This window comes from Pezoporus occidentalis, unplaced genomic scaffold, assembly GCF_034315485.1.
Source record: "Pezoporus occidentalis ecotype Australia unplaced genomic scaffold, CSIRO_AGI_Poc_V1 ctg171, whole genome shotgun sequence".
Lineage (NCBI taxonomy): Eukaryota > Metazoa > Chordata > Aves > Psittaciformes > Psittacidae > Pezoporus > Pezoporus occidentalis.
Genome location: NW_026913543.1, coordinates 1433994 through 1505783, shown reverse-complemented (window position 1 = coordinate 1505783; position 71790 = coordinate 1433994). Strand labels below are relative to the sequence as shown.

The 71790-nt window shown below is 40.4% G+C and overlaps 2 protein-coding genes and 1 long non-coding RNA gene across 6 annotated transcripts in view; 1 reads left to right on the top strand and 2 right to left on the bottom strand.

The window, feature by feature from the left end:
- Positions 1–11625: 11625 nt before the first annotated feature.
- On the top strand, positions 11626–40213 carry ZNF217 (zinc finger protein 217). 3 transcript variants are annotated; one of them, XM_062613960.1, is made up of 6 exons: positions 11626–11752; positions 26470–28104; positions 30240–30365; positions 31219–32805; positions 36643–36771; positions 38067–40213. In XM_062613960.1, the coding sequence occupies exons 2-5, from the start codon at positions 26709–26711 to the stop codon at positions 36750–36752; spliced, it is 3219 nt and encodes a 1072-aa protein (XP_062469944.1). In that variant the 5' UTR covers positions 11626–11752; positions 26470–26708; the 3' UTR covers positions 36753–36771; positions 38067–40213. The 3 variants fall into 3 exon arrangements, with proteins under 3 accessions (XP_062469944.1, XP_062469945.1, XP_062469946.1); XM_062613961.1 differs by lacking the exon at positions 11626–11752 and adding an exon at positions 11906–12125; XM_062613962.1 differs by lacking the exon at positions 11626–11752 and adding an exon at positions 12178–12384.
- An 8399-nt stretch (positions 40214–48612) lies between these two features.
- The window catches only part of TSHZ2 (teashirt zinc finger homeobox 2), a 229352-nt gene continuing 206174 nt past the window's right edge, over positions 48613–71790 (bottom strand). For both annotated transcript variants that reach the window (XM_062613957.1, XM_062613959.1), the window contains exon 3: positions 48613–57933. Coding sequence is in view for 1 of the 2 variants with exons in the window: in XM_062613959.1 (XP_062469943.1) it covers positions 57932–57933 (2 nt within the window). In the remaining variant the exon portion in view is untranslated. The remainder of the gene's footprint in view (positions 57934–71790) is intronic.
- On the bottom strand, positions 58191–62502 carry LOC134161276 (uncharacterized). Its single transcript, XR_009963925.1, has 3 exons — positions 62250–62502; positions 61457–62173; positions 58191–60152 (listed from the first exon to the last, which is right to left on the bottom strand). It is a non-coding gene; the product is annotated as an uncharacterized LOC134161276 (long non-coding RNA).

Genomic DNA, 71790 nt, shown 5'->3' with positions numbered 1-71790 from the left:
TAGAACATTGGCTGTCCTTGCAAAACACAACAGGTCAATAAATAAATTTGTCAGCATTTTTCTAGCTTGCCACGCTGGGAAATAATTTAGGTTACTAAAGAATTGTCACCTTTGATTTATAAAGCTAATTAAATGTAGGTGGTTTGAATTCTCTCAAATCATTTAGCAAGTTAAACATACAGGGGAAGAAAATTCTACAAGTGAACCAGGGAAATGCAACACATCTGAATACTCCTCAGCTCATGGAGACATCTGACCTCCATTACTACAACTGCTTTTAACACAGAGCTTCAGTGCTGCTTACCCTTTGTCTATTGACAAGATACGATATTCAAACTAAATCTGCAATAACGCAGTTTTAAATTAGTGCCTGAGAATCTATTCCAACTTAAGTCTTGGGGCAACAGATATTTCCCCATGTGTTTTCCTACTTTTGCAGCACGTCTTATTTTTTTATTGCTTTGCATTGTATTGTATTAATAATATTTGAGTTTATTCATTTCAGTCAAGGGTAAAGTCAGTGTACAAAACTTTGTACAAACAAGTATTTCAGTTCAAGACACTATCCTTATAGCAGACTTTGGAAACATTACTCACTATTTTGTCCTGTTGTGTTATAAATGAGTGGCTCTGCAAATTTAGGGAGCAGTTTCAGGGATTTCTTTCTTTCTTTAAATCATGGACTTTTCCTAATCACCGTTGGCTTGTGAACAATGAGAGTCCCAGATGAGTCTCTTTGATATTCTGTCTAATTAGGATTCCTTTGTTTCCTTTTTTAGAAGAACTTGGATTAAGGTCGTCTGCATCTGACTGCAGTGGCCCAAACTGTGCTCTCAGTGACACTGTGCAGTCTTTTGCAAGGAAAACAGCCTGGCTGGTACTTCCTGAATATTGTGGGATGAAAGGGGGTTTGGATAGGTTCAGTCCTAAGAAACCTATGCAGTGAATGGGGGGAAATGAATCTGAGGCGTTAATGGAAATTTCCCATATTTCCCCCTGGGATTTCGCATTGGGAATGACATGTATTGTTTCCAAAGCCATGAGCCGCAGTTCTCTAATCCACTCAGCCCTTCCTTGGCTATGAAGAGCTAATGTGGGGTTGATATATTTCTGTCTGGGATTTCCTGGACAGAAACTGGTGCAAATGCACTGTGTAATGGCATGTAGAATAAACTCGATATATCCGAGAGGCATCAAACTTACTGCACATGTGTGAATGAAGCATATATCGCATGCTCAATAAACCCAACATTTCCAAGAGAAGCAGTACCAGGTCTACACACCCACTACACACATCATGGGAATCTGAGATATATGAAAATATACCTAACCTTATTGCACAGAAATTCTAATTGCACTGCCCTTTCAGCCAGAAATCCCAAATAATGGGCAGATCCAGCCCTTGGATTTTTCTTGACTAAAAAATGACAAAAAACAGTTTACTCCATCTCCTTTGTGACAAAAAAGGATGTGCATGCAAATACCTAAGCACAGAGTAGCCCTAGCTAATCTCACTGTATTGTAGCTTCTCATTCTGTTCCTCCTTTGGCTAATTACTGACAAATCCATGGGTTTGGTTCATTAGAAGATGTCATGTGGCTATTGTATGGTATTCAGTAAAGATGTTACCCACTTCGTTCAGTGGCTGTGTCTCATGCTTGTAGTATCCTGGGGAAAACACTGGGCTTCTACAAGCCTCAGTTTCTCCATCTATAAAATGGGTACAGTGATGCCTTCCACTATGTGTGAAGTACTTGTACCAGTTACGCATCAGCGGTTCTCTTGTTTTTACAGCCATCTACGACTTTTAATTACACTGTGGATCATTTGTGCTACCTTGCAGATTGTGCCTCTGTAAGTCACTCACTCCTACACAATGCATTTTTCAAATGCCCCACAAAACTCATGTTACCTTTGACCTATTCCTGTTTCTAAGATGCAAAACATTAAAGTCAAAGACATTAACATAGTGCACGACCCTCTCTGAGTTAGCTTCAAAAATTTGAGAGAGTTATAGCTAATTCTTCAAAAAGCCTTTTTCCTCCCTTGAAAAATGATCAAGTAGAAACAAAGGCTGCTCAGAGAACAATTTTTTCTTACTGAGAATAATTTAAATCAATGAAAATATTTCTAAAATTAAGTAGTAGGTGCATACAGTGAGTCTGTTGACTTTATGTAACTGGTTATTAATACATTAAATACAGGGCATGCCGTTACTACAAATCTATTATCATTCACCATGTGGTTTCTTGTTCAAAGCAGTGAATGCAGTTATGAACCTTTACAAAGGATTAGTGACTTTCCTGCCTTAGAAAAGAATTCTTTACCCCTTTATTTTACAAATTGTGATTTTATTTTCAAAGCTGGAACAAAGGAAAGGCTGTACTCTGGCAAGGAGATGCACTGCTTAAAGCTGACAGCTGGAGTACTGTATATAGGATGGCAGTTCTTGATTTGTCAGCATGTTGCTAGGGGTAGGGAAACAGAGAGTATAGTAAAATGCCTATTGAGATATTCCTGTATCTCATGGTACATATGCACACTCGCTTTTCCCCAGTCTATCTATATTCACTGCAACTTCTAAAATAAAATAAAATATAATCCTCTTGACACATCTTGTGTTTCCTTTCTCCTCCCTGCCTTTGTGCACAGGGCTAAAATGCACCCGAATGGGGGGCAGCGCTGAAAACAAGTCTTCAGGAAAGTCAGAGCAGAGTCCTGGGATGGAGGAAAAGTGCAGCCAGCTCTGCTCCCAGGCAGCATGAGGGGAGAAGGGGCTGGTCAGCAAAGCTGATGTGGCCGGGGGCACGGAAAACCATGTGGTCTCACTTCAAAGACAGTTCTGCATGGGGATCCATAGCAGGATACAGAACTTTAGATCCGTCTGGCACTGGTGTGGGTAGAAAATACAGACAGTATGTACTCACAGTGACTTCTTCCGATTCTCCCTGAGTACAGGTAAAAGGAAATGAAAATTTGCCCAATTAGCTGTTTCCATGTACAATTATTTGTTTTGCATACCTGAATTAAAATAATTACATGCCTAAAGCCGCTTCGTGCACATTTGCAATACTCCATCGAGTTCCTACTTTCTCTTGAAAATCCATCCTTGACGACAATCTCTAAATCCATGTTGGTCCCTATACACAGCAGAACAGATTATGGAGCTCTTCTTATATTGTATAAAATAAACTCATTCACTATTATCTTTCCACATTAGCTAAAGGTGTTTGTCTAAATCTACACACACAACATGACCAGTTTACACATTTTTCTAAACCTCTGTGTGCTGCATTAAAGGCTTTAATTCCCCACACAGCCTGATAAAGTCACAACGTCTGAAACAAACTGGTCTGTGCTGTTCCTGCAGCAGAAGCAGGAAGTCTGCAGCAGGAAGCATTTTTTCACTCTCATGGTTTACAGTGTCACCAGAAGTCCTTGATAAAGCTATGGTTGCATCTGTTGGGCAAGGATTTTGTCAGAACCAAAAGCTGTTATTAGGAGACCTGGGAGAGAGGTCTGCTTCTCGACAGTATTAATACCTAGTCACTGCAGTATGCCTCAGACAAACATACTTTTTCCTGTAAGTATGCATGTACATGCACTTTCCAATTATTATATGTACTCTATACTGAATGTCCTGCTTGCTTAATCACAAACACAAGCTGAAAACTGTTAATAAAAACATTATAAAACTACAATATCCTGTAACTTTGGAAGAATACTCTCATATTAAGAAAGCCCCATATAACAATCTTCTCCTATTTAATCTGTGCTGACACCTTTTCAGATGGATAAACTGAAAGGGGTTTACATTTCAAGTCTACGTGTCATTTCATTTCTGGTGGCTTAGTTTTTGCATTTGCTTCCACAGAACAAGTCACCTTCCTCTTTGTCTAATGGCAGTAGTTTAAGCTTAAAATGTCCTCAGCTGCATGTGTTACTGTGAGGCTTCATGGTATCTTGTTTGAAAGAGGGCTTTTCTAACTGCCAAATAAACTCCAGCTTTGTTAATTTCTTTTTAAAAAGTCCTCTCAAAAACTTCAATATGAAGCAAATTAAGTAATAACTAATTTCTTGGGGGGGGGGGGGGGAAGAAGTCATACGGGAAATAATGTAACAATGGAAAAATGAAGCAAAATCTGCTGGTTTACTTTGAATAACATCCTGACACAAACAGAGCACAGGGAAGACATTACCCTGTCCCCTTTACAACACTTCTATTGTAGCAAAACATCAATGTCAAATTTTGAATTTCCACGAGTGGAAATCCTGCTTGCTGATGGGCAGACTTCAGGGGGCTGCTGTGCCCGTAGGACAGCCTGCCCATCACCGCAGTCTTAGGCCTCACAGAACAGTAGGTTTTACAATCAAAACTCCTCTTAAGCATGCTTAAATGCTGCAGTGAAGTCACAGCTGCTGGAAATTACTGTAGCTCCATTCAAGGCAATAGTGATATTGATATGCACCAGCTGAAGCCCCCTGCACTGAGCAGACAGACCCTTGTTGGCACCAGCAGCAGCAGAGCCTCAGCCCGCCCCCCCCCATCTAACTGTGCCCGAGCAGGGTATGGAAGCAGGTAGGAAGGCACACTAGGTAAGCAGGAGCATTTCCTTACACACATTATAATGTGACAGGTTTTTCTAACACAGGCTGGCTCTTGAGAGTGGGCTGAGCCAGAGCATTGGCAGCAGCTTGGCAAAACTCCCCTCGCAGGATTGTTTGGGAGGCTTTGGTGCAAGCCATAATTGTGGAAACTGTGCAAAGAGGCTGCGCTTTGGGCTTGGTTTCGAAAGTTACTTGAAAGCTTCTTAGATCTGGGAAGTGTGGTTTTTTTCTTGTTCCCCCTCCCCCTTTCACCCACAGCATAGATGGCAAGTGTTCATCACCTGTTTATCAGAGCACCGACTGCGTCTCAAACAGTTGCAAGGCCGTTGTTTCTGCAAGAAGAGAGAAGCAGAGAAATATAAATCAAATAAACATAACAAATGCAAAGGCAGGGATCAGGTTACGAGTCAGTTGTGAAGGGGGGGGAATCTAACGTGTTTTGAAGTAAAACGATATCTTATGGTGTCGGAACAATAATTCTCAAAATGGGGAAGCACGTTTGCTGTGTGTGTAAAGACACGTGAGATAGTTCTCTCTCTGCTCACATCAAGGAATACTTGTTCTCATTAACTGGCATTAGAAACCAGTGAGATCTGGCAACATACCATGCCTTTGTCAACTGTCATGCTAATACCTCGGTTTAAACAATTGCCTGTCTTTTTTTATAACCTTTCAAATGCACATTTTTGTTACGCCAGTTCTATGGCATTCTCAACGGTAAGAAGCCTCAGATTTTTCTTCCTGCATTTCTGATACAAGGCGGAAATGTTGGTGAAGGTATAACAGGAAGAAACAAATAATGATAACAAAGAGCCAAGCTTAGGGAATTCTGTTATCAGATTAGGAAGAAGCAGAAAAAAAACCCAAAACCTTGCAACCCTCCAAGAACCATGTTAGGACTGATCGATATTAGCTTTCTATTTATAGAGCATCTTTCATTCTGAGGCTGTGTGGTGTTTATAAATTAATAAACATGTGTGCAAGAATCCCATCATCCATTATTGATGTACCAGCACTTACAGTTTATGAAAATTATTAACACTGTGAAAGTTTTGGAAAGAATCACAAAATGACTTTTTGTATCCCTTTCTCTCTGCTCTGTAATTCAGGCAGGAGGAGCATTATAGCTGAGTGTGAGGACATGCTTTTGCAAAAGAATGTCTCAAAAAAACAGCTGAATTCACCACGTTGTTCCCAGGGATTACTCCTGGCAGAATTTGGGGTAATCTTACATAAAAACCTTTACAAAAGTAACACTTCCTTAATTTTGAATTAATATGCAGAGATGTCTTCAGTCTCTCTGATATCTTAAGGCAGGTAATTTTGTTTCCTTGCCCATGGGCCAGTTCTTGGGGATCTGTCTCCGCATCACAACCACAAGCAGCAGTAACTGCCACCATTTAAGGCAGTTTTGGTATTTGAATGCCCCTGGAGTATGCCATGGAAGGTAAAGGAATTAATCTAAAGATGCCTTCTTCTGTCTGGGAACATCTTGTGAAACTCTTAAGAGGCCACTTCCATTATTTTGATGATAAACCCTGTTGTAAATACTACTGGTGTGCCTGAAATTTTGTTTCAATTTGTTTAAGATCAAAACAAAGAGGAGACAACTTCTTTAATGGAAGGCAAAATGGAAAATGACCCCTAAAAGGAGAAGTGGGGGGAAAGGTGACATTTTAATTACACCTACAACACAGCACAAGAGTCAGAATTTAGATGTGGCTGTAAAACTCTTCCAGACTTGTGAGCTCTGCAAGATCTTGACTTTTTGATGTATATCGGCTTACTTTGTAAGAAGAACTCATTAATGCCATGAGGAAAGTTGTATTAACAAATACACAATTTAAGCATGCCATCATATCAAACCAATATATTTAGGCTTCAATTTTAGAACCAGTTCAGTGTGCAACTACCTCTGTATGTGAGTAATCAGCTTGGGGTTGGGCTTTTAATATCAGACTTCTTTTTTTAATTGAAGAATGGTGTCAGGTGCTAATTAGCACAGATGAATATGCTTTTATTTTGCCATATGCAAGCAACGGAAAGCAGTAGTTTATAAACTGAGAGCAAGAAGACTGGAAGCTCAAACTAATCAAGGAAGGGAGAGGATTCAGTCGCTCTAGATCTGACTCTTGATATTTAGAGGAAAGGCTGTGTGATATGGGGAAGGACAATTTGGAAAGTTACAAAAGTTGAGGGCCTCTGGAGCAGATAACTGACCCATACTGGGCAGAGGGTATGACTTCATTATCTTCAGTTTGTTTATCTTCTCAAGCAGCCTTTTTTACATCATTTGTATTTCACTGATGTATTTGTCTCTGTTCACTGCACAGCACAAACTCAGGCATGCTTGAAGTTTGTTTCTGTTTTCAGTCCTGAGGAAGGGCTTGAGTCACTGAAAGCTCCTCTCTCTTCCAACTACATCTAACAAAAGACACTGCTTCTCCATACAAATCGTTATTCTCTATCACCTCAGTAGCAACACTGCTGCTGCTATTGCTATTGCGATATACCTTATCAAACAACTAAAGTGTGCTTGAATAAGCAACAGTAAGATCACAGAGATCTTTCACCCCATGAGTTACAAGAAAAGCGAACATACACATCATGGTATGCCGTCATTTCGAAAAGGATCCATTTGCAGAATAAAGTACAGCAACAAAACTGTAGATTGAGCAAAATGAGCTTCAGGAAAGTGATATATTTTGTTTGACAAACCTACATGCTATTGAACAAGCTTCTGTTCACATGTCTTTTCCTACCCTACATGTAGTCTGCTAAATAAAAAGTAAAGACATGTCATGCTTCAAGTCTGTTCAAGTTCATATGCAGCAAAAACAAAATCAAGGTCAAACAGAAAATCTTTAATGGCTGTACTGTCAACGTGCCTCGCAGGACTTGAAATCTACGAGTTTATACAGACAGGATGTATAAAACAGTGTAAGAAAACCCCTGCAATTTCTTTCTGATTATAAAAATAAACTGTCCTACGTCAAATGTGCTGCTTAGAAAGTAACTAAATCCTCAACTTTTAGCTGAGCATAAAAATACCTACGAATGCATTTTTAAAGAATGCAGCACTTTGGTCTAGAATGCAAGGGGGGGGGGTAGAGAAAAAAAGAGCTGCTGTTGATGAGAGGGAGCCTGGTAACTGAATATGGGTTGAGGAGATAGTTACTAATGCAACAGGCAGGCACATTCTTGGGGGGGAGGGCGCAGGGAGCCTTCTGCATGGTTACTACACAAAGTCGCTTCATGGATTATCTGATGTTGCAAGAACCTGATTGCTGGCAGCTTTCTCATCAGCGTCTCATCTGTGTCTTCATTTAGTAAATCTAATCATGTGAGCATGTTAGTCAAATCTGAGACCGTGTCTAACTACCAGAGTGCCTCTGCAGCAGGCGTTTCCTGTAAACACACTACTGCCTGTGCTTCTGCAGAGGCAAAACCAGGAGAATCATCTGACACAACGGGATTTTCTTTTACTTGCTGCTGAAATAATGCTGAAAGAAGTAATTTGTGCAAAGGGGAAATTCAAAAAAACAAGCCACAAAACACTGATAAAGCTTTCTCATAAGAGGCTCTGTTTATTTTCTAGTATCAGTCTCATCTGAACATTGCACGCTTTATGAAGAATTCTGTAAGCAAGGAAGGAAAATGACCCTGATTTTACAAACAGAAACTGTTGTGCACTAATGAAGGCTGTAGAATTTTTGTATTACAACTCCTGCCCAAATGCTCCAGGTAATTTTAAAAAGGACTTCTAAAGTTTATTCTCTAACGCTGAGCCATTAGGTTACACTCTGATCGTGGTTTCAAGCTTATCTCTTGAAACGCTAAAACAGTGCATATTGGTTTTATTTATCTATTCATGCCAGCACAGAGAATTTCATGTAATGACTTGACGGCTGGAGCACGGGCTTAAAAAAAAACACAACTGCCACACTTTGTGAGCCCTGTGAGAAGACTTGCCCAAGATCACACAGGAAGTCTGTGGCAGAGCTGGGACTGAGCCCAGATCCCCTAAATCCCATTTGTGCCTTAACCACACGACGGGCCAGATTTAATAGCTGTCTAAATATGAATCTAAAATGAGAGTCCCTGTGCAAAAGAATGAAACTTGGCTGATCTCCCGCTGCCAGGTATAGACTGGGTATTTTGCTACTCAGGTCAGTTTTTTTGAGACAGACATCCACAGTAAGCCTTGAAAGACTTTAAATTTAGGTAAAGGCTTCCTGTTGCCTGATCAGCTCTGTTTTCAATCTCTCCGACAGTGAGGGTTTTCTCATGTGAGCTATGCAGAAGAGCAGGACTTGAGCCAGTTTGCAAGACTGTTAGTATGGAGTTTTACATAATGTAAATGTACTTACTGTAATTTAAAAGAACTAATAAATTTAAGTACATTAGGAGTTTGGAGACTGAAAGGAAACTTTTCAGCTTTCAGCAATATTATTTTATTTTTTCCTGTTGTTATGGAGGAGATTATCACAATTTTGGGCAAGCTGCCTGGTTCCAAAGTCTAGTTTGGGGCTCCGTTTAATATTGCAAGACTGTGTAGTAACATATAGTACAGAACAGTAAACACAGGTCTGTCAGTGCATTTGTTGTAGAAGTTTTTACTTCATACATAATACATTGATTGCTGAAGCTTTTCCAGAAAGGCAGCAAATGTCCTCAACACAAGGCAAAACAGAGGGAGAAGAAAATCTAGATTTGTTTTTACAAGTTGGCCCTTGCCTCGTATCAAACATTTCCAGCACCTTAAGCATAAATCATGGAGGTCACTGTGGCTAATCTGTAAAAATAAATTGGATGTTTTCATTTCAATTATGTAATGTGATATTATATGATACACTTTGAGGAAAAAAAGAGAAGTTTTAAGATATTCTGAGCTTCTAATTTTTTTCCTGAAACAGTCTTTTTATTTTCTTATGTTTTCCACAGAGGTACCATATCTCAGTGGATAAAAACCATACGGCTTCTGTGTTCTCTGTTAAATCATATTTACAGTCATCCTGGTTCCTGCCTCCAGAGAAACACCCCTTGTGATCAAGAAGGTCAGTGTATTTCACCTGAAAAAGTAAAATCTTTAAAAAGGGGTAAAAAAAGAAAGGGGGAGTAATGGGTTTTGGTATGTCATGAGGGCAAGAAATAGTGCAAAACCTGACACTGCAAAATCTTTCAGAAGACACAAAGTGAAAGCACAAGTTTAATATTTTTACTTTTGTAAGCACTGAAGCTGTTTGTAACTCTTCAATATAAGGACTTTCAAATCACTAAAATAAGAAACCAATCCACCAACCCCCCCCCCCCATTTTTTTAAGTCCTGATTGTTAAAAGATTCACATGACGCCTGATGTTGGGTGTAGCAGAACTGGTAACTCCCACACCTATTTCCAGCGAAGTTCTGCTTTGTTCTTCTTGCCATGCTGCCAGTTGTAGATAATCGATACTTCAACTTACATAGCAAGTCCCACTAAAGTGTACTGGCCTACTCCTGCGCTTAAACTTGGGAGCATTTGTGGGATCAGGTTTGGTCACATAGTATAAATTTGTGTGCAGCAAGTTACAAAGAAATGTGAAGCTCTTGCAATGCAGTGGAATATTCTGCATGCATGTATAAACACCTCGCTTGGACACATCATACTGCAAGAAAAAATCGCACTTATAAAAACAACTGAAATTGCTGATTGTGCAAGAAGCCCTACACCAGTTCCCTTTTGTATCAATTTAAACCTCTTGGACCGTTTTGGGCAGTGGGAGGATCAAGACTTAATGCCTGAGAACCTGTGAAGAAGCAGAATAAGGCAAAACCCTGTGCTCTTGGGTTACACAGAGGTTTTTTAACATTCAGGAAAACATTTTGAGAAAACTTTAAAACAACCCCCACATAATTTTAGTTGCCATTATTTCAGAAATGTCGGCAATTCAGGAAGGATGATTTTTATGTTGAAGCAAATAAGCCACTGGGTGTGACCTAAACCTACTGATGTAAACTAAACTGACTTTAACAGGTCTCTGTGTGTCTTTGGGGAAAGAAACGAGAGACCACATGGAAGCTCACTTCTTAACCCATTTACTTGCAGAAGGTGCTAACCTCAGAGTCTAGCAGAGATTAAGCATTTTGCTAACAGTATCACAGACCACATTTAACTCCTAAAAAGCTCCTCAGTTACAACTGGAATACTCGGGAAAAAAAAAAAAAAAAAAAAGGTCTTTGTCTGCTGTTTAATTCCACTTTGGCATCCGTACCTCGGGAGAAGCAGCAATGCTATGCCAAACGGAACAGCTGAGCGCTTACGACTGTTGAAAGAAATGCAAAATACATGAATCCCTGGCCTTTTGGGCCATGTCTGCAGCAAACAGCCCGGTGTCCATGTTGCTTCACCTCCCCACGAGGCAGCAGCCCCAATGTGGGGCCCACTTACTGAACTGCAGGCCCTTGGTCTCCTCAGGGCAGGCCAGCGACGGCCATCTCACCCACCAACGACCCACCAAAGGAACCCGATGGACAACACTTAGGATGTGCATCGCTTTTATTTACATTTACAAAGCACAGGGAAGGCCCCTGATGGCCCCTGCCGGGCGTACGCTTATGTCAGGCAATATAAGGCTTTATGTAACGGCCCTCGCCGCGCTTTGTCATTCAGAGCGATGCCATCGCCGCGTCCCCCCGCATCACAACACACAAAGGCCGGCCGGGCCCCGACCCGCCGCTGTTACGGGGCCGCGCAACCGCCGCCGCTTCTCGAGCTTCCACCTGGCACGGCGGCGGCACAAAGGGCCCAGCCACTCGCGGTGGTGCCATCCCCACCGGCAGGCCCGACCCGGGGCACCACCGGCCGCGGTCCGTCACGGCAGGGCCAGGCCTCGCCGCCCACCCCGCGCATCACAGCCCGCCCGCCCCACCGGGGAGGGGGCGTGGCCTGCGTCAAGCGGGGGGGCGTGCCCTGCGCGGCGGGGCGTGGCCGAGCGGCGGGGCTGCCCCAGCAACAGCTGCCGCGGGAGCGGTTTACAAACAGTGCCCCGAGCGCCAGCGCCGCCGAGTCCGGGCTCCGGCGGCACCGCGGGCGGCCGCCCCCTCTCCCCTCCTCCCTCCGCCCCCACCTCAGGATGCCGGCCGGGGGAGGCGGCCCGGGCACAGGTGAGGGAGGGCTGGGGGTCAACTTCCAGGGGGCTCCGGCCCCTCTGTCCTCCTCCTGCTCCCCCCCACCCTCACAGCGGCACCTGAGGGAGGCGCAGCCCCTTCCCCTCGGGGCGGTCTCTGCCGTGAGGACCTGGTTGTGTGACCGAGCGCGGGGGGGTGGGAGGGCAGCTGTCTTCCGGGACATGTTGAGGGGATCTGGGGCATACACTCTCCCTTCCTTGTGAGGAAAAAGGGGGGGTGCTCAACGCCTCAGCCCCCGCCCCCCCCCCCCGAGAAAGCAGGGCCGCCCATCCCCGTGTTGTCCCGGCGCCTGGGAGGCTGGCGAGGCGCACTGACCGCCCCTGGGGAACAGGAGGAAGAGGAAGGGCAGGTGTGTGGGGGGGACGCGGGTCCCTGGGTGGGGGTAGGAAGGGCCGGGGAGGGGGGGCCAGGTGTGCAGCAGCCGGCCCAGCTCGGGCCGCGCCAGCCTCCGTCCCCCCCCCGCGTCCGAGCAGCAGGTAACGAGACCCCCTTCCTGGGCAGTGGGAGGTGGCGGGCGCGGAGGGAGAAACCCTCCCTCCTTCACTCCCAGCGCCAAAGTTCCCGCTGTCCTCGGGATCACGTCCCCTTCCCCGGCTCCCCCCGCACAAGTAGGTGTCTGAAACTTCCCTCCTGTACCTGGGTGTTTGCTTTTCAATACTCCAGGCGTCGAGCCTGGGTTTTGGGGGTGCTTTTCTGCCGGGTGGTGATGGGGTGGTGGGGGTGGAGCGGGAACAGACTTATTTCTTTGTGAGTCAAAGATGTTCCTGGAAGAAGGATTTGTAGTAAGTGGCTCATGGGGCGGAGGAAGGGGGGCTTGTTAATGAAAAGTTTATTGATCCGTTTTGCCAGTTTTTGTTTCGTTTACCTTTGTCTTCTAAAGACTGAGCCCTTCCTGATAATTTCTTTGGCGTCGTGTTTTTTTTTTTTTTTTTAAAGGGGAATAGGAAGTTTAGAAAATAAATAATTAAGTCTCAACTGACTTCTTAAGCAACAAAAGAGGTTGCCAAGAGAGGACAATCAAATTCTAGAATATCTAGAGATTGGATTTCATTCCTGTTCCGTGATACCCACTGGACTTTCTGTTTCGGGGGGGTGGGGTGGGGGTGGGTTTTTTGTTTGTTTGTTTGTTTCCCACACAGAAAACCTGCAGCCAAAGTAAGATCTGTGTGTGCTCTAATGAGCCATCCCATAAAATGTGCTGTGTGACTCCCTGTAAGTATCTGAATTGGAGTGTAATAGTTTTGAAGTGGTGGTGAACAAAAATCTTTATGTTGGGTTATTGATCTGCTGATGAAAGGCGTTTGAATTTGAAAAGGGTTTAGTTTAGGGGTTTTGTGTGTTTAAATGTTTTTTTAGGTAACATTTTTTTTTTTCCATTTCTGAAATGACCTTGAGAGCTTTAAAACTACATCAGTTTCTACCAGTGGGTTTGAGGGGGAGGCAGTAGCAGAAGGATCTAGTGAAAATCGAAAATAGAAATGGGAACTGAAGTAGATGCAGTGAAATATTTTCTTATAGAAGTACGTGAAAAGGGAAGTTTTTGTAAGAATGTGTGAAAAAGAAGAGAGGGAAATAACACAGTTTCAGATGCAAGGAGAGAGAAGGAGCATATCATTCTTCACATTTTATTAGGCCCTGAAATGCAGGAGTGATATGATCTGGAAGACACAGAAATAAAACGCCTAACTACAAGTTGAATAGCAGGCATTGACTTGCTGACCAGTGCTTACATGGTTGGTGGGGGCTGTTTTTGCGTCTGCAAAGGTATCGGAGCACAGTGCTATGACAATGGCTTGCAAATGCTTTAACGCCATTTTTTATTGCTCTTAGGAGCTCTTATTAACTGTAGGTTTGGGAATACGACTAATACTTTAATTTGTGATGTCCACACTAAGGTTTAAGCGTTTCCTTGGATAATATAAAAGGACAGTTTCAAATAAGTAGGATAAACTGCATTCTTTGGCAGAGGGAGAGGGAAGAGGGAAAGGGTGGAGGAGGTATTTTTTCTTCCCCTTTACTAGTTCTGTAACTGAGTCAATATTTTAAGATCTGTGGCAGGAATGTGGCTTTGTGATCACTAATCTTTCTGTAACATTTTTTTAATAAGCAGTATTGTAATTCTGCACAAAATATTTGGATTTTGTATCTCACAGCTCGTTCTTGAAATCAGCATGAGTTTTGGCTTTAAGTTTTTAGGTTGGTGAATATGAAAAACAAATAACTTTAGAAACATGGCTATTACAGTGATTATTGATTGGCTTGGCCTACAGCCAAGCAACTCTTCTGCGTACACCAGAGTTGCTGATTTAAATTCTACTGCTGCTGTTTTATATGTTAGCCTTTTTTAATCGTTAAACGGTATATGCAGCTATTTAAGAACAGTAGATCAGTTTTTTAGTTAAGGTTTTCAATTATGTCTTCATCGCTTTGGAGTTGGTTGAATGACTTGACATGAGATTAAGCACAACAAAAGAAAAGGCAGGGGAACAACAGCTGCCTTCCAGTACCAGAGCACTAGTATTCTGAGCGGTTAAGCGTTTTACCTTTTAGTATTACGTGGTGTCAGGTTAAAATGTTCATCTTTATGTTTGTCTTTATAAGAACCTTAGACATTCTGATAAAACATCAGACACTCAAATCCTCGATATTCGTGTTTGGGGGTTGTTTGTCTCTTGCATTTTTGAGAAAATTATCTGAAGATCTGATACTGAGGGGTGAATTGATCTCATTAACTTTTAAGACAAAAGTAGCAAACAGTCACCACTAGTTTGTACTTGTTTAGTTACTGTGTGGCAAGAACTTTAAGGTGTGTCCTTAATGGCAACTGACGATTCTTGCTGCGAAGCCTTGTTTATTTTAGGTAGATGCTTTATACAGAATTTCCAGTGGGACAAATTAGTACACTGACTGCACTTATTCTTTCTGAAGACTGGCTGTAAGCATAAGAGAATAATTTTGCCATGCTGCAATCAGTATATATTTTAAAACTGAAGCCATTAAGTTTTGCTGTGTATTTTGAGGCTTTTCCTACTTCCTTTGTTTAAACATTCTTAAACAGTGCATATCATATATGAGCTTAAAGCATTCATGTGGCAGTATTGGGGCCAAATTTAAATTTAAAATGAATACCTACGTCCTTGTTGATCAAAATAGAAAAAAAAACCATTTCTTTAAATAAGTGGATGTTTTCTGGTTTTGAATGTGGTAAGAAGGCTATATTTGTATCTTGTAAACAAAGTTTCATATTAAGTCGCCTTTAGAGAATGGCTTCCAGGCTTTGGATTAGAGGAGAGGATTTTTTTAATCTTTTTTCTCTTAATTTTAACTGAATAATTTTTTTGTTTGTTTGTTTTGCTTTGTTTTGGAAGGAGTGGGAGAGCAAGATTTAGGGTAAGGGCTAGAAAGAGGAAGATAATAAAATTTAGCACCTTTTATCAGACTGTCTTACACAAAGGTTTTTGGTTTCCCCTTTCATTAGTTCACACTCAAAAAATTCCTTTTTGAGCACTTATTGCTAATCTTCAGTATCTGTCTTTCCCTTACTACAGTATTTTAATGTAGAACCTTGTTTAATATAATATTTTATATGAACAAAGTTCTAAATTATTACTGTGATCGGGGGAAATTATTTTAAAAGGGAACTGTAGATCTCACTTAGACTTTCCAAACGCTCATTACAAGAAATTTAGTTACAAAAATCTGAGAGTTTGTAATTAAGAAATTCAGGGGAAATGTTAAGCACATTTTAACTTCCCTTTGTTCTTTGGGACTTTTTGTTGTCCCAACTCTTTCTAACCAGAATCTTGATTTGGAATTCATTGTCCTAGTAAAAGATTCGATGCACTGTATATGTAAATACACTACCTCTTTCCTGTGTTATGAAATGCTGTGACTACCGCTGGCATATGGAAAGAACAGTGTCCCCCCCCCCCCCTTCCCTAAGGTGGAATGGGCTAAGCTTTCTTTTCTTTGCAAGAAGCTGAAAGAAGAGTTTGACCTTTGAACTCACCCTCACACTTCCACACTGCTTTCAGGATGATTAAATAACCAAGGATATTTGCCTGTGTCTTACACTTATTTATCTCTCTTCAAATGTTTTAATACTTAACTGTTGAGGTATTGTCTTTAAATATAGCAAGACAGTACATTTCAGTTACAGCAGGGCTGCCATTTGCCAGCTCAGCCCTCTTATTTTTGAGACTCTTGATTTAGAACATCAGCGTTCCAATCAGATACTCTTTCCACATCTCATAACTACATTAATTTCAAACTACTGTTTATTTTTAATGGACTTTGGGTCTCTTCTGATGACTCTTGAACCCCTTTTTTCAAGGTGACTTTAGGAACAAAAAGTTTTTCTTTCTGGTGCATTAATACTGTCAGGGGATTCTGCTGACTACTGTATGCATGCTTTTAGAGAGATGTGACTCATACCACAGGAGATTTGCAACTGAATACAAAAGTAAGGAAAAGGATATGACCAAGCTACGTAAGATTCTCAATGCCCCTTGTATTTTAGGATAAAAAAACCAAATGCACTTTTCCAGCCTAAACTTACCTACGTTTTTGTGCACCTCCAAACAAAAAGCTATTCTCAAAAAGATTTGCTTTTAGAAATCAGCTTACTTCAGTGAAATTCCTAAATAATCTTGTTTTGTTGCTGATAAAAACTAGTTTATGCCAATCCTGGGTGTATGTCATTGAGGGGAAAAAAATTAAAACTTCTACTGTTATAATCATATGACTTTGGTCAGAGCATAGTTTATAGCTTATCATAAATCTAGCTCTTTTGATTCTTCCTCTTTAATTCTTTTGAAGGGGGGCTGTGAGTGAAATGCTATGATAAGAACAGGCTTTCAATTTCAAAGTAAATCAATCTAAATTCTGGGGGCAAAGAGTTACAAATCAGAGATATAGGTGACAGACATATTTCAAAATACAGTCTTTGAGTTCATGGCAGAAGATGGAATTGCTTATCAGACTGCCTCGACAATTTCAAAAGAAAGCACAAGAGGAAATGTGGTTAGAATATGCAGGAAAAACTATGTAGATCAGTGTGACTTAAAGATTTGAGCAGAAACCCATCCAAGTGAATAATTGACTGGATAGTGCTTTTCTATGTGCTAAAGATTTTATGCAACTAAAAGTATCAAAGTCTGAGTTTGTTTATGCGCAATGGGTACACTTGCATTTTTCAGTGTAATAAAGCAAGTGCAGTTTACCTCTGACATAAACTACATGAGGGAAATTAAAGGCCTTTGTGTTTTGCTTACACTTTATCATGATAATTGAGAACTGGTTAGGAGAAATCCTTGGGGTTAGGTCAGCCTCTCTTTCTTTTGGTACACAGATAGGAAGAAGCAAATTATACATACTACAAAGACTGCAATGCTTAAATATTAAGGCAAATGGATGTAAAGGTGATCCAGAGAAGCTGCAGTTTCTGTTTATCCTTATTCTTTATTTCTAGCCTTTTTTATTACATTATTAAAATTTATATATGAAACTGCCTGTTTGATGAAAGATCAGTTTCTTGTGGATTGTCCTTTTGAGGGTATTCGGCACTGTGAAGCCTAGTATGTTGGACTACACCATTGCATACATCCCTTCAGTCCACTAGTCTGAGGTAATGTAATGCTAGGCAATTAAAAAAGTTTACTCTCCATCAGTCTACACGGGTCTCTGGAAGATCTCCCACCTGCATGGAGGAGAGGAGGCAGCTATTTGAAGTGTCTATTTCTAGCACTTTTCTATTTTAGTATCTTCAGATGCTAGTCCAGAGGATGACTTAAGTAAGAGTAAATGTCTTTCCCCTGGACTGTACTTTTTTCTATCTTTCAAGACTGATTTTTGCAAATAGAGGACTGTGGATATGTTTGAAAGTGACAGCTTCAAAGTGGTCTGCTGAGGAGAGAAATGGGAAGTTGCTGCTTTTTCTTCACAGGGGTTTGAGCTGTGTTGGTTGAATGTTAGATTCAGAGTTGAAATCGGGTGAGAGCACTAGGGAAGATTAATGACCTTAACAAAATGAACTCTTTGGAAGCAACTACTTCTCTCAAATTCAGAAGCAGTAAAACAATCTCTTTTCCTGTTATTTAACCTATGCTGCCCAAAGGGATGCAACTTGCCTGTAATTGCTATGGAGGAACTCCTGGATCTTGAGTAATAAGGAATTAAGTCTAATTTGGTAAACTCGGAATTTACCACTTCTTTGTAGTTGTGGCTGCTTGAGAGACCTAACATCCTTCTGTGGAGAAGTAAAAAAAAAAGTCAATTTTCCTTTTAATGTCTCTGAAAATATCTTCTTTCAAATGAAATCCAAGGCTAAACATAAGGCAGTCTATGTAAGGTGAGAGACTGACTCAACAGTAAAAATGTATCACTCCACCAAGAGAGTCTTTACCTGCTGTGGGGAGAACAATAAACTGTTTTGTAAGGTAAGGGGTCATTGCCAGTTTAAGTACATGTAACTTCTTGATTAAATGAAGTTGCATCATCTTATAGCAGTGGAGGAATGTGTCCCAGACTTATGTAAAATAGGATCACTCTTGTGTCTTTCAGCCTTTGTACAACAGGTATTGGCCACTTCATGTTGTCTAAAGGACACTTTGGCTTTGTGGTTCCTGAGAAATTCTCTCTTAATCAGAGGAAAAAGGGGAAAAAAGTCTGGCTGTTAGGGCAGTCCTTGTGAACTTTAAAAGTCAATACTTTTTTGTGACACTTCCTCCTTTAATGCCAAGAATTAGTCTCTTTTATATTTGCTTTTGCTCAGTGGAGGAAAAACATGTGCAAAATGATGCAAGCTTATATGTTCCCTGCTTTAAAAAGGAATAATTACATCTTTTGATAGAAGAGGCATTCAGTTCACTGAGGAGACACATTCAGCTCATCCATCCTCTGCCAAAACACTGTTAGACATATAGCCTTAAAGAAAAAGGGACTCCACAGGAAAACGTTTTTTAAAGAAAGGATATCCTTTGTTTCTATTAGTATAGATGTCTGAAATGGGGGGAAGGAGTATTCCTAATATTGTTCATTATTAACTACTAGTTATTTTCCACTTGGTGATTAAAATCCTGTTTGCTAGACTTCAGGAGGAAAATTACTTGCATTTATGTCTGCATTATCTGACTACAAAAGAGCTTTGAAGAAAATCTAAAGTGTTTGTGGAGAAATGCCTGGATAAATAGCATTCTGGTTTTCTGCAGTATATGTCTCTATTTCTTCAGTTCTGTTTTTATGAATTGTCTTAGTATCGTTACACTGGAAAGCTCTCTAGTGTTGTTAGAAGGGACTGTAACTGAGAAAAACAGTAGCTTCTCACAGAGTGTAAAATGATAAGCCATGAAAACCTCTCTCAAGAGTTTAAGTTTAGGGTAACTTTGAAAACTTCAAGCCTGAAGGATGGAGACTAACAAAGGGACATAAGTTTGCAGATTTAGGGAGTAGAAATTCCAGTTTAGGATCATCTTTTTATGTTCTCTTTTCAACCTGAACATCTTCATTTTGATCTTTCCTGCAACTGAAACAAACAACTGTCTTCCTCTCCTTCCTCCCCCTAAATCTCCATTTCCTTAAAGAAGTACTCATATTAGTTCTTTATCAGACTGAACTGTTAAACTCTTTATTTAAAGGTAGAACACTTGGTATAAAAACCGATGTGTGGATGAGAAACAATGTTAGGTGTACTCATGTGCTCCTCTATTAACAAAGAAATATACTGGGAAATTGTGTTAAAAATATCTGCTGTTAAAAGATAGAAGGGAGTAGCTCTTGCCTTCCCTAGAAAGCAATAGAACGCACCGTAATGAAGAGTAAGTTATTAACTCGTGTGGTGTTATGAAGAAAAGCTGACTCTTCTGCTATTCTGCAACATAATGTTTTATTTGTTCTGACTTTTACAGCTTTCCAGTGTTTTAACTTAACTCATAGGCAGATGGATAGCTGTATTCCTTCAGAAATGAGGTCACAGTCTATGTAGCAAATGGTGTCATCTTCCGTAGCTTTAGGGACTATCCCTCCGTCAAATTGAGGTAGAAAAGACATTTCTGTCTAATAAAGAAAAACACTTTAGTGCATGAGGTGTGGGATATGTATGCATTTCTTCTTAAATTGAGAAAGGAAGTTATGTGGTTTTCATAAAACCCCTATAACCTGTGGAGACAAACTTGAAATTCTATGCTGTGGATGTTTGGAAATCTGACTAATGTTTTGGAGTAACTGGCAAATTAGAACCTCACAATAACACTTTGCTTCTCTTTCTGACTAAACATAGGAGTCTACAAAGACCCCCAGCACACCAGTAGTGCTCATATAGTGGAGCTATTGTCACTGATGGGTTCCACACAACCTAGGGCACTGTAGGTACTCTTTTGAAAGTGTGGAGCTCTTAAGTATTGTTAGCAACTACTTAGGGGTGTGATTTCTGCTTAATATCCTGTGTATGTATCAGGTGTGGTGCAACTGGCTTAACTTCATGCAATGATACATATGTATGAAAAAAAAAGAAAGCTCTAAATAAACTAAATTCAGCCTTGGCTCAGGCTTTTTTTTTTAATTTTTTTTTTTTAGGGTTTGAAGTTGTATTTATTTATGCATACTCTGTCTATGGTCACCATTACACCTAAATGTGGGTGTGCCCAGGCAAAATGGATAATATATGGTCGTTTTTATTTGTGATCTCAATGAGGAAAAGGTGATGTTAACTGGTTCACTTTACTTACGTTCATTAGATAGAACTGGAGCAACTGTTCTGAAAAAGCAAAACTTTTAGATTGAACTAAGAAAAGATGTTTAAATAATTTGTGGTTTCCAAGAAGCAATCAGTGGTATAAAATCTATCTCATTAGTAATGCCAAAGAGCAGCAACCTGTTCTGAGGTATAAACATACTAAGAGAAAAAGAATGTTTCATGTAAAAGTACTCTTAATATCCTGAAAGCTCTTGAAACATGAGGAAAACTGAAAGGTTTTTTGTTTTTTTTCTAAAGTGGAATTGAGAGTTACATGAAAGTTTCTCAAGTCAAACAGATACAGTAAAAATGAAGATAGTTAATCTGCAGCAGCTGGTGCTCTGGTGGGGTTTGGAGTGTGAGTTTCTTGTTCTTTCCTGGCACTGGATTATGTAGGACTTGGAACCTTGTGGAATCTTAGTAGGATAGTGAAAGAAACTCTGGTCATCTGTTAAACAGCAATAGCTTTGCTACTGGCCTTGAATTTAAGGATCTGTTAACAGCTCTCAGGTCTGAGTGCGTATCTTCTAGCATACAGACAAGTAACTAAGTGTCATGTACTTGGCTGTAACTCTTCTAGTTTTCTCACTTCTGTTTCTAAGGAAATGTTGCGGCAACTAGGTTAACTTCTGTAATTGTTCCTGCTTGCTATTTACAGTTTAACAATAGTTTTGCTAGCACAGAATTAGCAAGATATAGTTGTATTTCCTGATACTAGCTCCACAGCTTCTATTCCCAGTGCTTTGCAGTGTTTAAAATGGGAAATTCAGTTGTTAGACTTAGCTATTCTTTGAAAGGTGTCTAGAGTTTTTTATTACGTATTCATGGAAATTTTGAAATGCAGGAAGTAGAAATGCAGTCAAATTACTACTGATAGGTCATTTCCCAAAGAAATCTTTGAGTCTGTAATATGTTGTCTTTGGTTGTGTAATTTAATAAAAAGAAATTAAACTTCTCTACAGGCATTTAATTAAATTTTTCTCAATTTTAATAGTCCATTTACATGCAGCAGCTTTTTGGTGTGGTTCTTAGGTTGTGTGGCAAGTGCAATGAAAACAAGATGTTCTCATCTGTACAGTTCAATCTTTAGTTGTGTGTATTTTGTATCGCTTATAAATATAATGCGTATCACTGCAAACCTATTGAAATATTTGACTGAAGGCCTTATAGCCAAATATGACTCAGGTGTGAACTAAAGTTTGATAATGCTCAGGCTCTGGATTGTTGGAAGAATAAAGTACAATAGGTGGCATCCTGCAGTTGAAATGACTTTACCCCACCTGTGGATGGACCACTCCAGTAAGTGTCCAGATATGCTGAGCAGGACAAGGTTCCTCCTGCCCTGCTCATTCACTGCAAGGCAGTTGCAGCAGTCAAGAGAACATGTGGGCCCTGGACTCTGGTGTGAGATGCATGTTGACATTTACAGATGAATAGGGGAGTCAGAAGTCAAGATTTCTTGACTCACTTTATTGTGAGGAGGGATAGTAATTCTTTATTTTCAGCCTTGAGTTAATCTGTAGCAAATTTATCACTTTTCAGCTGTTGGAAGGAAGGCTTTCCTGTTTTGTTCTGTTCCTTTACTCAGTATCTCTGATACTGGTGTGTCATGTCTGTTCTTTTGTCTTCTGAGAGTGAAAGACAACAGAAGAAACATGGGGTACTGTATTATTTTTTGTTGAGCTAATACAGACCTTTAGCCACAAATCGTTACAGTGCTTGTCAAAACTGCGGGTCGTCTACTTTCTGAGGGAAGCAGTAGTACAGAATTAAGGCAACACTTGTCAGTTTAACTGCTGCCTACAGGGTTTTGAATAACAGGAATGTAATTAATCAGCATTTTTGGTCCTCAAATACAAGGCATAATATCTTCACTAGGAAGAAGGGTTTTGTTAATAATGGATAAAATCCTGGAGTAGATATTTGGCTTGTAGTTTCAGCATGTGTTACCTTGAGAGGGTGAGTAAAAAGTAAACAGTGTAAAATCTTATGTATGTAAAAGTATGTATTAGACATATATAAAAGCCATATTTCTAATCAGAGTGAAGTGTGTAACCACCAGATATAAAAACAAGACTAGAGCTTTCTAGCTCACCTTCTTGCTCTAGTAGCGTTATCCTTTCCCTTCTCAGTTTAAATACAATTCTGTCTCTTTGTATCTGTGGCTTTATTCAGAACTGCTGCCTGCAGGACTTTTTTCAGTCTGTAGGTACTATCTCCTGTATATGATGGTATATCTAAGAGCAGTAATTGCCTGAGCTGCAAATAGGCATTTCACAGTCTTAAAACAGGAATATCTTGCTCTGCTTTGCAATGCTGCCTAGAGGATGAGCTGTGGCCAGTTCTTCAGAAGTGTTCAGAACCTCCTATTAAAACCAATGAAAGCTTGAAAAGCATTCAGCAGCTAACGCAGGTTGATGGTGTGTTAAGTGCTTTGAAGAGCCATGGAAAAAGCCTCCAAAGGGCTTGCTCAAACCTATTGATACCCAATGAAATTTGGATCTAAACTCCTGTTAAAATCATCTCACGGAAATGTGTTAAAGTTCTATGCTCTGTATTTATATGTGCTTTTGTGGGGACAGGTTTAGGTTTTTGGACAGCTGAGATGAGATTGCAACAGATCTCTTCTCAAAGGGCTTACCAGAGAAAACTTTATTGATTCATTGAGGTGGATTTTTTGTAGATCAGTGACCAGACTGGGGCCTTCCCTAGATGTGACCAAGTCTGTCCTTTAAATCCTAATAAGTCACTTAAGCATGTGGTTTTTACAAACATATCATCCTAGGTTAGATTTGAGTAGAACTGTGTGTGGTGGTCCATGTTACAAGGATGTCTCTTCTACCCTCATCCCAGAATTCCGTGGAGAATAGGGGATTGAGTGTGAATTTCTGCTGTGTGTCATCTGTTTTCTCTTTAAAGTGACTTAATTCTTGTTGCCTTATTGTGTGTGTGTTGTAATGGGGCAAAGTGGGGAGCGTCATAAGGCATAATCAGCTTTTTCTCTATTTGCAAACACAAGGAAATAATTGATGCCGTATCTCAGCAATTCAGTACGTGGGACTTTAAGCACTGGTGTTTGGCTCTGACTTCATACCCCAGCGATGCCTCTGGCCTTTTTGTAGGATGATTCTTGTATCTATTACAGCAGAGCACTTACCTGTGGCTCTGAAAGTAAATGCATTAAACTCTCAAGTTTCTTTATTTTTTTTTTTTGTTTTCCTTAATCTTGTCTGGATATTCATTGTAAGTATTCAGGAGTCTTTCAAAGTTGATGTTCATTCCTTGTTTGCAAATAAATTATTTTCAGGCAGATAGTCACCGCATATGCACATAAGCTTTGCTGCAGCATGTTATCCTGTTGTGTAAAAAAATACCTCTTAAAATGACAGTAGAAATAGAACAAAACGGCAAGTTGAAACACGAAGTGAAACATGTTAACCAGCACCCTTTGATATGTTTTTCCTTGTGTTTTGCAAAAGGGAAAGCTTTTTGAATACTTCAGCTTCAAAATTTTGTTATAGCTCCTTCACCTGGCTATAGTGGGTGAGTGAAAGACAGAAAGTCAAAACTGAATAGGGAAGGTAGAAAGGCAAAAGCAAAGGCTGCAGTAGAAGCAATTCAGAAGAGTCGCATCATGGACTGAACCTGCCTATTACAAAAGACTTTGAGTCATTATGCAGAGAGGAAGTGTTAATCATGGCAGTGATAGAACTGAAACTGGGGATAAAGGGCGTAGTTGGAAAAGAGACTTTGGCTGCAGAAAGTCCAGGTTCTGTTGGCATCAACCTGTCAGACAGTGGCTTGTTCCCTCTTAGTAGGGAACTTAGTAGACTACACCCCAGGATCCCTCCATTCATGTTGAACTTGGCATGAGTCTTTGGCCCAGGCCTGAAACAACCCGGGTTTAAAAAAAGCTAGAAGCTTCATGGTATTAGATCTGATCATTGTCTGGACCTGGATTAGGGGACTGGATGATGAAGACACTTAAGTTCTGGAGATATGGGGGGGGGGGGGGGGGGGGGGGGGGGGAGGAAGACAAGCAAGTGGAAGCAATTTTATGCTATATTGGCATTCTGGGGGGTTGAGTGTTTGTTTAGTTGTGTGGGGTTTTGGATTTTATTCTCTTTTTTTTTTTGTGTTTGTGTTTTTTTTTTTTTTTTTAAGCACATCTTCACTGGGCTCCAGGGTGATCTTGCATGCATGATGGTGGAAAAGAAGCTGCTAACTTTTGAAATGAAGACTGAAGAGTTCTCATAGCAAGGCTGTAGTGTAGGGAGTGTTTGAAATGTTGAATCTATGACTCCTAGCAATGTGGTGTTATGTTTCCTTTCCCAGGTGGTTATCTTGCCTGGGCTTGACTGTTCTGTGGTAGGTAAAGGTATCCAATAAAGTTGAAGGCATTGTATCAAAGTTTGGGTCTATAAATGGTTGCCTTTTCACTTCAGCTGATTAAAGCTCCTGTCCCATGGCTGTTGGACACATTGGTTCTGCTGGCAGGTGGCCTTACAGGCATGTTGTCTGCAAACATGTTTGGGACACTGAACTGTATAAACTTTTCAAGTTCCCATGGCTGATTTCTACTGAACATTTGAAGATTTCATGGCTTAAGACCACCTTTTTCTGTCCAACAAGCACTGCTTGGTTAGAAAAGGAGAAAGGTAATCTCAGCTGCGCATCTTACTCGCTACAGTTACTTGTCATGGAAATCTGTAGCCTACACTATTAGAGTTGAGCTGTTACTCTTTCTTTGCCTGAAATGAAGCAAAATGTTTCTATTTTTCTCTAAATAAAGCAAGGCTGAGGTGGAAGTTGAACTGAATTTTAAAACTTGACTTTGCCTGTATTCTTGTCTTCTGCTATAAGAGCTATAGAGCATATTGTGTTTTCAGGAATATTAAGTAATGAGAATCACTGGCTAGCTGTCTCTTTATGAAATAATTTGTAAAAGTTTGAGTCAGATTTTGAATGCATTCTTTTCATTTGATATCCTTTTATTTGGAAATATGCCTTATCTCAGAATTATTCCTCTTCAGTTTATAATGGTTTTATATTAATTTGGTAGGCTTTTCCTTTATCCAAAAGGAAGTCCTGAACTCTATGATGATATAATTTGCTAGCCCAAAGAGGGGTGGCCACCAATTGCTTATTGCAGGCATTACAACTTGTACAGATTTAGATATTTAAGTTGGAGTTGTAATTGATTATATTATAACCCTTTTTAAGCCTGTCTTAAGATTAAACCTTCCCTTTCTAGTGTAGTCAAAAAAGCACGTTGTTGCATGCAGTTTGAAATAAGTGTTTCCTTTTTAAATGTAATAGTTGGCCTCTTGATCTAATTGTACCAGCCCAAAATTGTTACAGATTGTAAATCTGTGGATGATAGTAAAAGCTTTGGTTAGTGGAATAGCTCTTAATACAAGTTTGTACTGACATCCACTGTGTATGCGCACTGTGAAATCCAGTTGCAAACTGGTCTTGGGGAGGGCTGGAAGTCTTTTGCTCAAGAGCCTTCAGAGCATGAACAAGTAGTTTTATTGTGCCTCTAAACACCTGTTTCACAGGTTCAAGGAAAGGTTACTTTGGCTTGCTGCATGTAATTGTTTACAGTAGTGTATGAATTGAAATATGATTTCAGCAGCTTTACGTAACTGGATAAGAGTAAGTTTAGAACAGACAGTAGACAAAGTATTGCTTTTTATACTTTGTTTACTATCTTATTAGTAGACAAAGCGATCTTAATACAGAAACCCAGCTACTAGAATACAGGGATGCTCAAAACCATACTATTTCAACTGTAGTAGGTAGAAAAGTGGCCAGAGTCCTTCTAGCTGCCCCTCACTTACTATTAAAGTATGCCTTCTCTATTCAAAAGCATTGATATTTCCCTAGCAGCAATGTTTTCATTATTTGGAAGACAATTCTTTCTTATTTTTAAAAGTCTGACTATTTTCCTCTCTTCCAGGTGCTGGAGCTCTTTGTGTCACTGAGAGAACCGATGGATACACTTGCTTGAACACAGACAAAAACAAAAAGGAAAATCTTTTTCTTGCGGAAAAAATCTTCCTGGCAGAAGTGTTTTAGCTTAGACTTCTGAGCAGATGTTGGGGAACTTTACAAGTGTCCTTATTGTGATCAGTGAGCATCCCCAAAGAACTGAAACCTTACATTAAAACACGTAATAGGGAACAGAACATAGGAAACATGCCAACTCAGCCTCTCTTGGCATACATGGATGGACCGGATGGAATAGCGAGTACCGTTGGTGCACAGATGGAGAATAATGATGCCTCAATGACAATAAAAGGAACAAACACAATTTCTTACAAAAGCTTGCAAGAAAAGTTTCTCATGCAAGCTGAGGGATGCATGCCTCTGGACTGCATGTTCTGTGATGAGACTTTTAAACATCCTGAAGAACTTGGTAAGCATGTTTTAACACAGCATAGGCCCACTCTTTGTGAACCAGCTGTTCTGCGTGTTGAAGCAGAGTATCTTAGTCCTTTAGATAAATGTCAAGTAAGAACAAACTTGCCTTTACCAAACAATGAAAAAGACAGTGAAGAATTGAGTTGTAAAGTTTGTGGACAAACATTTCGTGAGGCTTTTGACGTTGAGGCGCACATGAAAAAGCATAAAGATTCTTTCACCTATTGGTGTAATGTATGTGGAAGAAGATTTAAAGAGCCGTGGTTCCTCAAAAATCACATGAGAACACATACTGGAAAGCCTGGTTCTAGGAACAAGCACCAACAAGGTTCTGAAAGTCCCATAACAATAAATGAGGTGGTGCAGGAGCATGTAACTGAAAACGTAACATCACCTTACAAAATTTGTATGGTTTGTGGTTTCCTATTTCACAATAAAGAGACTCTAATTGAGCACAGTAAAATGCACACCAAAGAATCGGTACCCAGTGGTGAAAGCCCCCAGATGACTGGTGAGCCTAATGGAGAAGAAACATCTCGGAAAGAGGAATTCTTTCGATTCTTGAACTTAAGACCAAACTCTGTTCCAGAAAACAAATCGCAAAAGCCTGTGAAATGGATAGCTGAACTAGATCCTTTCACCACATATCAAGCATGGCAGCTGGCTACCAAAGGTAAAATTGCAGTTGGCCGTGGCCAAACTAAAGAATTAGGGCATGAAGTAAGTACAGACAATGACGATTCATCTTCTGATAAGGAAGAACTCGGTGAAATTTGGAATGCAAATAAAGGTAGCCAGACTGAAACTACTGGGAAGTCAAGAGTAAATAAAAACAGCAGTTACACAGGAAATAGTAACTTATCCCAAGTCAAATTGAAACATCCCGGTGGTGAAGTGCCTTCTATGGAGATGGATTCTAAATTGTCTCAGAACAAAGAGAAACCAACACACTGTTCACAATGTGGTAAAGCCTTCAGAACATACCACCAGCTAGTCCTTCATTCCAGAGTACATAAGAGAGACAGGCGGACTGATGCAGAGACTTCAGCTGTTTCCAGGACATGCTGCACTGAAATCATTGCAAGTCTGGATGAAAATGGAACAGGAGAACGGGTAGAAGGAGGCTCTGAAGATGGATCTGAAGATGGGCTTCCAGAAACGCTTAATTTAGGTGAGTAGTGTTTTGAGCACATAAGTTTGAAATAGCTGTTACTGTATGGTTTAGCAACTCTTTAGAGCCAAAGAATGCATCTTGCTTTTCTCTGTTGTCTTTCCAAAACTTAACCAGAGATATTAAATGCTATGGTGGGGGAAGGGGAAAGAGTTAAAATGAGGGGAACATAGGTTCTGACACCACCCTTCTGAGATCCTTGAAGTTGTGTTGGGCCTTCTTGCGGCTGTGATTTGGGTTACTGGAATTGAATACAATTGGTCCAGGAAAAGTCACTGTTTAAATAAACGTATCCTCCTCCCCCCATTTACTGGATGTTTTTCAGTGTTGCCTATCCTTTCTTGTCCAGCACATGTTTTTACAAGTAGCATTTCTGAGGAAATCATTGCAGCTTCGCTTTTATTCCATGCATCTTGTAAGAAAGGGCAGAAAATGTCCAATGCTTTATAGCAGCAGTTAAGACCCTGTCAAGTAAAGAATAGTTCCAAACTTTTCCTATCAAACTGTAGGCTCTATGTTTCTTTTGAACAGTATGTAACTTGTCAGAACCAGCAATTTCAAATTAGTTGCATAAGGACATGTATGCAAGCTATTAATATGTGGGCATCATGTATGTAAGAGAGGCATATATTTAACTCCTCTTCCTTGAAGGATTGCTTAAAGTTCTCTTTAACAAAGTTGATGGGCTCAATCTGTATGTTACCCAGGATAAATTCTGCATCTCACAGTGTTTTAGGAAAACAAGTGATATACTGGATGATTCCTTAGTTGAAAAAGATTGTGTGTCTGGGGACAAAAAGGAACAGCAAAAGTCTTCTAGCTAATCTAGGACTTTAGTGTGTGACAAGCTTTGAGTCTGCATTTAAAGAACAGACACTTGCATAATCTCAAGAAAAGACACAACGTACAGAATGTCCTGGCAAACGCAACTGACTTTTCCATTTCTGGTAATGTGCAGCCCTTTATTTTGCCTCCAGTGACAAAGGAATGGAATTATTACCTAATGTTAACTTGCTTGTTTTGTTTCTCAGTGTCTTATCCTAAACTACAACAGCTTTCATTGTGGGAAGCTGAGTCATGCTTATTGAGACATTATGTTTGTTTTAAACAGCTATGGCTTGTCTATAGTTTAGCCATACTTAGCATTTCCAATATAGGAACTTTCCAACACACAGCTTAAAATGGTTCCTAGAAGTTCCTATCTATTATATATCTAACATCTTTTTCAAGCAAAGCATCTCCTTCTTTCTCTTCCCACTGTAGCTTTGATTTAGATATTTTACTGAAGTTGTTTTGATGTTTTTTTCAATTCAGCCTGCCAGAGAAATCATGTTGATTTGAATGGTGTATTGTGCATAAGCTTTCTCCTGTCTTGTTAGACATTATGCTGTACTTGCCGCCCTCCAGTGGTAACTGCTGCTGCTTACACTTGAGTGGAACCAGTTTTTAATCTGTGAATTTGTTCCTTGAATACACATTTCACAGAACTAGCAACTGCTGTCACTTTCCTGCTCCCATGTTTGTCAAAGTTTAAGCATTAATACTTCTAGTGAAAGAATATTGCTCATTAAATCCAAGGCGGTCATTATTACAGGCATACCACTCCTTTAGTTAGCACAGAAATAATAGTATTGCTACAATTGATAAGAAACCCCACCTTTCTTTTTGCCTTCCTTCCTCAGAACACCTTCCTGTGTTATGTCATGGTATGTCAAGCACCTTTACAGTCTGAATGATCATGCTCACACTTATCAAGCACTCCCCTTAACAAAAAAACACAGTTTAAGCCCATGCTAATTTCTGCTATGGGCCATTCTCCATCAAGTTCCTGTAGGTCAATAAAGACAAAGGTTTTTGTTTTCTGAGACCTAGCTTTCCATCTTATTTGTTCTCTTTCACTACATTACAGTCGTTAACCACAGTATTACTTGACACAGATGGAAACCTTTTTAACTCTTTTTGATTGTTAAGTGTGCAGCAGTACAGAGCACAATGCTCATAAACTTATAAGAGTTGACAACAATTCATCATTCTGTGTTTTTCCTTAAAAAAAGATAGTTAAGATATTTATAGTTTTAAATGAGACTCCAAATTTGCATTTGCTCTTCATAATATAGCTATATTTTCTTCCAAAGATAAACATGAAGATGTTTTGGAAAGAGCAAAAGTTAAAAACCTTGGAGCCTCCAGAGAATGCAGCTATTGTGGAAAGTATTTTCGCTCAAATTATTACCTCAATATTCATCTCAGAACTCATACAGGTAAATGGGCTTCTCCTTTGTGGGAGGGGAAGGAAGTCTGCTGAACCCAGTTGGATAGAATGTTTAGTTTTGCTGAAGAAAATTACTGAAGAATTACTGATATTAAGAACAAAGTTTAATGCTAGAAAAAAAAAACTGACTGAAACTTCTCAGAAGGAATTATTTACATCAGTGTAAATCTTTTCAAATAGGGCTAATTACATTACTGTTAAAATCACAATGTGTTTGAAAACATCCATTCTTTCTGCATTTAGCAGTCTTGCAAAAAGTTTTGGGTTTGTGGTGTGTTTTTGTTAATATAAAAATCCAAACCTAAACCAAACGACCTATTTCCCAAGTACTAAGTTGATCATTTGCCAGTTGCTGCTACCTGGGAAAAAGCTATGTCTATTTTTCAGTTCAACTTCTTGTTTTCCATAGCCAGACAAACTTTCTACTCCTGTTAATATATGTCTCTGTTTCTTTTGAATTGGCTCTATTTATAAATGAACTGTAACATTTGTGCTGTCGAATAGCATACTTGTGGTATGATCAAGGGCTACAAACTGCTGGAGTTGACCCACAGTTATACTTCATGCTTATCTCTGCCAAACATATTGTCAGCTACCATCTCCATACATAGCCAGTGTGTGGAAAATATCTTCGTTGTAGCCAGAAGATGTCACTGTAGTTAGTAAAAGTAGAGAGATGTAGTTCTTTGAATGATTTAGATGAGTTTGGGAGTTAGGAGTATGTGTCAGGGAAAAGAAAATATTTTATTGTATCGCAGCCTACATTGTTCCCATGTCTTTAATTGTATTAAAGACTTCAATCAAATTGTGTCAAATTATTGACTGATAAAACTGTGTTTCAGGTGAAAAACCGTACAAATGTGAATTCTGTGAGTATGCAGCAGCACAGAAAACTTCACTGAGGTATCATTTAGAGAGGCATCACAAGGACAAGCAAGCTGATAGTGCAGCAGATGTGAAAAGTGACAGCAAAGTTTCATTGCAGAGTCAGGAGCTCTTGCTGGCTGCTGTTGGTGCTCAAGAAACCAAAAATTCGAAGAAGCTTTTTGATTGTGCCAAAGATGCTGTGTGCTGCCCAGCTACCAAGCAGCAAAAGGAAGTTCTGTCCCTGAACAATGCAATAGGCAGCACAGTCCTTTTAAAAATGAAAAATAATTCTAGGGAATTGAACAAAGGTTCCGTTTGTAAGAATTCAACTAAAATACACGAGAATGTGTCCACTCCTTACCCAGAAAAACTAAAGGCTGAGAAGGAAACAAAGGAAGCTCAGCCCTGTATTCCTTATAAAAGAGAGAGAAAGGAGTCTGTGGCATCAGAGGGAGATGATGTCCAGTATGTTTGTGCTGTAAAGGGTGGAAAAATTGTGAATGATGTGCGAGAGTGCACTGGAACTTACAAGCACAAACCTGTGGTGGACTCTCAAGAAAAGCCCTTGAACTTATCTATTGGGACTTCACAAGAATGTTCAGTGGTTTCAACTAAAGACCTGCTAGCACCCAGCACCTGTTCATTTTGTGGTTACAGAACATTTTACCCAGAAGTCCTAATGATGCACAAGAGGCTGATGCACAAATACAATCCTGACACCGTTAACAAAAATGGCTGTAGAAACAAGGCTCTAGCTAAAGCCAGACGCACTGGATGCCCTCCAGCTCTGCTTGGTAAAGATGTGCTTCCTCTGTCTTTTAATACTAATAGAAGTAAGGCTTCCCCATCTACACAGCAAAAACAGTTGCAAACAGGGAAAGCTAAACAATGTCAACCTCCGCAGAACAAAGTCCCTCTCTTTTCCTTGACTGACTCAAGCAGCACAGCCCCAAGTAACCTCAAGTTTCATAAACAGCAAAGTAATATTGGAGCTCAGGCAAATAACTATAGACAACCTCAGCAAGAAATGCACTCCAGTTCCAGTATCTCTCCAGTATCGGACAGAGTAAAAAGATCTGAATCTAAATTCAAAACTCCAAGTGTCCCAGTGTCTCAATCTGGCCTAATAAGCAGCAGTATGAATGCGGCTCTCGACTCCCACCTAAATGAATCTGCCTGGCCTTGTCATCGAGGAAGAGACTATCTTTGTGGTAAATCTGTGAGCAATGTAAATCTAGACTATGGTGAACCATCTTCTAAACGAATGAAACCTAATCTGTTAGCTGTTGAACATACTGACTCTCCAATGGCTAATTACAGAAGATACGAAATGGGCAGATTTCGTGCTGCAAACAGATATGCAAATCTGCTACCTCAGGAATGTTCTCGCACCAAACCTGCATCCTCTGTTTTGCCAACCAAACAAGGGCTTCTGAATTCAGATGATATTGATCCTCCTAATGTATTGACTGTTCTCAAACCTTATGAGCCATATAGCTCTGGATCACTTTACAGTTCTTGTGGATCTAGCAATGGCCAAGTAACCAGCTCTGCAGTAGAAGGTACTGTATCTCCTTCCTAGTTAAATCATAGAATTGTAGAATGGTTAGGGTTGGAAAGGACCTGAAGATCATCCAGTTCCAACCCCCTGCCATGGGCAGGGACACCTTCTACTAGACCAGGCTGCTCAAGGCTCTGTCCAACCTGGTCTTGTCTCCAACCATTGCAATATCTTAAACTATTACAAAGAAAGGCAAATGAAACATAAATAAGTGCATACCCACCTTGAAACAGAGAAAATAAAACTGTACTTAGCATTTTACCAAGTCCAGCAAGTGCTTGGGGTTTAAATTTAAAATCCAAGTTAAGCAAACTCCTGGCTTGGGGAATTAGGCATGGTAGGTCTGAATTTTAAAGAGGTATTTAAAGTTCCTCAAGTTCCCTCCTCTTCCCCTGCCATGGGTTTCTGATGGCAAACATGTATTGTCTGCTCATCAGAGCACTCCAGACATGCTAGCTTATCCAGGATATGGAATGAGCCTTTCTGTTTAATATACAAGATGTCTTGGACTGTCTGGAATACTAATAAAACCTCTTACTAAAAAAAAAAAAAAGGTTGTCACAGACAATTGTTCCCTTCAGTTGGAGAAAAGGGTGTATTACAAATCATAAAACTGATTTAAATCTTATACCTCTGTTCTTCAATGGGTTTTTATAATGTTTAGGTTTTAATAGGAACAATACCTTGTTAAATCAAGACAATATATTTCTGCTATTCTAATCATGGTTTCTCATTGCACTAAGTTGTAATGCTTTGTGGAAAACTTGGACTAGTGGAGATGAATGTTTCGGGATGTATTTGGAAAACTGGTACTTTCGTGAAATACATGTTTTCTGTGTTCTCAGTCAACATCTTCAAAACTTGGCAGGACACCAAGATTCAAAGGTGCTAGGTGATATTTAAGCAGTTGTCTGTAGATGATATTTATGACTTTGAGCTGAGGTCAGTACTGACTTGGCTATAAATACAGGACTTTCAATTTTGAAATGAAGATCCTGTTATAAAAATGAAGAGTGTTTGTGTCTTAAAGCCTCTGCTAAGTTCTTAAACTCTGAATACTCCCATTCTCTGGAAGCAGTCAGATTATTCTTCTGAAGTAGTCTTGGGTTTATAACAAGCAGGGGGGTGTGTTACCGTAGGTCAGAGTGAACTGTGAAATACTAAATCTGCGTTTAGTTATGTGGCAAAAAATGTATTCACTAACTCTGTTCTGGTTTTTGTTTGCTTATTTTAAGGTTGTGGGCTTCATAAATATTCAGGCTTGTTAGTGGGTTGTGGAAGGATGAAGGAAAGTGTTACAGTTCTGTCCCTAGTCTGGGTAGGGAGTGGATAAAGGAAAAGCCGGCATCACAGCTGACTCACTGAAATGGTTATGAAATAGAGTTAATTCTTAGTTTCATAAAGAGTGTTGTGTACCATGAACTGTACCATGAATTGCTATGAGGAATGTAAAATGGGCACTAGGTTATACATGGAATGCGTAGGGACAGGCAGAAGGACAAATGTTGCTGTCTTTTGATTCCTAGTGATCTGAGAGAATGAAATACAGGCTTTTTTTCTGAGCACAGAAGTTACTCATGCAGGCGTGGAATTTAGCGTGTTTTGGAAGACTCTTTATTTACTTTTTTAAATTAATGGTTGATAGCAACTATGAACTTAATCTGTGATCTCAACATCTGAGGGAGGACATGGCTATCCTTATGGACTAAACTATGTTAATTTGTTCTGACTGAGGATTTGTGCCTAATGACATTGATATCTGTTGATTCAGGATTTTGAGGGAATGCTCTTGATGTTGCGTAAAACCCTATTTTTATGAAATCAGGAAGGGGGAAGTTAAAACTTACTGCAGCTTCAACTAGCTAGATGAGTAGTCTGCTCTGAGGACTAGATGGTGGGCAGTCCCTTACTCCTTTCCACCATTATTGTACATTGGAGATGGGGAAGTTCTCTTGTTATGTCAGTAGTTGTAGTGAGGTTGGCCTGCTGATGTACCAGTTGATGCAGTATTATTTTTAAACAATGACTTCATTGGAATCCACCTTGTTCTTCTTTTGCAAGTTCCACCTGTCTGCCAGAAAAATCTCTGTGGTAGGCTTTTCTTCCTCTTCTTTGATGCAAGCTTGGAGACACTAGCTTGTAGTCAAGAACTTTCTACTGTTTCTTGTTACTTAAGAGTTCTCAAAACTATGGCTGCAACTAATTTGACAGTATTGTTGTCATGGAAATAAAGATTTCGTTGTTACATGGTGCTGTCTCGGGGCAAGAAAAGCAACTTTTTATGGCTGTTACCTGTAGTGGAAAGAGTTGGGAAACAAGACCTCCTTTATGGGGTTTTCTTAATAACCTCAAGAAAAGACATGTGTGATAAAATATAGGGGGTTAAAGCTAATTTCCTAGTTTTCCAACCAGTCTGCCTAGAAGTACCCAGCCTAAGCCTTTGATAGTTGAGAGGGTATAGAGTAGCAGATAGGCAAACTTCTCAGTATGGGAGCTTTAAGGTGGGTGGAGATTGTGAAGATGAAAGCTTCTGAAGATTCTTCCTTTGTTAAAAAGTACAACTGTATGTAAGAGCTGCAAGTCCTCAAAGATGTATTTTGTAAGGTACCAAAGTACTGCAGGTGTAGACCTGAAGCTTTCTGTAGTCTTTTCATTGAACTCTGGTGATATTATAAAACATGATGACAAACCTTTTTAAGGGCCTGTGTGCCTTGTGGCACCATTATTTAGGTCCTATGAGCATGTTGCGTCGCATGTTAAATGCTGGATCAAGTTGTCATGAGAATATGTTCCACTTGGCAAACTTGATTAAAGCATGATGCCATCCGTTACTGCTTGTAAGCTCTGCCATTCTGTGTTGCCCTGAAGAGACAGAAACATTCTGAAACCACTCAGTTTGTGTTATTTTCAAATTAGTTGCCTTTGCAATGGCAACGTGCTATCAAGGATAACCTGTTGGCTGATTGATCTGGCAGAGGCTGCAAATTAAAGACAATTGCTCATGACACACTCCAATGGCTTTGTAGATTCTGTTGAAATATTAATTTAGCTTTGCCATTTTAATTTAATTAAAGCTTGCTAGGTTTTTCAATGCTGCATTTAAAGCTTTCATGGAATATGGATGGCAGTTGGGCTTTTTGTATTCTGTGGGAGTCATGATTCCTGACTTTTTCCCTTAATTTTATGAAGTGTTTTTGACTGCTTGCTTAAGTTAATAAGACTTAGTATGGAACAGGCATTGATTTCACATCTATAAACCTGAATTAATGGTCTCAGATAAACATGAAATTACCTGTATACTAGACTGAAAATTGCTTAACAAAGGTCTTCAAGTAAATGTATATTAACAATCTTTTAAGTGTCACAGTTGCCATATAATCTATGATGGCAATAATGTAGTATACCTGTTTTTCCTCTCAAAATTCAATTTCCAAACAAATACAAAAGCTAGATATGTTGGTGTCATGCTATGTGTGAAAGTACTGCAGCACTTACAGCAGGCTTTGCTGCAGAAGGTTAATGATGAGTTAAGCAAAGAAATTTCTTGCAAAGAAATGAGCAAAATCTGGAGAGATGGACATCATGTGTCCAGCTTAGAACAAATCTGATGATGAGTACTTGTCATTCTCTCTGTATTTGTGCTGGATACTAAATTTAATCTAATCTTCAGTAGGGCTAGGAATATCTTGTTTTGGGCCCTGCTGATGAAACTACTTGTGTTAGCATCTGTGGTACTGTGGGATTCTGGATGCTGACGTAGCCTTGCTTGCAACTGAATGTCTGATCAATTCAGTTAGCAGGAAATAACTCTTAACTTCTCTACATTAATTTTTGTCAGGAAAGAGATCAGTGTCATACCAACACTTACCTAGCAGTGTGCTACAGAAGCGAAGTTACGAAAGCTTCATTAGTAACACACACTTTCGACCAAGTGACAAGAGGACTTGATCATTTACTTCAAGAAACGGTAAATAAACCTTCTGATCTAATTGTTACTTTAATGTTGTGTCATGTATTTGCAGCATCAAAGGTTGCTGCATAGCATGATAAGAGGTCATGAAAGTCTGAACCAGAACAGCTGAAAATACAAGCTCCCTCTCTTCCATGAAGTGAGTCAAATACTAGTGTGGTAGTATAGGTTACTTTGAATAGTGGTAATGGCTTGCATAAGAAAAACATAGATGCTGTTCTAAAAGAAATAGAAGGTCTATGAGTAGATAAATATACAGATGAGTTACAATACCAGTGGGAAGTGTTCAATGACATGCTTTCCCCTTAAGTCAGTACTTGAGGGTCGAAGAGCCTTGTGTGGAGAAGGAGAGAGGAGGTGCTGTTATCACAATTCATGAATCCTATGGGAGGTTACGCTGGTTAGTCCTTCCTGAAGGTGTTGGTGTTACTCACTTTACAGCTTCTGAAGATTGTGACCATTGCCTCAAACAGGAACTATTTTTTTTTTTTTAAATGGATTATTTCATAGAGAAGTAGCTGGTAGCTACAGGATGGTTTATCTTTGTGTACTGGAGAGGTTACTCCAAATAATTTTTCCTTTGTTTGACTGAGGGGTGGGTGTAGCTTCTCAGAGAAAACGGTCAAGTGAAAAGTATTAGTCTGGTATTCTGGATTCCTGTGTTTCACCTCTTCAGTTGTGTAGCTGTATCTCAGACCTCAATCATCCCATTGTGTTTGCAACATTCTTAAGATGCTAAAGAGATAGATACTCTATAAGACTATAAATAAATATATTTCTGTGCTTTTTCCAAACCCAGAGCTACAGATAATTTCCCTCATTCAAATTTAAGGAGAAATGTCTTGAACGTTATAGTATGTGGACCAGCACACACTATTTTATGGAAAGATTTGGCATATCTGGGGAGCAGAGCTATTTGACATCTAGTTGACAGCTTTTAAAATAAATTGGTTTATTTCTCGATATTCTTTTAATCTTCCTTCTTTTGTTATCCCCCTAGTAAGCATATTCTCACCTTGTTCTGCTTCTTTAAACTCAACTTCCTGCCTGTATTTCTATGTGGGAGTTAAGTATCTTCAAAAGTAGTCTTGATTGCCAGCTTTTATTTGGCAAATGACCGACCCAGACCATACGTGGCAATACCAATTTCTAAATAACTTATGGAAGGATGTGTAAGAAATTCCCTTTTATTTTTTAAAGATACAAAAAATGTGTTGTACTAATTTATATTTGTACAACACAAAACTGTATTTTTTCTCATTTTTTTCTTTTTTGTTTTTATTTTCTCCTAGGTCTAAGGATACAAGTGCATGTTCTATGGAGTTATACCTGCAGTTCATCTCTTGAGGAAAAATGAATGGTGAAAGCTACTGAACTAAGCTGTGATTGTACTATATATAGAAACACTACAGTTTTATAATACTGGTTCTGTTAACATTTTGTACCAAATAGCCATAAAAAGTAGTCTAAACAATTGGGTTATGAAGGTGTGTGGAGAATGTTTATCTTGACATTGACTTTTAAGTATTTTTCATTAGAATTAATTGACCAAATATTAGGTAGGAATTATATTTTTACATACTTGAGTGCTGCTGAAGAGTTTCTCTTTGAAAGAATATATAATCCTTGCACCTCAGGTAACTGTAAATACTGAAGTTGAAATCCTATTGGCTTAATGCTTCTTTTTCATAAGGTTGAAAGTTTCTCATCTTTTTTTCTGTTGAACTATGTTAGTTTTTTAAAACAATTTCCAAATAAACTGTCTGAAACTGTCCAGTTAATAAATGTTGTCAACATCGAAGCAATGGTGCTGCCATTTTGCTTGTATATGTTTGTATATGCTGCCTTGTATATGTTTGGACCATAATGTGCTGGGGAGGGATCTGTTTCTCTGGGGTTGTTTCCAGCATATTTTTAAATGCAAGGGTGAGGCAATACTTGACATTTGGATTTCAGTGTGGTGTTCCTGAAATGTGGTTGGATCCTTCTCTTGGCATTGCTTGCTGTTCTTCAGAGAAGCCTTTTAAACATCTCTACCAACATGCAAACTTTTACAGCAGCAAATACCTAGGACTTGCATGAGAAACAATATTAATCTAAATATTTCAAATGTTTAGTTTTGTACTAAACTCAGTACAGTTACATTTAGAGGAGAGAACTACTTTGCACCTTTGTCCAAACTGTAAAGTCACAAACAGACTTGCAATATGAATATGGGATCTACAGACTTCAAAAAGGGATATGGCTATGGTATAGCCTGCTTGACTGTGCTTGGAAGCTTCTTGATGTCGAGTTTTAGCATATAATGGGTGTTTAAAATAAGTGAGAAATAACCTGTAAATGGGAGAATATCTCCTTTTATTTTTGTGTGAAGACAACAAGAGTTTTTTCTAATGCACATGCAGTTTAATTTTTGTAAAGGGAAGATGGCCAGTTACCAGCCAGTAAAGCACAGTTGTTGCATATTTTGACTTGCATTCCCTAGTTGCTTCTCACAAAGCCTGTAAAGACTTAATTCCTTCTGTACCTGACTTTGACTTCCATATATTTTAGTAAAACAACAAAAATGAATAATTTTGCACTGTTCATTTTGCTCTCTTCCCTCACACAGCAAATGTAAGATAGCAAAACCTGGAAACTCTTGTTTTTTCATTATGCAACTTGAGATGTTCCAGTTGTATGTCTTAGTTCCTGTATATGGGACCTATTTTTAATGTCTCTGTAAACTGGCGATGTAATGAAGTGCTGTGTATCAGGAAATTGTACACTATTTACCTTTTTTCCTGTTCATAAGCTGAGCCATATGTACATAATCTAGATTTTTGGTTTCCTAGTTTTGCACTTTTATAGCCTATTTTTTGAAGATGAATCCACTTGGAAAATGGTTAATCTATTTTTTTTGCGTGATCTTTCAATGAGTCTTATAGAATGCATGCTGTAACGATCATGTGTACCTTATGGGGTTCTGTGATTTAAAAGTACGGGGCTGGGTTTTAGAATGTTTCAGCAAACACACCTAAGACTTGTTTGTTTTTAATCTCCCTTCATGCTGGTACAGTTTCCCTCAAGGCTTTTTTTGGGTAGGTATCTTGGGGTTGGAATGAAAAATGGGCATGAAAAGACTTATTTTATGGCAGCTCAGCCCTGTACTTCAGAATACACTTTGCCCGTCAGTATTAACTATTGGGATACTACTGGTTTTGTATGTTTCTTTGGAAAAAACAGTGCATATATAGAGGTACAAATTGTTGATTTTTTTTTTTTTTTTTTTCCTTTTCTTTATGTATTTATTTCATTCCATTTTGTTTTATTTTAATTGTTGAAACCGGAAGTCATCAAGCAGTAGGCACACATTACTCATTTAATTTATGATGTATTTCACTTTAGTTGAGTATATTATTACATGTGGATGTAAATATAGACTTGGTGTTTTGCAAAACTGGTTTGTGTGTCTTGCTTTTAAAGCTTGAAGTGAGTTGCCTGGAATCTCATATTCACTTGACCTTTTTGTTATACTTGCACTGCTGGGGAGGGGGGAGAAGGAGAGCCTGGCAATAACCAGAACCAAATTCATGCCTTGTTCAGTTTCTTATATGAAAATACTGAGTCACTTCCCAGAAAATCTGTGAGGCTGAAGAGGAAAATTCTTTAACATAATGGAAAAAACTTGTTTCTTTCAGTTGTTTTCCTTCTAGAAAGGAAATTGAGTTATTGTATGCAATTTTTGTGGTCATAAAATAGAGGGGAGCAAGGATTTGTTTTATTGGTGAAGCTTCAGAATTTGTATGGGCTTAAACTGTTTGTGAAACCAAATGAGTTCTGAGAAATTTCTAGGTCTGATGTGTTCTTGGAACTCTGAGGTGTTAAACCTCACCAACAGATCTGACCATATCTCAAAACTAGATTGTGAATTTGAAAGACAGCTAGAAAATGCTTATCAAAGGCAATTAATTCTGGAGAGAAAGGGAGCTCATCAGATGAGAGTCCCAATATACATCAACTGTATTCAGGGTCACTTGTATGAGTGACCACAGCCTTGTTGACATCACAGGTTCAGCTTTTGATTCCTGTGCTTAGCTGGTGCTTGTTGCCATGATAAGGTTGGTAGAAGCAGGTTAGACTAGTTTCTTCAATAAATGCAGTGCTGTTTGGGGAGGATAAAAGCTTCAAAGTGTGGGAGCTTAAAATCATGTGGTGTGTGTGTATCTGTCACTTGCTTTGGAAATGGCTTTGTAAGTCCTCTTTATGGTCGACCACAGCTTTCCTTTGGTGCCTCTTAGGAGTGCCAGGAGTCCTTCTTTATTATGCCTTTAGTAGTTTCAGATCAGCTAGGCTGACTTAAAGGTAATAAATATGTATTCCAGTGACTTTGGGTATTGGATGCCTGCATTGCCATACCAATTTATGAGTTGTGCAAGCTGTTGAATTAAAAGTCATATTAAAGGGAATATCTTGTTAACTGATTGAGAGGGAGGTGTTACGATACAGAACCAGTGCAAGGGTATTCAACTGAAGGTTGAAAAGTCTTTTTGGCTTCAAATGCTTTCCATCTTTGAACAGCGTGGGATTTTTGGAGGTGCTACTGTGTCTGTTTTGTCATGTAATTAGTTTCTCATTTGTGAGCTATGTTAATACTGCTAAAACACTTTTTTTCTGCTATTCTTTTGAGATAAAGGCTATTCCCAGCCAAAGATAGGTTAATGGAAAGGCCATTGGGGGAAGGCCAAAACCAAAGAGATGGAGGCAGTGGGTAAAGCCAGGGTCTTATTTCACTGTTGGGGTTGGTAAAGATGCTGGAGCTGAGGTGTTGGTAAGTCGTGCTCTCAACCCCTTGGGCTGCTCTGGTTTCCACCATGAGCATGCCAGTGAAGCCCTGCTTTTGCATGGTAACCTGTGGAGTGCCAGGTTCTGCTTGTTACCCTGCTTGGAGGTATCAGAGGACTTAAAAGTTCTGTCTAGAATGGTGGAAGGCACTGTTAAGACCAGCATCAAAAGCATGTGTTTGAGGGATCTTCCTAGGCTTTTAATGAATTACCAGTGAAGATACTTAGACTACTGTATGTCATGAAAATATGAAGAAGCAACACTCTTTTATGAGGAAGAATATTAAATTACAAAGCAGCTTCTTCTTTCCCTTTGTGAAATCAAAATATACGATTGTGTTACTGAGCCGATTTCTCTGTTAATTTGCTCACATTTGAGAAAAGTGCATTTAATTAGGATTAGCAAGTCTCTAAATTGCAGATGGTTCTCAGGGGAAAAAATAATTATGAGTGCATTCATGACATTAAAATCAGTACATTTAATTCAATTTCATCTTAATATTAATTCATAACATCCAAAGTAGTAGCTCCTGCAGAAGATATTCTCATGATTTAGGATTACTGGTGAAAATGAGATCCAGCATTTCCAAACATGCTACAGCATGATTACCATGTGTAATTATGCAGATTGAGTAGCTACAAGCTAATTACAAGCATGCCCATTTTGACATGTACTGTCATCTGTAACAAGGGTCAGTTTTACGATATACAGCTTGGAATTCGTTATTGGTAGGTGCAGAGTCTAGTACTGGGTCGCACGTGAAATACTGGGAAGACCAGTAGCTATGGGCACATCATTCCAGAGGGAGGGCTGCCGGATTGAGCGTAATGAAGTTTAGAATGAAGGAAACCTGGATTTTGGTAATACCGCTCCCTCTTTGGAGGTTTTCTCCCGTTGCTGTGGGCTGAGCTGAGGAGGTCACTTCTGCTGTTCTGTGGCACTCACAAACACATCTGTCCCTCTGTAAGGTGGGAAAAGGCTGTTACCAACAGTCTGTGTGGGGAGCACCCCTAAGAAGAGGCAGCATCACCCCGTTACTTGCTCTTACAGGCGTGGATGAAAGGGCAGGACTGTGAGCAGGAGATGCGGAAAAAGCAATCACAGCCTCGGGGTCCTTCCTGCTCATGGGAGTGCAGAGCGTGTTTGGGCATTAGATGGCGGTGTTGGCAAGAGAGAGCCAGGGAGCTGGGGAGCCCTGAGCAGCCAGGCCGGCTGCCTGTCCTAAGGCCGAGGTTACTTTAGATTCTTAAATTCCTTAGCAGCTGTATAAAAGCAGATAGAAATAACACAAAGGCAGAACTGCCCCGGAACAGACCATACACGCAGAAAGAGGTTGATCGAGTTGAATAATCTGTAGCAGAAATCACAGCATAACTAAAGAGCTTCACTGACAAGTGAGATGAACCGAAGGGAATCTGTAGATACAGAAATGTTATCTCTGGTTTTCTCTTCTCACCCTATCAATATTTACTGAAATGTGTTGCTACAGAGCAGATTTAGTGTGCAGTTTAGCTGCTGGCTACCATTATTTTTGACTGCTCGAGATTTTACAATTAATTAAATGATGCATTTAATAACGTGGTGCACATCACTGTGAGACTCATCCCTCCGTGTGATTCTTAGGTACAAAACTGTTTGCAAATCTGGTCTGATAAATAATTACTGAACGCTTTGGCATTTAAACTCATTTTACACGTCTAAAATATTTTCATTAATCCTCTCTGAAAGTCATGACCCAATTAATGATTTTTGTCTTGGTGAATAATCACTTGTAAAGAACCTTTCTGGGATTTCATTCGTCTATCTTCAGTGCGGTTATTGGAACAAGTGCTAAATAGCGAGCCAGAGCCTGTGGTACCTGTCTGAGCGGAGGAAACAACAGGCTGCTCAGGTTTCTGATCATTCTGGAAAATCAGGGAATAGTTTTCACTTAAAAAATGCCCCCTCTTATCAAATAAAAAAGAAGGTTCCCGCTTTGTCATGAAATATGTTATTGCAGTTTAGGGCACTTCTGAAGTTTTAATATATATATATATGTATGTGCTCAAAAATCTAATTAAACTTTGCTAAATAAAGTAATTCTGAGCAAAGCAAATGAAATCTTAATGTCAAAGTTGAGCATAAATAGTTCAGAGGAAAGAGAAGATCAGAACAACTTGAGTGAAATTAGAATTAACTTAATTAATGCCAAAGCAGATTTTCACCAAACTTGCACTTCTTTAACTCCTGTGTTCTTCCAGCTCTCTCCCACCACAGCCTCCCTGCAGTCTGCAGCTCTGCAGCCAGCAGGCCAATACATCTGCTGGTTTCCATCCTTGACCTTATCATTATTGTCCAGATAACACCTTTTCCAGGCTCAACTTTTTGGTAAGCTTCAGTGCAAATAGAACCTTGGCTGAAGGCTCTTCCCAGAGGTAGCATTGGGCACCTGCTCTGTGCATCCACAAAGTCGAATGAAGGTGAGATTTGGTACTTTGTAATTGCTGTTTCTTTTTGATTTACCCTCAGCATTGTGTTAGGGTTTGTATTCCTTGTCTCTCTCCCTCTGCAACTGTTGTGTGAGGTTAAAGGGTAACTGGGCTCAATGTTTCTGTTCACATTGGGTCTTGTAAAAGTCTGTTTTTAGCAGAACCTAAACCTGGGCCTTCGACATTTTGACAGAATCTGTTTTCAGGTTGAAAAATTTCTTTCCCGATAAGAATTTGGGTTGTTTTCCTGTTTGACTCCACAAGCCTGAGCTGATCATCTTTAAAGCATTAGCACAATTGCTTACAGATGGACTTTCTATATAGAAAAAGTGATTTCCCCCTTCTCTAACCTAGCGTTATTGCTGTTTTCCTAAGCTCACGGGCCTCTCATTTTGTTAATTTAACCTGAGTGTATTCTGGGGTGAGTTTATCCAGAGCTATTGATATTTCATTAGGTAGTTTGGGAAAACAAGCAAATAGAATTCCTAAACGCCTTTGATGCTGCTCAGTTCTTGTCAAGTACATGGGAACACTTGAATGTCGCAGTGTTTCAAACGGTTTAGATTCAGTTTTGGTTCTGGCTTTCTGTTTTTTTTTACTTGTCAGTGATTTCTGACACTGGAATTACAAAGCCCAGTTTTGGAACACCTTAATCACACCTGAACTGCATCGTGTCACCGACCTGCATGCTCAAAAAGCCAGATTCAGTGAATTTGGTTGTGAATGCTTTAAAAATGAGGATCAGTGATAGTCTACCAGCAAAAAGGGCTTCTTGGTGGACAGCCAGCTCTGGTAACTGAGGAACCATAGCTATACCTGCATCATTCTAAATTAAAGTTGAGTATTAACATAAAGCTGGCATCCATTTCTAAACATGTAACTTCATATTTAAGGTGTATTTCTCTGGGCAATATGTCTTTTATGTAATTTAATGTTGCCTTTGCTGTAGCACCTGAAATGTCCAAGCTCAGCATCACAGCCCTGTTCTGTCTGGTCCCTGTAGGAACAACCCCAGGCCAGTCTCTCCAGTGTTACAAAGGTGGCGTTCATCACCACAGCTAGACAAAGCCTCTAAATGCATCAGAGCCATTGAAGCACCGTTTCACCAGCACAAGTATGTCTTTTCCCTATTAAAAATGTTGTAAATACCTTTCTAGTGACAGTACCATTGCAATAAATACTTTCAGCGTGTGGGCGGGCTTGTTTCCCAAATGCTCTTGTTAGTGTTGAGGTTTATCTTGATTGTCTCTGCAAGAAGCCTCCTCTCCTCTCTCACTAAGGCCCTCCAGATACGTGATACACTTCGTATTTCAGGGCCTCAGGTGTATTTTGCAGAACAACCAGGGGCAGCATCCAAGGTCTTAGCCCAGGTTACTGCTTGGCCTGCAGAAAACTTTGCCCAAGTCCTAAATTTTACAAAGCAGAGTGGTTTGGATGCTGCTCCACAAGACTGCAGAGGGCTGATGTGCTGAGGAACACAAAGGCAGCATCTGAACTATGTTTCCCTAAAGCACAGCTTGGTTAAGAACGCCTTTAAGGCACACTGTTGCTTAAGGTGCTGCAAAGCCCTAGGGTAGGGGGAGCTGTATGCCTACTGTCTTGTGCTTTCTTTACCCTACCACTGTATCCTCTTACTGAATCCCATATGAGCACATCCCTTTTCCTGCTTGCTTGTTTGTGGTGCCAATTGTGCTGCTGATCACCAAAAGCAGGGCATGCAAGCAGACATAGTTTGAGGAGGGGCCTGTTCAGCCCCTGTGTACACGTAGCCTAAGTCTTGCTGTGCATTTGGTGCCGCTGGTAAGGGCCAGCTCCATGCAGCCTGAACTTTACTACTCCATTTTTGGACTGTTTTTCTTGTGATATTCATTACTTCTCTGTCCATGAGGTCTGGAGCCCAGTTAAAAATGCTGATTGCTCCAGAGTTGCCTCTGAGCTGGGGCTGAGGAGCCAATGTGAGCAGGGACCAGATGCTGCAGGTACGCAGGGTCGCCTTGTGTGCCTCCAAACTTTTGTTTTCCCAACCATAAATCTTGTCAACAAAGTGCCCTGTGTGACAGAATCCCCTCGGGGTGCTGTGCTGGCTGTGCTGTGCTCAGCAGCCCGGCCACAGGACACCTCAGGAACATGGGATGAGCCACAGTCATGCCCAGCTGTCAAGCGATGGCCCCATGCAGAGGGGTCCCCAGCCCCGGTTCCACCTCATCCATGGGGGATCAGGGCACTGACAGGGGATGTGTGTGAGGGCAGCCAGTTTGTGTGGCACTTCTCTGCTGTTAAACCTCAGAGCAAAGAGTGGGCCCTTCCCGTTCCGTGGTCTCCAGAAGGCCAGGTAATCCCACAGCCCCAGCCCCTGGCCAAGCCCTCCTCTCCTGCCTCCCATAGACTTGATGTCTCACCTGAACTCCTCTGTACCGCGACCCTGGTGCCCTTTCAGGGCTAATCGATGTCTCCTTAGCACCCGGACCTCACTGTCAGACCAGCCATTTAAATGCAAAGGTAGGCAGAATTAGATTTATTCCTGAATTGTTGAATAATGCAATATCCTCGTTGTACGTAAAGAATCACAAACGGCCCAGCCTGGTTTTCCTATGAAAACACTGAACTTTTATTAAATCAAGACAGTTTTAAGGAACAGCAAAAAAAAAAAAAAGCAAGCAAACCCAACTGAACCAGCTTTCAAAGCTGCCCTGTAGCCAAAACATCCATCTGAGAAGCTGAGGGCTTGATTTTGTTTGTTTGTTTGCTCTCCTGTTGGAGTGTCTCACCGATAATTAAGAAAACACAGACAACAGATACGAGTTCAAACCCTTGGAATAAATTAGATCAGTCTCTTCATCCTGCTGAGTGCTGCCTGCAGTTGGCAGTCTCCATCCACATGGGAACGCTGCAGCACAGGCTGGCTGATGCAGGGCTCCAGGACAGGGTGGGCAGGGCTCCTTGAGGACCACAGTCCTGGCCCCGCAGCCTCACGGGATGGCATGAGCCAGGGGTCATGAGCAAGGGCAGGAGGGGAAAACATGCTCCAGTGGCACGGGTGTTGCTGCTTCAGGGTCAGCGCCTTGTGCCTGTCAGGTGAGGCTCCCTTCAGGCCAGGATTTGGCCCTGTACCTATAAAACATGCCTGAACCATTAACTGCTCTTCCCGGGAAAGTGGTAGAGGACCCCATGCTGGAGTTCAGTCAGAAAGGCTAGACAAAGCCCTGGGGAGCGGTCTGTGGGGAGCAAACCTGTATTGGCAGACAGCAAGATAAATTGGATGATCTAATAGTCCTTTTCCATCTCTAAGTTTTATGATTCATTTGTTATTTTAGCCATCTATAGATATTTTTTATTTTACCCTAGAGGGGTTTCTCGAAATGCGTGCAATATATTCCTTTAAAAAAAAAAAAAAATTCACTTAAAAGAAGTCAGTGTTGCAGGATCCAAGGCACTGTCTCCTAAGCGTATTTGCTAACAAACCACCCGGTGTGTAGAGGTTGAATGGGGGCTCCTATAGGTCAGCCATGGGGGGCTGGTGTGGGATGGTCACACCAAGGAGTGTGTGGTGTTAGAAGGGTGCAGAGCCTTGCAATGGTCATGGGCAGCTGAAGAAGGGGTGAGTGATGCCTTGGTGGCTCCTGACCTCCAAGCCAGGCTGGAAGGACCCTGAGAGGGACTTGGGAAAGGCAGGAGGATATCAGAGGAGAAAGTGATTGAGTGAGGGGAGCTCACCCTGCACTTTCCTCCTCTCTGCTCTCCCTACCACAAGTGTGGGGATACCCATCCTCTCCTCCAGTGACCAGGGACCATGTGCATAGGATGCTCGGCCCCCGGGACTGCAGCCACTTCAGCAGCCAGGCTGATGCAAGATGGGCTCTGCTGCTCATCGTGGCAAGGAGGAGCAGTGGCAATTGAACACGGCTACAGGTGAGACTGCGCCCGTCCAACCTTACCGAGCACAAGCCTGGACTCTCTGCCATGGAAAGCTGCTTCTCTTTGGCAGTCAATAATCCATCAGGGCCGGGGCGGCAGCGGCGTGCGCCGCCGCACTCAGGTGTGTGACACATCACCCCACTCCCAGGGACGTTACGGGGGACGAGGGAGTGCTTAGGGAAACTAAGTGTTAAACAGAGCCATCTGTCTGAGGTGGAGCACTGGGAGAAGGGTGTTTGGTATCTCAATCATGCCTGGTTTATGGCTAGCGAGCCTTGAATTTGTGTGACAGCAGCCCAATGCCTCGCTGTAGATTACACCATAAATAACACAGGCATGGAGTGGTCAGAGGAGCCAGATGAGGGAAAGGAAAAAGATCCGTAGAAACAAATGCAGGGTGCGGAGCTGGATTTTCCTTTTTCCTTAGTTTAAGTGATTATTATTTAAGTGAAAGGCGGCTGCTAGAAATTGTTCCTGAGTTGTACTGAAACAGGCACACTCCTGTGGTTTTTCTATTCCCACAGCCTCTCCAGGTCAGTCTTTTTCTCCCTGCAGAGAAAGGAAAGGGGAAAAAAAAAAAGAAAAAAAAAAGGAAAGAAAGAAAAGAAAAACCCACACAAAAATCAATCCATCAAATGTCATTACAGATTTATTAAGCCTGATGTAGAAAGACTTTTAACAGTAACATCTTCAGAAAGCATAAAAAGAGCACTTCTGTTCAGTCTTGTGCTTTGAAAATCTAAATATATTTTTATCATATAAATAATTCTTTTCATGTTTTAAGTGCATCTGTTTTTTTTTCTTTTTTTTTTTTCCTTTTCAAATTTCCATTTTACAATTGGCCAAAACTGAAGTCTGCATTGACTGAAATGAAGCCATTTGCAAAGCTAATGATGTTGTGAAGCATGTCTATGGTGAACCATATCAGCTAGATTTCAGAAAGGTAGTTCAATGAGTGCAGCATTAAAATGAGGGACAGCCTCCAGCAAAATCATAATTGAACACACCCAAGTCCTTAATGTCTGCAGTTGGGTTTCCTGATGCAAATTACGATAACATTTCAGATGTGAGCAGTCGCTTTCCAATAGCTGCAGTGGAAAAGAGACATTTTATGCCACAAAGGAAAGAATTACCATGTTTAAAAATGTAAATAATATATGTATAGAAACCTTTTTTATGGAAATGAGGCATTCAGGATTATGTGAACAGTTTGGGCTATTTTTTTTCCTTTTAAACACAACAGATAAAGATGTGTGATTTATTATTCAGGGCTTTAATTACAGTTCTAAAACTGCAGTGATTTTATTAAAAAAAAAATATCCCTGGGCATAAAAAGTGATGTTTTCTATGGCAAAGTTGAGGGATTTTTTTGTTGTTGTTGTTTTTACAATATATTTACCATGGTAAAAATACAGAAATAAAAATCACCATGAATAGAATCGTAGATTTCAATGCCGCAAAATCATACACAGAAATACATCTTAAATGCACTGGAATACAGTCGTCTTCCTGTATCAGAAAAGGCCTTAGATAAACAGGTTTGACCTGATTTAAATTTAATGAGATACATAGTCCTGATTGTTAATAATTGGTTTGGGGGAACCCAAAACAATAAAAGCAGTAATCTCCTCTAGTATAAATTATAGGAATTTATTTAGCAATCAACCAAAGGGGGGAAAAATTCCATTAACATTATCAATTTGTTTAGTTTAAGTTAGTTATAATAAGCAAATAATTTGAAGCAAAATTGCCAGCCTGCCTTTGAGAAAGCCAGGGAATATCGGGAAGATGCATCTCTGTGCTGATGCTTCGGGGCCACTAGGTGGTAGGGTCCTCCCAGCAGAAAGGGTTCTGCCATTGCAGGGACCATTCGTAATCATCAAACCCAAGTGAAACATGGTTTTGATTAAAACAGCCTGTTGGCTCAATAATCTTAGTAATTTTAAAAACATCCTTAATGTGGAAGAAGAACACTGCAATGTCAGAAATGGCCTTGGGGCCCATTATAAACAGCAACAAAATAAATAAAGAGGAGAAATGAGAGGTCATGAAAACAAAATTAAGCTAATGTTTCAAAGTTTGACAATTATGAATTGTTCCTCCAAGAAGATATTAAAAAAAAATAATAATAATTCAGGCACTATTAGATAAAATACAAAGAGAATAATTGTACATGTATGAGTTTTCCCGTGGGACTAGCATGCTTTAAAAGCAAAACTTGACTTAGATTTCCCCTCTTCCCCCCGCCCCCCTTTATAGCCAGCAATTGGGCAGGTCTCATGCAAACACAGACTTGCATTTCAGAGTTCCTCCGAAAACTCATCTCGAATTCCTTTATGAGCCATTAAAAGATGATGACCAAGAAAACAAACAAACAGAAATTACAAGCATATTTTCTATATATAAAAAAAAAGAGAGTATTTTCTGTCATGGACCAATTTTTGTAGGAAACCGAAACAAGCAAATATAACAAAATCTGTGTTCAGAACATGGCAATAGAGTTAATATATACAAATATGTACAGTATAAAAATGCATCAAAGGCGCGACTTTTCATCCAAACAAGCTGCAGTACACAATGAAAAGCAGCTTGGCCCCCCCTCCACTCTAAGTATACAGGCAATATATTCTATACAGCATGCACTTGTTACAAAATGAGTGCAGAAGCACTGAAACATTCTACAGATAAAGTCACTGTGAGTCCTCTCGGAAAGGAGTCCCATTCGCGTTGTTCATATAAAAAATGTGTTTAATCTTTCCGGGTTGAGATTTGTAGTATATACATTTATTTTTTTTTTTAAGAGAAATGAGTGTTTGATTCTTTTTTTTTTAAATTATTATTATTATTTTTTAAACAAAATTCTAGACCTAACACCATGGGTCACAGATGTAACCTGAAGATGCTGCCAATAACAAACTTACTACATACCACAAGCGCTAGGGCAGAGCAAAACCATCAGATTTACTATTATGGCCACTTATGCTTTGTTATTTAGAATGGGGGTGGATCTCTCATGATTGCTGCTGACATATTCAGCATAATAAAAACCAGAACAAATGTACAGAAAAAAAAAACCCAAACACAAAAGGATTAAGAAGTGGTGCCTGAGCACTAGAGACAAAAGGGCACATTGTACCAGAGACATATGACAGTGAAGTACCCTGAGCCAAATAAGCACTGTTTAGCTTGTCAGCTTTTGCAACCTGTATTGCACATTCCAGCATTTGCTGCATTATAAAGCCAAAATACTGTGCTGTACATCCTGAAGGTATCTGCTGCCTCACTTGGTGCCAGCAGTGCCCAGCTGTTACTTCAGCCCCAGCATCATTGCCTGTTCATGAGCAGACACACACCCGCACACTATACCTTATGTGTGCAAAAGCATGTGAGTATGTATAGGGGAAAAGGTCTGTATCTCACTGCAAATCTTCCTTGATATATACAGGTATGTATTGTTTTAATGTTACATGAGTAGTTAGTAAGTGCCCATATAAATCTTCCACATTTGAGACAATTGCAAGGATGTTTAAGTACTGTAAATGCATCCCTCACCTGGGCTGATGCCCATGTGGGGATGTGGCTTTCAAGGAAAAGCATTCCCTGCATTTAGTGTAGCTGCATTTTTGCACGATGTTATTTTTGTTTTCTTTTTAAAATATTGATTTTTTTTTCCTGCTATCTCATCTAATGAAAGAATTTGTTGCCTTTACTTAGATAAAAAAATAAAGTAAAAAAGAAAAAGTTTGCTCAGCTAGATGGTATTGGGCTCAAGTGGAGATGTTCGATCTGCCAGGATTAGTATTTAATCTGTTGTCTCAAACAGGGCTTTTTGCAAAGGCCTGAAGACATTTCATGAGCTGAGAGTGATGATGAAGTGGAAGTTTATTACTCTGCAGTTAATTCCAGTGGTACAGCTATTTCACTTTTAAAAATGCTCTCGAAGAAAATATTGGACAGACACTTTTGTGCAAGAATCACCAGTGTCACCTTCAGCTTTATCTACTGAAGGATACTGGGATAAAAGTGCTTGCACTGGTATAAAAGTGGTCCAGCAAAGCAAAATAAGCTGTACCAGTATAAAGTGCTTTATAGAGACACAACTGTTTTTACATGAGGACTTTCACCAGCATAGTCACATCAATAACAAAGTTTTGCACTCACTTCCCTGACATAACTATAAAACTTCTGAAGTGCAGCCTGTGCCTTAGATTTAATCTGTGCTGAGCTAGAGACTGTTTGCTGAAGATGTTTTCACAACCATCTATAAACATGGTAGGAATCCCCGGTTAGGAGCATAAGGACAGTGTTTGGAGTCACGTAGGCAGAGGGTAAATATACTGAATTCAAAGGAGTAGCTCTGGATTTACGCTGGAATAACTACATTCAGAATCTGGCTTCTGTGTTTTAGATATTGGTATAAAGCTGAAGACTGAAATGAAGCTGGAGAGAGGCGGCTGCAGGGAGGATTAGGAACATGCTGGCACAACCCGGCACAGTGCGTGTGGGATGCACACCCAGGTTTTATGCTTGGCGCATGTTCACTTGCAAATGTATGTTGGCTTTTTATTATCACCATAAACCCATTGTTTTTATTTTGTATTCTTTCACGTCAGCAGGCAATTGGGGAATAAAATCCTTAATTTCTATGTGCTTGTATGAAGTCAACCACTGCAGGGAATAATTAAGAAGAAAAAAGAAAATCCAGGAAGCATTTCTACACAATGGCTCATCAGGGCCATCAACAGAGAGACTTATCTTGACTCCAGGTGCTGACAAATTAGGGCCTCAGCTTGATGAAACGTGAGTTGAAATATAGCTTCAGATGCATGTCATTTATTCTACAGGTACAACTTTCAAATGTTCTATTCACTGTGGTCTAATGTCACATATCAAAAGGCTCAGTCTACACCTCTCAATGTCCAGCTCCAACTCTTCACCACCGTTACTGAAAAGTTTTTAGTTTTAGTGAAATTCAGCAACCTCTTATTGGTCATTCCCAACTGAGAACAGAGGTTTGGAAAAAAGGAAAGTTGCAACCTGTGGGATCAATTGTGAGGGAGAGCAGGAAAATCAGGCCAGCAAAACCACACTGTCACTGACCCCATTGTGGCTTTGAAACTCAACAAAAAGCTTGTCTGAGGCCTCTTGGATGGCCAATAGCCAGGAATGACAACTCTATGTAGCTCCTAAACACACTTCCTGGGAGCAAAAGTAGTATGTTAGGCTGTACTGTGAGAAGATGGGCACATATCAGTAATGCTTTTCAAAATATATAGAGGTGGTTATATCAGGGCTCTTGCTTGGGGACAGATGGTCTCTAAAGCCTGCTGTAATTGCAACATATTGATCTGGAATCTGTGATCAATACTGTCTTTATAGAGAGAATTTTAAATATAAATTGCATCGTATATCTGTTTGTGAAGGCAAAAGCCCTGTGTGACGAGATCCAACTCCACTTAGCCACGGCGCTTTCTCCAGCCTGAGAGCTATGATGGCAGCAGAGAGGGGACAGTGGCCTCAGCCCAGCCTGGCCTCCGACACTGAACAGAGTCGTTTTTTTCCTGGGAATAAATCTCTGCCAAAATGAGGTTGCCATCTTCCATCCCCTTGTGTTTTCTTAACAGGTTTGGTTGCAAGACAATATTCACAGCAAGACCAAAGCAACTGGTTGACCTGAGCAGCTGTGCTTGAACCAGAGCAGCACCTTCATGGCAGGACTGGGACACTGGGAATTAGCAGAGGGCAATTCTACAGAAAGGAAATGGTCCCCTTGGGTAGCTCTCACACAGAAGCTGCCCTGCACAAAACCTGTTCCTTTCGTACTTTCCTGCTAACCAAGGGCAGCTCACTTTCCTTGCAAAGCCATGGAGAACATCCCTTTCTACTTTAGGAACTGAACTGTGGGTATTAATTAGGCAATAAATCTGGCTTTTTATCAGGACACAATTAGGGAAAGAAAAAAAGACCAAAAATTGAAGGAAACAGTCCTTGCCATCTGAATGTGTTATGGCTGACTCAATAGCCTGTAAAACTGGCTTGGAAGGCTTCAACCCCTATCATGTTAATACATAATTATTGATTTTTAAAATGACTCCTTCCATCCTCCATGATCTCTAAAAAAGCTAGGGAGGTCAGTCTTGTAAATACTTTCACAAGTAGGCAATAAAGCCCGTGACAAGTTGCATTGACAAGTAATCACTGGACAGGTTTGTTAGTAGATTCTCAGAGAGCTTTTTTAAACCAACAATTATTACTGTACTAACGACAGCCAATTTTAAAGGTAAGTGTCCTTCTCCCTCTCAGCTTAAATAATAAGATCCTGGAAAAAACACCTGAGTGTGATTCACTGAAATTCTTATGTATTAGGCTCCAAAGAGATGCTAATTACAACTCTCTCTTTTAAAACAGAGCATGTTTGTTAAGGTGATATGGTTTAGTTTGACATGGATGGTGGTGGGAAGGGAACTATGGTTCCTGAATAAATCTCTCAAAGCAGTGCATAAGGATAACACTTCTTACTGCTTTATTGCAGCGCAAGAGCATAAAGAGCTTGGATATGTGGTGTATCAATATGCCGCTTGTTAATAAGCAAGGATTTGAATCATAAATATTTGGCTGTTTGATCACCAGGCTTTTAATTAATGTTTTTGATGATCTCCAATAAGAATAAAAGTCAGAAAGATAGATATTGAGTAGATACGACAGAGAAAAGATGCAATGATTTTCTGTGTTACCTGATTTATATGACAGATAAACTATCAACTCATCCAGTTTCATGCAGGGAGAGAGGAGAGACATACTTTTTTTATATCATATTGTAAAAAAAAAAGTCACTTAATTCAAATATGTACCTAAAATGTTCCCAGAAGACAGCGATGCAGGCAAAATAATCAAGGTTTAGCACTGTGTAATAAAGGTTTGTGGCCAGATTTTAAATGAAGTAGCTATTTCCACACTTGCCTGTGTTGGAGTGAAGCTTCCTGAGCAGAACATGCCTCTGAGACAGCTGAACCTCCCTTGAGTGCACCAGTCCTCAGCTGCGGTGTCCCAGGTGCCAGCACAGCTGGGGATGTGTGATGGTGGGACCATGTTTCCTATCACCACCCCACTGCTCACTGGGTTTGGGGCACCAGGAAAGCCTCTTTTCTGCCAACATTGAGCAGTTGGTGCCCCAAAGAGCCCCATTCTTGGATGCTGTGGGCCACCCTTTTGTGGGAAGTATGCTCCTCACTCCCAGCAGCAGCTGATGTTGGCATCCATGTGGCTTGGACGTAGCAAAGCATACTGCACAGAGGGTTTCTACCAAAGCAGGTGGCCCGCACAGGGTGCAGGATCAGGGTCATCTGAAGTCAGTGGGAACGTCACCCATTGGATGCCACAATAAGCCAAATATTTTTCCTAGAGCATCCAAAAAAGAGTGGGGCTGGAGATAGATACACACATGATTTATCCCAGGAGGCATTTTACCATGGTGCTTGCTGCCTTTGGGTCTGGGGCACAGGACCCACCTTGTGCAACTTCACTTAATAACTCTGAACTGGGCTGTGCAATTTAACAGCTTCTGAGGGGCTCAGTGCTAATGCATTGATTTTGCTTTAATAGAATTTTGTTGTCAATGGCTGGTGCGCAGCACAGCACAGGCTTCAATCTTAACCCATCTGAAGGCTCTGCTCGTTTCCAGTTGAGCTCCATTCATTTCCAGTTGAATAGGTTAAGCAAAGACAGACCTCACTGTTCTCAATTCACTTTATGATCCTCCCATCATAAAAAATAATATCAGCACCTTGCTTTTCATGTCAGAACTACATTTGAGCTGCTATTCCCTATGCCCATGAGTAAATCCCATAAAAGCCGCCCCGTTGTACTGTCGCTATTTTTCCTTGTGGATGATTGATTGATGGATGAGTGCTGACACTTCAATGAAGCTATTTCGACTGCCATCTCAATCCGATGATGTGAGGGGTATATTTTCTGTCCATGCCTCATTACTTCAGAATGACATTCCTGGAACTTCATTTACTTTTTCCCTCCTTCCCTCAAGCGCCATATTTTTTCCCATCTAGGTTATGCATGCCATAAAAAAAGCAATTTGCTATTATATGTGGCATAAGGGCAACACTTTCCCTAGGAGGTAAATAAGAAGGGACTTTTTTTTCTCCTCCATGTTGAGTTTAGGGATCATGTCAAAATTTCCCAAACAATGCCAAAACAGGTCCTTCTGCACAAGCCACAGGGAATGAAGTAAACATGTTTAGTCTGATTTCGTGGATGCTGCACTGCAATTATATCCTTCAACATCTAAACAAAAACAATAGTAAAAGACACCCCAAAGCCCTCTCTTATTTGAGAATGATCCTCTTCTCAACTTGTGCCTAGCATACTTTGAATATTTCATTTGCAATGGAGTAGTGATTTGCAGCCTGATGCAGACTTATTTTTCCTTTGAGGATAAGGGAAGTTCATCACTGGACACAGAGATGGGTTTGTCTACTGGAGGTTGCTTTCGCTGCAAGGAAATGCTCAGCGAGAGCAAAAAGGGCTGTGCCTGATTTTCCAAGCAGTGCACTAGGTAACATGAGACTCGTGACATTAGCATATCCTGGAAGATTTTGTGAGTTGACTCGGGACCCGATTTTAATCTGTGTAATACAGTATTCCCGTTAATAATAATGTATAATTAAGACATCCGTTAAAAATCCATAACGTTAATTTAATGGAGAAAATCTAATACAGTTCTATTGGAATTTTTACGTTAAATTAACTTTAACGGGCTTTTAATGGATGTCTTAATTAGATCTCATTATTAACGGGAATATTCCACAAATTAAAACAGGGACCTCAAGTTTTAATGAAAAAAGTTACAAGCACAAATTTGAAATTGCCATCTTAGTAGCCCCCTTCTCCCCAGGTCTCGGTTGACTTGAAGTCAGCTGTGCTTCTCAGCCCATCTGTGCCAGGTCGGCCGGAGAGCATGAAGACCAGATTCTGATCTCATTTTCTGGTGGCATAAATCCAATGCAACTCCACCGACTCTAACAGAGAACTTCAGATTTACACCCACCTAACTGAGAAAGGAATTCTACTTTTGTTCTTTTATATCTATATATAGATATTTATATAGTGATATTTATATATAGATATACCTATATTTATATAATGTTCAATAATCTAATAATAGTACTTTTGTTTTAAAAATCACTCCATTGCATATGTCTCATCGTAAACCATAATGGAGATTTAAATATATATATATCTGAGGAATAAAACAAACTGAAAATAATCCATTTCAAACAAATCTTTGGCAGCAACATGGTTAAGCATAACTATTTGAACAACTTGCACAGAAGATTAACATTGTTCAGAGGTTTTTTGGCTCAGAATCTGTTTTAACTTAATAATTCTTGTACTTACTGTGATGTATTGATCCCTAGTGCAATGACTGGATTGGGCAACCCAGGTGCAACAGTAATAGCTGCACAGAATAGAAACATTTCCTTTAGACAAACTATCCCAAAGGGGTTATAAATAGGAAATGGACATTACCATGAAAAGTAAAGCTTCCAGTGTGACTGCATCTTGTGTAGCACACTTGGACATTAAACTATGAAGAATTTTTTTTCCTGTCAAGTGTTACAAATTGACAAAATAAGTACATCAATGTTCTCAGTCATTATCTTACTTCAGTGGCACTTTGTTTTAGTGACAGCAAAAAGGGACAGTGGAGACCAGACAGCCCCAGTGCAGTTTATCAATGAAAATCTAATATCGTCCATAAGCAGGGGAGTGGAAATCAATACTTCATTACCAAATTGTTAGTGAGGATGAAGAAGAATAGCTGGAGTTTTTTTGGCAGTCTTCGTGGGCCAGGTTGCTGGGAGTTCAATGTCAGGATTGGAGTGCCGTGCAGGGTGCGGGAAGCCTGGGCTGGAGAGCTGGAACTAAGGCATTCGTCCTGCAAGCAGAATATTAATAACTGTTATTATAATAACTATTGTTACCAAGTTTCCAATCACTATTCCAGATTTTATTGAATGCCTACTTTTATCAATAGAAAATTCTGGAAATGAGACAACTTTGCTTTACTTTGTCCATCTATAGGCTCAAAAAAAGCAAGGACACAGGAGTGAGAATAAAACCCCCAGATCCTCAGGTCTGTAACTGTGTGGGGATTAGTAGGTAAACTCTAACTGATGCTGTGGCTCTGCCTGGACCACTGAGTATGTTCCTCTGTATCTCTGCTTTTCCCCCATGTCACTTAAACCTGGACACTATAATGAGCTTCTTTCTGCTACCAGCCAAGATATACTCTAAAATCCTCATGGTGAGTTCAACATCTTGGTACCCACGTTGTGTTTAATTACCCGACTATCGCTGTGTTATTTCTGGTTGTTGTGGCACCTCTCCAGCTTTAATGCTAAGAGCCTCCGTTCTTCCAACGGACCTGTTCCATTCTGCAGCTACTAAAAGTGCTAAGTGACTCGAGTTGTGAAGTTGCTTCTACATAGAGACAGAAGGTGCTTGTTTTATTTAATTTCAAGATGTGGGTTTAAAAGTTCAGCCCAAAGTAGAGTTCTTTTTTGCTTATAACCTGGGAGAAAGATACTGTGAGAAGCAGTAGAAAAAACAACTGGAAAAATAGGGTGAGAAATGAGGCAGGCAATAAGTACAGTGAAAGTCAATCTGCAGAGAGCACAGAGAAAAAAAGACCAGCAGTAGGCAAAGAGAAATATGTTACTGAAAAATATATTATCTGTTCAAGGCCATGGACATTTCAGCAAACACAACTCAAATCCTGCGGTGTGTTCCCTGTGTTCTGGCTAAATCAACTGGAAATTCAGTAGTAGCTTTAAATAAAGTAAAATAAACTCAGCTTTCAAAAGAATTCCATATGAAAACAAAAAAGCTCATTGACTTCATGTTATTTAGCTCATAATTTGGTTTGTTTTACAATATCTTCACCTTTTCAGTTTTCACAGTGATGCGGAGTGTTGCGTTGGCAACACAAACCTGCTATGGAGAAATCGCTGGAAGGGAAGAAGAGGTTTGGCAGCTGAATGTGGAGACTTTTGGCAACTAAGGATGCCTGGAAGCCAGTCTGAAATTGTGGTGAATACCTTAGGTCCACTTAAAAGATATTAAAAGCAATCCATGTTGACACTTTAAAATGTTGTCTTTAGGTTTCAGAGGTAAGGCTCCAGAGCAATTCACACTTTGCAAAGCTACTATTTTTCACTGCAAAGGGACAAAGCTGTGTCAGTTTACACCTTGTTTGAATTTTAAAGAAATCCAGAAGCCTTACTATTGCAATGCCTAGAGCTAAAATATGGTAATGCCATGAGCTGGCTCTGCTTCTGGCCAAGCTCTCAGCTGCAGAATCACCTTCTGCAAATGGTCCAAGTACAGACTGCAGAGGTGGTACAGGCACTGGAATTTACCTTTCTGAGTAGATTTTTGCAGCCTTCACCAGGATGAAAGCTACCTGTGGCATGCCATGTTAGTCCTGCCTTGGAGCATACCAAGCTCTGTAGGGGCTCTGACATGCAGAGCATCTGCCTAACTCATGGATGCGGGACACTATGGGCTGGTCCAGCATAAGCCAACAAGGACAGCGGTGAAACAGCTGAATGCAAGAGCGACAACTCCTGATTAATTCAATTCTGCCTCCAGAATGCCATTAGGACGATTAAGCAGCATGTAGTATTATTGAAAGTGCTAAATCTGGGAAGTAGACTTGGTTTGAAGCAAAGTAACTGCAGAGTACTGGTTCTCTGCCAGTGGGAAATATTTATCAAGGGCTTGGACTGGAAAACTGAGAAGCCAAACTCCTGCCTCCTTTTCTTTTTAATTCATTGCAACGATGGCCCTTAGGCTTTTGTATTAGACCAGCTGTAAAATCAGGTTAGTAATACTCCCGGTCACTCCCCCATCACAAGGGTAGCATGTACAGAGCAACATTAAGGACACTGTTAAACCTTGGTAGAGCTGACAGAGGCACATCGGACAGAGTGTAGGTCTACAACAAACACTTCTGGCAACAAACCCACTCCAGTCCTTGCTCCTTTCTATGATTTCCACCCTATGGTATGACACAATCCCCAGCAGGAGGGCCCAGTGCAGGGCTGGGGCTGCACAGCCAGCGGGGAAGGCTGGAAACCTCTTCAACTGGCCTTGCTGCTGGAAGAAAGGTTAAGATGGAACGAGGCACCCGGGAGCTGAAGGGGAGCCTCTGTACTGCTCTGTGTGTGCAGGCAGGTATGGTTCAGCACTGCTATAAAAGCCATTTGTGACAACTGTACAAACTTTTGGGGCTAAGCGTCCATACACTTGACTAATGGTACTATCCGTGCATGATTAAAATCAATTGGGACTTGGTATTGATTTCAATGGGATAAGTACTTCACCCTGAGGTCTTTTGGCCAACTGAAGTCTCCATCCTTGGGTTATTTTCCCCTTGCATTGATATCACTGCAGGCTGGGACAGGACTTTGGGAAATTAATTAGTGTGAGCTCTGATCAATAAGGGTCATAGTTTATGTATTTCATTATCAAGTTGCTAAGAGATTCAGGGAGTATGTGGAGAGCTTGTCACCCAGTCTAGGGCATAGCAGCTTGGACATTTAAACAGCACTTGATGGGCAAACTTTGCTGCTTCCTGGGCTGTTGTTGAAATGTAGTTCAACCTGCACCATAAAGAAAACCCTCTCACTTAAATTATGTTATGAAAATGTGGTTGAGGGTGTTCATTATGCTGATGTCTTGTACAGCATATGTGAAATATCAGTTGCAGATCCTGAAGCTTTGCTTTTATTTAACATTAATTATCAAGCCATCAGCAGATGTGAAAAGTTGTATCTATTTTAATGCAGATGTGTCAGGACTCAAGATTCCTTCTACCAATCACTTTCCCGTTCCTTGCCCGTGGCACAGCTTCCCTCTCCTCATTCAGATCTTGCTGTACAAACACAGCTGTGAAACTTCTGAAATAGGAGCTCTCAAACATGTCTGCGATCCGAGACAACTGTCAACTGCATGTTAACAGCTAATCGCCATGTGTCCGGCCTCCGCGGGCTGGCACCAGCACTGCTCAGCTGTGCTGCTTCATCCCCACATGGCTCCTGGCTCGTGAGAGCTGTGGTGAGCTCACTCACGCGTGCACACACGTGCCAAACCCCGTGCTTTCGTTCTCTCCCTCTAGCCTCCTTTGCCACACTAACCAAATGACATGGGCTGTCTGCTCATGGGGTGGTTTTCAAGCCCTTCACTTGGGGATTGCTGTCACTGTTTGGTTTTTGGGTTCAGCAGGAGCACACCAAACCACTTGAGTGGCACAGTCCAAGGTGTGGTGGTACTCTAGAGCCAGGCAGACGACAGCAGGTTTATGTGTTTATGTTCTTTTTTGTATTCCCCGATCCTTGCTAATATAATTTTATCATCTTCTATTAGTGTAATGGGATAATAAAAGTGACAGTATGTACCTGTGATCCACCCACCACAGGCCGCGGGAGTCTATGGATCAAAATCTTTTCATGCTGCTGCTGTACCTATAGTAATATGTTATAGGACTCTTAAAAGGCCAAAAAGAAAGACACAGACAGTCCCTTTGTGGTTACCAAACATGTTATCTCTAGATGTCATTTTTGACCTACTTTTGCTAGATTTTTACAGCAGCAGAAAATCTGTTCCTTAAAGAATCATGCTTACGTGCATAATACCTAGATAGGGAGAAAAAGCAAATCTGGATACATTTTATTTCATTTAGGACTCCTCTCACCATGAATTACAATATTACAGACTCTAAATGCCTTCTCGTTACCCATAATTATAACTAAAATTATATCAATCTAAACAGTAACTACTCAAATGATTCATCCTGATTGTAAGGAGCATGCTCTCTTAAGTTATGCCTGCCCATCCATTTTAAAGCCTTGTGGCAGTAATAGCTTTACAGAAGGTCATTTAACAGCACATTAAATAAATAAACAGAACATATTTGTTTCAGAAATCACACTCTAGCATGGTGGGAAACATTTTGGGAGAGGTAAGAATAACCCTTGTGAAAACTAATACTTTCAGCTCTTGGTTCTTGCTGAGGGTGCCACCCAGATGCATGCAGAGGCTCCATGCGATAACAGCAGGAAATGCTCCCTAATGTTCTTTATAACGAAGGGTGTTGTGCCAAGAAGCTGCACTGTCTACAGCAGAGAAGTCACAGTTAGCTGCTGCCCAACAGAGAACAGGGGGAGAGGAGGACACATCAGCACAACTCACCATGGCAGGTCCCTCTTGTGTCCCTGCAGAAGGTACCAGGCTTCGTGGATCCAGCCTGAGCCACCAGACATGTGGAGAGGGAAGTGTGGAAAAAAGTCTGCCTTATTGTAAGACATATGTGACCTAAGCTTATGAGAATGTGGGACAAGATAATGGAAAAGAAATGCGGGCTTTAACTCAGATGTTCCTGGGGTGTGTCTGCTTAAATACAAAGCTCTCTGGCTGCAGTAACACCCAGGTGGAGGAGTTCAGAGACATCACTGCCTGGGATGATGGAAACTACATTTAATAAAAACTTGAAGCTATTAAGTTGAATTTATCTCAGAAAACTCTTTGTTGAAGATACTTTGTTAAGAGTCTGAGGCCAAGGACAGATAAAACACCCTGGGATTTCAGCAGCAAGAGCATCAGAACACGTATCTGTAGCTGGTGCAAAACACCTTCTCTGTAGGAGGTCAATGGAGTTATGCTGATTAACCTCAGCTGGTCTGGCTCAACAGCTTTGTGATATAAAAGAAAAACCTGCTTGAAAAGTGCCAAAATAACCCCAAAACTTTCTTTTTTTTTTTTTTTTTTTGAGTTTCTTGTTTCCCGAAACTTCTAATATCTGTGTATATAGTTTTGTATGACAGATTTTATTAGCTGTGACCCTGGTTGAGCAAAGCTGTTCAGCATATGCCTATTCGTATTGTGCACAGTGCAGTGAACACAGCGATCCATCTCTGCCAGGAACTGTGGACTAATAGTACCAAACACCATGGCTGGACTGCTCAGATACAGCAACACTGACATTTTAGGGGCATGCTTGTGTGGGCAGGCATGTATAACCAGTCAGGCCACCTGAGACCTAAGAGAGATGCAAAAATACTATAGCTTGTGTACAAATATATTTATATATACATATATATATATATATATATATTTGGGCAGCCCAGTTAGACCTACTGAACATGTACAGCAGTGTCCAGCTCACTAGGGTTACTAGACATCCCTGAACAAATATAGTTAGATCCTCCAAATCCACCTGAACAGCATGGCTTGCAAAAATGCTGACATGTTAGCCTAAGCAGCTCCCCAGAGAGCAGGCACTTTCTTCTGTGAATGACTAGAAAAGGATCTAGCAGTATCTTAAAAGCAAGAATGATGAGGTGCATCCCCAAGAGACAGAGGTGAATGAAAGACATTCACCTTAATAATAATAATGATGATACCTTAAGGGGGCCTGTAAGAAGTGTGGATAGAGACTTTTTACAAGGGCATGTAGTGATAGCACAAGGGGAATGGCTTTAACCTGCCAGAGGGGAGGCCGAGATGAGCTCTTAGGCAGAAGCTCTTCCCTGTGAGGGTGCTGAGGTGCTGGCACAGGGTACCCAGAGAAGCTGTGGCTGCCCCATCCCTGGCAGTGTTCAAGGCCAGGTTGGACACAGGGGCTTGGAGCAACCTGCTCTAGTGGAAGGTGTCCCTGCCCGTAGCAGGCGTTGGAACTGGATGAGCTTTAAGGTCCATTCCAACCCAAACTACTCTGACTCCATGAAAGATGCAGCAAGGGTGGACGTGAGCACTGCTGGCTGAAGCTGCCCCAATCCTCTCCAGTGCCCACCATACGGTGCTGTAGATCAGGGAGCTATTTAGGTTGAGAAAAATCAGCAAGAATAATCTTTTCCTTCCTGATAGTTTGGGCAATCTAGATCTTTGCACAGATGCAGGCAGCTAAGGAAGGGATGCCAGGTATAGGGATGGCACAGGAGGGACAACTGGCATTGCTGACAGTAGCAATGCATGCTCCACCCATCTTCATTTCCTTCAGAGGTAGCAGGAGAGGAAGGGAAGATAGCGAGCTGTGTGCTAAAACCTGGCTCCCGCCCCCAGAGATCTGGTGTGCATGGCTCTAGGCAAATCATTTCACTTCCCCACATGCCTCAGACATTTTGCTGATAGATGGAGTCAGACAAAATTTGGGGGCTGCAGCTCCCCGTGTCTTCAGAGAGACACAATGAAAACCTAGGCTGTGGAGAGAGTGGGATTCCTGCCACTTGTGCTGAGAAAGGCCAGGATTTCAGCTTGGGCCTCAGGGTGCCATAGGATGCACATGTGACAAAGAGCACACAACACCTAACGGGCACAAAGTATCCTGACACCTAACTGGTCCCTCTTAATCGCTTCTGCACATAGACAGAGTCCAATACAGGGGTATCTGGAAGGCTCACAGGCTTGTATTTAGAAAAAAAAAATATAGAGAGAGAACATTGAATGTTTGGTTTTTGCTATAAATAAAGTATAATCACCAAATCACAATATATTTGAGAGCACATGTGATTGACAGCCTATTCTTGGAGGGAAAAAAAAAAAAGAAGTGCATTTTTTGGCAAAGTTTGCTCAAGATTAAATTGTTCATTGTACAGGGCACCATCTGCCCTTGGAGAGAGATTTAGTTGATGGCAGCTGCAACCAAAGTGTGGAAGATATAGCTGAATTTCTGGTTTCTTTTCAACTAGCAACTGTCATTACAGGTCACATGCAAACTGTGTCATTTTCTGTGACAAGCAGGTTCTGTAGATTTGGGTGTTCACTACATTTTAAAATGCCACCTGTATAGATCCCGCAAGAGAAACAGCTTTTGTAACACACCTTGGGAAAAGGGAATTTAGAGCAGATTAAGACAAAGCAATTACGGTGCAATCATCTTGAACACACTGGTGGTGGGTTCAGGTTCCAGGTTTACATGGATGGAGGTCAGGATGTACAGGCAGGTCATTCACAACTAGATTTCCTCAATTAATTTAGGTGCTTAAAAAGGGCAAATTGTCATCTGCAGGTGTTTACTCGACTGCCGTGTAATTCCTCAGTTGCCTCCTTGTTTTCCTGTGCTGTAATTCCTGGTTACACTAAACCCCACATTTTTTAAATCCTGAAGAGAATTTCTCAGTCATCAAACAGAGGCTTTTGTGGGAGAGTTTTCCCCCAACCCCACCTATGAGCTATGACATTAGAATGTTTAGAGTCACCATGAGACAGTAAAGGCTACTCAAGAGAACAGAGATGCTGATCCTACCTCTGCATTCAGAGCTGCTTTGCTATTATACAAAACTCATCTCTGGCTAAAGCCAGCACCTCCAGGAAGGAATTTGTACTTCCTCCCTCTCTCCTGGGCACTGAAACTCTTCTGCTAGAGAATTATGTTCCCTTTCTTTGCTGAACAAAATGGGAGGGGAGAAGTTAGGAGCACACCGGTAGATTTTATTAGGACTAGGAAACAAAGCAAAACAAAAAAGCAAACCCAAAGCTCTTTCCTTTCATCCCTGCCTTGCTATGAAAATGCCTTCATATTTCCAGGCTTGCTGACAATATTTCAGGAGGGTACATCACACACCGTCTCCTCTGGAACAGCAGACATTGTCAGTGCTGGGAGACAACTACTCTCCGGATTGTACTTCACAAGGATTCTGTATAAAGCATTTCTATAGAAAAAAAGGTTTCTGAAATTCTTGAGTCTCAGCCTTACAGACAAGGATGAGCTCTGCTTAATTTTCTTCTGATGATTTCCACATCTCCTACAAGAAAAACAACAGCTACTATTGCCTTAAGACAGATGAACGAGTCGTAACACGCCTAGATGTAAGATACATCTCCTTTCACATGAAAGAATTTGCAGGCCATAAATTTGTTCTTAAGGTTATTCTGTGCAGTTTGAGCTTTAGGTCTATCACATTTTGTTGAGGTAGAATGGGATCATATTTTGAAACAGGATCTGCCACTGCTGGTGAATTTTTGACAAATCTGGGGTTATTAAATCTATGGTTTTGGACAAGTTTGGTTTGCTTTTTTTTTTAATGGTAGAGGCTTGGCCTTTCCAGAAAAATATTGTTCATGGTTTTACGTGTCAGCACATCTTCCTGATTGCTCTGTGATGTGCCCAGACCAAGCCAGACCTCCTAGGAAGGCTCATGCTTCCATGCTTCTTTCTGCTGCAGAACAGAGCCACACTCAACCCTTGCCTTTCCTTAGGCAGATGCACCTATTTCCATCCATGATTTGACCGAGCCCAAGAGCTTTCAGGATTAGGACCTTTAAAGAGAGAGCCAGAAAAATGCTTAAAATCTAAGACTGTGCCTGTTTGGGTTAGTTTTGTAGGAAAGGAGGACTGCTTGTGTCAATCAGTCTGCAATATGCTGGTTTGCTTCTGTCTTTGTGAGGGAGAACTTAAAACACAAATCCCCACCTTAAAAACCAAAGCAGTGCACTCAGTGTGAGTTACAAGTAAATCACCTACTCTGTGGTGCCAGAACTGCACATGCTCTTCTGCTGCTGATTTATCTACAAAATGTATCACATGCCAGTTACTTGAATTAGGATCATGGGGAGAAGGGAATCATTAGAGAGTAGAAGAAACTCTAATGCATAAAAAAACTTATCTGTTTGTCTCCTCCGCAATGCCTGTTTTATTTCCTTTTCATGCGCTGACAGTACTGATGAGGCAACGGATGCTGTAATCCTAAGCAATGGCTTTTGGGGGTGGCATCATTGTGGTTGCAAATGTTTGATACAGCAATAGCTCTGAATTTCCAGGCAGGGCCTTTTTCCCAGTCATTGCAATGTGTTTAGCTGTGCTGGTAGGTGATCAGCACAGCCTGGATCAGGCATTTCTCTCCTGGTGCTGTTTCCTTTGCTATCAGAGTGCCCTGAAAAGCCAGGTAAATTAGACTTGGAGAAAGGGACACTGCATCTTTGAGTAATGAGGCTGGGAAACAGGGAACACATTTTCCACTAGCTCATGTCTCACTGTATGGCATTCTGATTTCATGACACTTCATAATAAATCATTGCTTATCACTCACATGGGAACATAACATGGTTCAAGTTAAGATTCGTTAGTGATTGTAAAGAAGAAACATGAATTGCTCTATATCAGGGCTTTCTGATCATCTTTCTGTCCACTGCAGGCATTTTTTTCATCGTAACATTTACAGTAACAGTTGTTTAAAGCATAAATAAAAAGGAAATGAAAGAGCAGAAAATATGAATAATGAAAATAAATTTATTTGTCTTATTTATGTGTTTATGTAAACATTTGGCAATTGCTTTGCACAGCAGGTTGTATTCAGTGTCACAGACTGCTGCACCAACATAAGCTTCTAAAGCTGGGATTTTAAATATATATGTATGTGCATATATAAAAAAAGACCTAAATGCCAATACATTCATTTCCTGGAGGAGAAGGTTCTAGCAAGCATATTTAGAGACAATTTGCTTTAGCACGTCTACCACAGGGAGAAGAATCTGGTCCTGTCCTGAAGTGCTGTCCCAACAGACCAGTAGCACAGCAGGAATGGAAACCTGGTGGCATCAGCCTGGAGATGAGGGAGAGGCTGATGGAGTGAACCTGGGCTGTCAGCCTCTTATCTGTGTCCAGAGGTCCCTCGAATGCCATAGGAAACAGGGCTGCATGTTCAGTATGAGGGATACCCAAGAGATGGGACATCCTTGCTACAACCATTGTACCTGCAATGAGCTTCGGATGGCAACACGTGAGCTGGAATAGGACGGGCATTGGGGGTGCATTTGGCTGCAATTCAGTTCGCTCTGACCTTCAAGAGGTGCATTGTTTGTTTTGTGTGCTGCAGTTGACAACTTTTCCAACAGCAGTTTAGGGAGAGGGGTGAAAGGCTTATGGGTTTACAGTACTGCTTTAGGGGGTCCGTAAGTTTATTACAAAAAGATCTACAAACTGAAAAACTGGGAACTTGCTAAAATAAAGAATTGTAACAAATATGCAGAAATTTTTCACCAAAAAGAAAAACCTATTCCCTTGTGCTACCAATAGTTTTACTTTAATTTGCTTCCTTTACCTTTTTGGTCTGACTGTGGGAAGTACCTGAAAGTTTGGGATAACCTGAGAGAAATCAGATAAGGTAACTATTTGCTTCCACTATGGCTTTGATTATTCCCCCTTCAGTAATTTGCTATTCACTACATTAATCAACTATATAATATGTCATCTCTACTGCTCCCTGACTAAGCCATTTCCAAACCTACAAGCAGCTTTCAAGATAGTTGCCAGACAGGTGCAAATGAATACTTTCAGAAATCCTTCCTAGAAATATTCCCCTGGACAAGAGCTTCTGCACCTTCTATTTGTGTAAAGGAAATAGAGTTGGGTTCAAAAAATTGCCAAATTGTTATTTTTAGATAAATACATATATTTTTTCTGGGTTTATTGCAATTTAATATTGATGTTTCATAAAAATCTGAACTATGTTCAAGCTTACCTTTGCTACAGTAAGTAGCCTTGTGAGACAAGATGGCAGCAGAAGTATGTATGTAGTTAACTCTTTGCAGGATTAGGGACTTAATTTAGTAGTTACAAAAAGGAGAGACCTGATCTGCTTTTACTGAAGCAAATAATCCCCTTGATTTGTGGGACAACTTGTCTGAGCAAAGTGGCATATGACCAAGGGACTGTAAATTCAGTTGCCTGATCCATCTGATCTCCCTCTTTGACACCCCAAATCACAAGTATTTGTGGCTACACCAGCTGCTGGCTTTGATTTCCAGTGCTCTCTCTTAAACTCAATTTTGCTTCTCATGTTCATGGTCTAGGCCACTTTTCCTTGCACTCAGAAAATCCCCAAACCATATACAACAAATGTATTATGTACAAAAATGCAAAATCCTCCAAAAAGCAAGTTTGTAAAAGCAAAAAATGTGTTTTAGTAAAGCACAACATTAGATCTTACTTTACCACGAAGAGATGATTCTATACAAGAATTAAACCCCCCAAATCTTGACCAAGGAAAAAGACATCATTTTTCTCATACATATGATACAGACCCTTAATCTGCTCTCACTTGAAGTGGTGTAGTGAATGGGATTATTCTCCATTTATTTTGGCTTACACTAAACTGGAATTTTTGCCCTATAAGCTTCCTGTAATTTTTGTAAGTGGAACTGCCTTTGTCAGCATTCTTAATATTTCCCCATGGAAATGGTATTAAAAAGCAGCACATTTGCCCTACAATCTCTTGTTTTATCCTTGAGAAATGAGGACTTATGGTAGATTTTTGTTGTTCTCTCTTTCTGTAGGAAAATGGCTGAATAACAACCTCAAACGAAGCCAGGAATGAGATGGTGTATCTTCAAAATGTTAATTCTATTGCAAACCATGCCTGGGTTAAAAACAGATATTGAAACAGGGGAATAAATATTTGACAATGCTGTTAAGGCAACTTTGCTAACGATTTTTGAACAACCTCCAACTGAGGTCTAAATGTCTGCAATATCCATAAACAACTCTATACTGTCCAATTAGGGAGATAAAGACATAGAGCCCTGTCAGGAAGATTTGCATGGCTAAGTGTCTGAGATCACAGAGACGATGAGGGATCGTTCAGAGTGATGGGGGATGCACAGAACGGATGACTATCATTACGATATTACAGAGGCTTACACCTTCCCAATTACTGGCAGGATTCATTAGTTACTGCTGCATTTCCCTAATAGAATCCTCTCTCTTTGGCTTATCGCTACCTTCCCTCTGTCTACATAAACCCACAACTCAGCAGTCGATCACCTATGAAAAATTAGACAGTGTAGCTTCCAGTGGCCTATTTAAAATGAAAACGCAACTGAATAAGAAATAAAGAACAAAAAAAATAAGGGCTGTAATGCAGATATGTGGGAGCTACAGAGCGGCATCAGATGGCTTTGGAATTCTCTTGTTATTGAACTGAGAAAATATCAGTGGCAGCTGCAGGGAGAAGCATCATGGTAGGTTTAAAAGCACAATGAAAGCATTTTACATAGACGTACGTACACACACAAACTATAGGCAGATTGCAAAGTGACAATTACTTAAGGCCTGCTAGGCTGAAGTTTCCCAACTAAGATTGGTGAATATTACAGGGGCTCGATGCTGTTGCCATCAACTCAGCCCCATTAAAGATAATGGTGTGAGCATTTCTACACTGTCATCGTGTTACTATCAACAGCATTATCAGTATCAACTGCTTTTACAATTATGCACAATGCACAATTATGTTCTTCCTGCACAAAGACCTAGCAACCACCAAACTCGTTTTCTTTTTAAATACACTGAAAAGTGCATAGATTTCAATCCTTCATCTGTTCACAGAGGAAACAACATTTCTAAATCATCACTGATAGCATTTTTTTCCTCCCGTTCTAAGGATGGCCAACTGTTCTCAGTGATTTCTATTACATTTCCTACCTATTATTTCATGTAATGGCATTCCTTAAATTTTAAATTAGCTTTGAAGAATAAAAATAATTGAATTCCTGCTGTTTTGTGTACATAGAGGGTGACAGGAGCTAATGTGATAATTTAAACTGTAAATGAGTCTTCACTTTGTGTTCATTAATTACAGCTAATTACTGAATTACAAACCTTCTTGGTTAGGCACTGTTATGTATTCATGTAGCATGTTGGATTTCCAGCTGGTAGAAAACTGCTTTATAGACTTACAAGCTGACACACCAAGCTACTGCCGAAACAATTCAGTTTGAAAAATAAAGGAAGGGTGGGGGGCACATAACTGCTCCTGCTCTTTGAATTAAGTGAGTGATGAGAAACAGTGCAGCAAACTTGAACCTCAGGTGAGCAAGGATCTTGTGTATATAATTAGAAAATATATGCTGTGTCTGGGAGGCAGAAAAGCAATGATTCTGAGCTGCCACTTTGGGTGAAGAGTGGGAGTCTGCCCTGCTCACACCTGGTTTACACCAGTGTTAATTCCCTGGTTTAAACAGAGTTGTTACTCTCTTTACAGAGACATATCAGTGAGACAGAAATGCCTCTGCAAATGGGGCCAGCTCTCCTAGCACCAATTCTTCAGTTATGCTCATGAACAGCGGGATAGTAATATAAAACTGAGCATTCAAGCAAGTGTGCATTGCATTCTGTACGTAAGTGCTTATTGTTCCTCACTGAAGGATCATGTGTAATGCTATAGGGCTGTCTTGAGCATTTACTCAACATATTCTGCATTGAATGATTCTGTCCAAACCTCTCCTTTGGATACCTTTTGTCTGCTGATGTTTCGTATCAAAGCTGAACGCACTAGCTGAAGTCTCTCTGCAAACTGAGCAGGAGCACCACAATGACAAAATCAGCCATGTTAAGATCTTACAACCTACAAAGCTTAATGCCCAGAGAGAGAACTGTGGCAAGCGGCAAAGCAAAGAAAGTAAAAACATCACCTACATCTCTGATAAATACACAGACAGAAGAAACAGAGATTTCCCTTTTATTGGCAATTGCGTTTTCCACGGGTTTCATGTGCTTTGTTCTCTTCTAACAAAATAAACCAGCAGTAATCTGGCCAACACCCGTGCCTGCACCAGCCCATCTGCCAGCAAAGCCCGCAACAGGTAAGCAAAACCCTGCCTCATGCTGGAGGCAGCAGTGATTGAGAGAAACTACTGAATCAAATAATTAAAATTGTTTGATTATATTATTCTATGACCCATTTTGCCTTCCAGACTGGGGACTGTGAAGACTCAGATCAAGGGCCAATGTTGTGTCTGG

What these genes read in the sequence shown, in the direction of transcription:
- ZNF217 (XM_062613960.1), top strand. Translation starts at nt 26,709, where the DNA reads ATGCCAACTCAGCCTCTCTTGGCATACATGGATGGACCGGATGGAATA. An exon ending in TCCAGAAACGCTTAATTTAG is followed by an intron (nt 28,105 to 30,239) that starts GTGAGTAGTGTT and finishes TTTCTTCCAAAG; the next exon opens with ATAAACATGAAGATGTTTTG. An exon ending in TCATCTCAGAACTCATACAG is followed by an intron (nt 30,366 to 31,218) that starts GTAAATGGGCTT and finishes ACTGTGTTTCAG; the next exon opens with GTGAAAAACCGTACAAATGT.